The sequence below is a fragment of the Neltuma alba genome, unplaced genomic scaffold, assembly GCF_004799145.2.
Source record: "Neltuma alba isolate B1F8T4 unplaced genomic scaffold, ASM479914v2 tig00001496_pilon, whole genome shotgun sequence".
In the NCBI taxonomy this organism is placed as follows: Eukaryota; Viridiplantae; Streptophyta; class Magnoliopsida; order Fabales; family Fabaceae; genus Neltuma; species Neltuma alba.
This window is the reverse complement of record NW_021632482.1, coordinates 465,016-537,104: the sequence shown is the minus strand read 5'-3', so window position 1 is coordinate 537,104 and position 72,089 is coordinate 465,016. Positions and strand designations below refer to the sequence as shown.

General features: G+C 32.2%; 2 protein-coding genes across 2 annotated transcripts; both read right to left on the bottom strand.

The window, feature by feature from the left end:
- Window positions 1–45,363: 45,363 nt before the first annotated feature.
- On the bottom strand, window positions 45,364–46,666 carry LOC114757516 (uncharacterized). Its single transcript, XM_028946595.1, has 3 exons — window positions 46,256–46,666; window positions 45,576–45,756; window positions 45,364–45,471 (listed from the first exon to the last, which is right to left on the bottom strand). Exons 1-3 carry the CDS (start codon window positions 46,426–46,428, stop codon window positions 45,466–45,468), a joined length of 360 nt encoding a protein of 119 aa, XP_028802428.1. The 5' UTR covers window positions 46,429–46,666; the 3' UTR covers window positions 45,364–45,465.
- A 15,157-nt stretch (window positions 46,667–61,823) lies between these two features.
- On the bottom strand, window positions 61,824–64,458 carry LOC114757690 (pentatricopeptide repeat-containing protein At5g16860-like). The gene has a single exon (XM_028946772.1). The coding sequence runs from the start codon at window positions 64,404–64,406 to the stop codon at window positions 61,824–61,826; it is 2,583 nt and encodes an 860-aa protein (XP_028802605.1). The 5' UTR covers window positions 64,407–64,458.
- Between the last annotated feature and the right edge of the window lie 7,631 nt (window positions 64,459–72,089).

Here is a 72,089-nt window from a genome sequence, read left to right as displayed (position 1 = left end):
AAATTAATCAGAAAGCAGAGAGAATTAGCAAGTAAAAATTCAGAAATTTCTCTTCAGGTACGGTAGAGGGGGGACAACTCAGGATTCGCATGGATTTAACCTTCATAACCTTAATCAGTTTATTAGACCAAAGGGAGGTGATAAGAGAGTGGAATTAATAAACTTAATTACCTACTTGAAATAAAGGGAACCCTCAACTTCAAAAGCCCTTAAACTATTAGAGAACTCATAACAGTGTAAGGTTGGTTAATTAAGCTTATTAAAACCAATGAAAATAATTCAAATTAATTTTGAAAATTATATTTGAAATTATCTAATTAAACAATCAGATAATTAACCAACTTAATTAAACAATTAAGAGGCAGAAGAACCCAAATTTTGCAATTCAAACCACATTGATAATTAAACTCATAATGAAAACTCAATTATAAATTCAATTAACAATGCAAAGGTTCTAAACATAAATTCCAACAAGTGTCTTGGCACAAATAAGATCCAAATATCAATTCAATCCAAGAATAAAATTGACAATCTAGAACTAAATTGTCTCAACAAAAATACAACTTAAAATCATTTAAAACTAAATAATTTCAAGTCCTTGAATTAAAAAGATGAATGGAACATCACTCCCTTGTGGTCTTCAAGTGCTAGCCCAAGGCTCAAGTCTCCTTCATGCTCCTCCCAAGTTGCCTCCCTATAAGCTTAAGCTTCCATCAAATTGCCTTCTCCTCCAAAATTGTTTGATGCTACGGCCATAATTTGATGAAAGTTGATGATGATGTGGAGATGGGAATTGGATCGCCTCCAGGAAAAATGAATGTGAAAGGAAGATGGTTATTTAATTGGTGGGTTTGCTTGACGTGAATGAGGGGGAGGAGAGTTGGCGTTGAAAAATTGATGTCCGTGCATGAGTCAATGGAGAATGGAAAAGAGATATCCTTTGGCGTGAATATGGGATAAATGATTAAGGGGTATTAGGCGTTGAATTGTGTGTTCCAATGGAGAAGGAAAGAGTGATCTTTAGGCGTGCCTCCCTCCTCCAAAAATAAGGAAAATAGTATAATGAGAGAAAAGGAAATTTTTGTGGATCCAAAGCTCAAGCTCATTAGTAATTAATTGACCCACTTGATATTAGCCATTGGATTGTGCTTAGATTCCAAGAAACAATCTTGCACTGTTAGATCTCCTATATGCTCTTTCTTGACCTACAAGAATTTAAGTGCATCTATTAATGTAAATTATACCCAAATATAATCAAAAATTAAATATCAGATATGCACAAAAATTAGGCAAGAAATTGCAAAACTTTCTAAAAATAATCTTTCTAAAAATATGAGACTTGTTTTCAAAGAAATAGGAAAAATTAATTCCAAGTCAAAATAGGAAATCACAAAATATCTATATTTTTAATCCTAAATCTCAATTTTCATGCAAAATCCAAAAATCAATCAATTAATCTAATTATGCATAAAAATCCAATTAAGCTCAAAATTATCATTTAAATCCTAATTTAATGTGGGATAAAATGTATAAAAATTAGGCTTTATCAATTACCCTATGTGATAATATATAACAAATCAGCACATATAACAAAAGTTGGGAGGCTATACAAGCTATAACAGCATGCTATGCCTTTGAAGCCTTCCTTGATAGGTCACCACCTGAACTATCACCTGAAGATAGTAAAAACCACGGGGTGAGACGAACGCCTCAATAACTAACTTTTCAACTCATCATATATACTAACACATGCTCGTGAGGTGTCAGGTGTCAAGTGGGACAGTTATTAATTCTGGAAAAACATAGATATATAATTTCAATAATCTAAACTCTCACTGTGGGGCTAACACACAAGCCACATAAGTCTATCCCTCACTATGGGGGATTAATCAGACATATAAGTCTATCCCTTGTTCTAGAGGACGAATAAGAAGTCACAAAGACCTATCCCTCACTATGAGGGACGAAGGAAGAAGCCAACCAATGTGCACCAATGACGGCCTTACCACATGGTAGGATAAGGCTCAATCCAAAATCCAAAAAACAACCAATCATTCATAATATAACAAAAATATCTTAATCTTTTCTCAGTGTAATCTATAAGATATAAATCATATATCTTTTCAAACTTCTCCATCACAATTCCAAAAATCCCACAAGATAATTTTTACAGCTTGAAAGTTATAATATATCTACTTGAGTTCCAAATAACAAATACTATTCTAAAATAGTAAAATATTCACAAACAATATATTAGCACATGTAACAAGTGGAAAGTAGTTACCTCTCGCTAAAGCAATAAAAAGGATTACCACAAGGTCAATCTTTTACTCAATCAGTAATTAATCTACACAATTAATAACAACATATTAACATAAGCTAATTAATTAATTAATTAAGCTTATATATTAGTTAGACTTCTACTTTAATTTAATCTTTATTCTAAATTTTTACAACTCTCATAACCCAAAATTAAGCATTTTAGAGATAACTTAAAATTTCCCAAAAGCCAAGTTATTTATTTACAACCCCCAAATTATTTACCTTAATAAAAAGAATTTTTCAAAATTTTCAAATATAAAACTATCATGTTTTAAATTCCAAAAATCTCATTTTCAGTTTAAACCTCAAAATCAAACTATCAAAAATTCAATAATATTTCAAATATTTATAAATAAATAATCAACTCAAAACTTTAATGATATAACTATCATATATATATATATATTTTCATAAATAATAAAATTTTTAGCTAAAATAATTATTTTAAAAACCTTCAGTTATCCAATAAATAAAACTAAAATGATTAAAATCTCAATAATATGTCAAAGTACCCAAATAAATTATTTAACTTAATTTTAATTGGTCAAAATATAATATAAATCATATATAACAGATTTTTCAACTAGAAAAAATTCATTTAAGCACTAAAAACCAACAAATAGATAAATCTGATCAATTAAAATTAACAACTCATTTACCTATAAATTCCTATAGTCATCTATTACCAAAACTCAAAACTTATCCCTCATATAAGTCTTAAAAATTTCTCTAATTACTATAGTAATACTATCATTAAAAAGCCTAAAATATCTAGGAAATATTCATAAAGAAAGTTTGATGAAGAGAACTATATTTGTGTACCTAGATGATCTCTAAAGTTTGTATTACTCTTCAAAATGCCAAAACTTCTCCGCTCCTCTCTCGTTCTCTCTTTCTCTCCGCATACAGCTTAGCTTCTACGTCCCCTCTCTCTTTTATTCTTCATTTCTCCAACCACTCTCTCCTATTTTTTCTTCTGACACTAAATCCTCTTCCCCCAAAGTCTTTATTCCTAATCCAAACGGATCAATTTTTCCATGTCTCAATTTTTTCCACCCACCAACTTTCCACGTCTCCACTTTCAACTTTCAACTTTTCTTCTTCTTTATTCTATCTCTTTACACTGTATTTGTTGACTCTTCCCCCTTTTTTTTTAATAAAAGTCCATAACTAAACTTGAGGATATTACAAGATGGGTTTATATTAAAGAGATTTGGGGTTCAGTTTAAGTTTAACTACCCTGAATCACATAATATTATTAAGTAATAGATAGGGTTAAACAGGTGAATCATTAGTTAGGCTTCTTTGAAAAGTGTGGAAAATTTTATGAAAGTTCTAATCGTATTTGTAATACTCCAAATTTTTTGATTTAGAAGAAGTAGAAAAGAAAAAATTTATTAAAATTATTTAGAGCCTAAATAAATTGGAAAAAAAATATGGAATATTAACTTTAAAGCCTTGGAAATATTTTGGCAAAGTATTCCCAAAAAGTAGCTTAAATAATTTTAAAGCTATTTTTAGAGTAAAAATCGGTTAATTTCTTAGAAAATTCAAAGAAAAATACTTAGAGATTTATAATTAATTTGGAAATTTGAGGGAAATTATTTTGAGTGATAAAAAATTTATTTGAAGCGTAAAATCCTTAAAATGGGTTAAGGATTAATTTCTAGAGTTAAAGGCTATTTTCTTAGAAAATTCAAGAAAAATAGGTAGGAGTTGACTTTTGACCTAAAATTTTTAGAGAAACTATTTTATGGGTCAAAGAAGCTAATGGATAAGGAAAGATCCATACAAAACATTATGGATTAATTTCTGGATTTCTTTTATAATTGCAGAAATACATGAAGGGATTCATTCGAAAAAAGAAAGTCGTTGAAGGATAATGTAGTTTTTTTTCTTCCCTCCACATACTTCAGCCGATGCCCCCCACTTCGTTTAATCACTCTGAAACTTCTTCCTCTCCTTATTTCGAATCAGAAGCAGAAGTTGAGAGAGGGAGAGCTTGAGAGAAAGACCGAAAAGGGAAAGGTGATCGGAAGGAAGAAACGTGTATGCAATCGGTGATTCTAGTCAAGGTAAGTCTCGTTATCACTCTCCTACCCTTCTTTTCTCCATTCTCTGCGTGATTGAAGAGTTGATGGAAGATGAAATTTTGGGTTACGAAGAAATGAGCCGAAACCAAATGAAATAATGATAGGAACAAGTCTATTAACGCTTGTGTAAGCAAGCTTCGATGTTGCATGTTGATAGTGGCGGTTGCATGTGGAATTTTTTTTTTTTTTTGGGCTCTGTTTTTGGTTCGCCGAGACAGGGGAAAGAAGGTTTTTCAGATTTTTACCTCAGAATCTATCAAAATCAAGACCCATGAGAGTGAAAATCTCATTGCATGTGAGTATGTTGGATTGCATGTTGCTTATTCTTCTTTGTGCTGGGTACTAATGCTGGCCGAGAGTAACCGAATTTCGGAACTGTAATTTTTGGCTTTAGGGAGTTGGAGTTTGTTGTGTTGGTGTCGGGTTGGATGGTTTTAGGAGGAGGATATACGTATATAAATAGATGAGCTGGGATGGTGCCTATTTTTCCTTTCTGTGATTGTTGAAGCGGGTTCAAAAATGAATTTTAAACCTGGAAAATTTTCAGATTTGTTATAATGTGAGATGTGAAGCTTTATAGAGAAGATGAGATAAGTAAATCTCATATTAAGCGTATATAAACACGTTTACAAGAGGTTTAGATGTGATGGTGCATATGCATGTGCCGTGGGGTTGATACATGGAATTGAGGACAATTTGTCTGGAAAAAAAAATGGGAATGAGAATTGGGTGCTAAGTGCTTTCGGGATTATAGGACTAGAAAGAGCAACTAGAAAGAGCAAAACACTATGGGAAGTTACTATTGGGGTTTTAAATGTTTAATGATCATTTCAAAATGGTTAAATCATGTTTAAAGTGATGACTTGAAGGTTGTATGCGTGTAATCTGGACGTTAGGGGCAAGATTTAAAACTGATTTAAAGATGGCTGTGAAATGTTAGCTTATTATCTTAATTGAAATTAGGAATGAATGATGAAATAAAGGTTGTTGTGCTAAGTGGTTCAAACGCATTTTGAAGATATGATTGAGTGCTGAATAAATTGGCATAGAAGCTAGTGAGGGTTCAACTTTAGCCAAATATGGTTATAAAACTTTACTATTAGAAGAGTTTATTAAGGGATACCATTGTGTGTTCAAGTTAGAAAACCAATTAAATGTTAAATTAGAAGTTAGGTAAGCTAACAGATGGTTAGAAGTTAAAATGCAAGAGAAAGTTTCAAAACAAGGCTATAGTTAGTAATTGCATTATCAAACATTTGAGTGTAGGCTTGCATAAATATTGGTATGTAGAAGGCTATAAAGGATGGATTGGAGTTAAGTTATTAAGAAGATAAACTATTTGGTTAAAATATAGGTAGTAAAGATTTATACATGAGTGTATGTGTTTTGGATTTGTGTTTCGGCCAAGATTTGGAAAAGATTGGACAAGCTTAATTTGAATATAGGAATTAAGGACTAAAGGAATATGTGTATATGGGTGTGCCTCGGTTAGGCCATTAGGAAATTGGTTTACTTGATTGAAAACCGAGTAAATAAACTTATAAGCATGTGCTTATGTGTGTGATTTAATAATGAGTGAATCGGGGTTGCGAGTGAAGAGTGAACATCATAATTAGCCATGTACATATACATATATTATTATCCATGACGACTAACCACTTGATGAAATGGAGCCGACATGGAAGAGATGCGACAGCCTTCATAAAGGTAACAACTAAAATAATGTTTGTGATCAAGATGATCAATTACTAAGTGAAGTAATTACAGGGTTGAGCTAAGGAAGGAAACCTTAGTAAAGAGTTTGAACAAGAAAATTGTCCAGGACGACCAATTACCAAGTAAAGGTAAAAATTAAAGAGGATTTAAAATTTAAAGAAAATTATTTAATTTATTAATTATAATTGGACTAAGCATTGATCTACCCTTACAAATATGTTAGGTTTTGATATCTGTTCAAGCCTACAAAGGAAGCAAAAGAAGAAAAAACTTTTAAGGTTTGATTTGGAGGGAAGCAGATCAAGTAGTAGTTCTTTCCTACCTTTCACTTGTGTATGATTGTTGTATGTCTGTTTGTACCATATTGCTGTTTCAAAGCATGAGAACATGTAATTCTTAATTCCTTACATAGATTATTTAGTCGTGGCCACCTGTGGTTGATAGACATGGGGCAGTATCTACCAATTATTTGCTCATTATTTATTCTGCTCATCTATTTGTCTTTGCGCATAAATGTTTTATATGCATTAGCTTGCAAGGTTATATTCCATTAGCCTGTTTTGCATGTTTTATGTAATCTGCACACTTGTTTGATGGAAATTACTCCTACGGGTATTTTTTTGGAATCTCACCCTCCCTTACATGTGATATAGCCAAGACCAGTAGTAGTAAAGGCAAAGAAGTAGTAAAAGAAGAAGGTGGGTTGTGAGAAGAGTAGGAATGCTTGCTTCTTTTTGTTTAAATATGTTGAATATTTAATTATAGTTATATTATAATTATTTTGGCAAGTAGCAAATACTTGTTAAGAGATATATATATATATATAAATACTTCTGTATCCTCCATATGGAGGGATACTGTAACACTTACCATTCTATATTCTAATAGGATTAATATAATGATTGTTAACTATTGAAGTCAGTTTTATGTCCTAGGAAAATTGGAATTTTTTTTTCAAAACATAAACCATTTGAAAACAAAATTCCAATAAAAGAGTTAAACCTATAAACAATAATGGAATTCATAACTAAAATACTTTAGACTTACAAAAATGCTTATAAGTGATTCACAATCAAATCCTGCCTTTAACTTAGTAATAATACAAGACCTAGAATAATTTTATACTAATAGGTCTCAACCCACAAATAATCACAAATAATCACAAATAATAACTGATATACGTGCTCAGCACTACTGATATGCTTAACTACGCCCGGTAGTGAGCACACCTCCTTATATATATAACAAGTTATTGCTACTTGTTAGAATAACTAAAATATAGATATAATTAGATATTTTGCATATTTACACAAAGAGAAGCAGGCATTCCTGCTCTTCTCACAACCCACCTTCCTATTATGCAATATTCTTCCCCTTGCTACTACTTTCCTTAGGTATGTCACATAGAAGGGAGGGTGAAATTTTGGACAATCCCAGTAGTAGTGATTTCTATCAAACAAATGTGCAGATTATATAATGCATGCAGAATAAGCCAAGTGGAATATAACCTTGCAAGCTAATGCAATTAAGCATTTATACATAATGATAGATAGACAAGCTAAATAAATAATATGCAAATAATTGACAGATACTGCCGCCATGTTAATCAGCTACACGTGATCACAGTTAAATAATCCATACGAGGAATTAAGAATTACATGTTCTCATGTTTTATACAACAATATGACATAAACAGACATGCAACAATCATAACACAAGTGTAAGATAGGAAAGAATTATTATCTGGTCTGCTTCCTTTCAAATCAAACTTTACAAATTTTTTCTTCTTTTGCTTCCTTTGTGGGCTTGAATAGATATCAAAACCTATAATATTGGTAAGGGTAGATTAACACTTAATCCAATTATAGTTTACAATTTAAATAACTTTCTTTGAATTGCCATTTTCTTAAAATTCTAGGGGGGGTGGTAGTGCCACCTAGGACTTTTCCCCTCATGGGGGATTTACAACCCTCTCATATTTTTCTCTTTCTCTATCTTCTCATGCATGATTCTCTTGGATCTAATTTATTACTTGTTTTTATACATTTAATCTGTCTAAAATTTATGGTAACAACTCTGATAGAGCTCTGTTTTCATCTCCGTGATGACCAGAACGTCCACCTCTTAGTATTGTCATTTTTAGCTCTGATCATGAACTAATTCACAATCAATAATAGCAACAATTTTAATCATTTAATTAATAACTCTAGCAATGACCATAAGTAACGAAATGGGTTTATACATATGTTCCCTATCATATTTTCACATAATATCAATCTATCATAACATATATGTATATCAACTCAAAGGAATAGCATAGTTTTAAACCATGATTAACTTCATAATATAGATATTGAAAAACAGTTCATATAACACACATTATAGTACTTGCTTACATTATCCAACCATTAAATACAACATAACAAGCTTAATATTATGAGTTCCCTTACACATAGCTTTAAGACAAAATAAACTTCCTACGTATTTCTTGTCACAAAACGTTGTATTTTTTGAGTGAAAGAATAGAGTTCGAAGGGTCCATTGAGGGCTATCTACCTCTTCTTTTGAGCCCATATACTAGTGTCTGAAAACTATTCCAGAATAGTATTGATCCATATTTCATCGAACAGTTGGTTAAATAGACACAATTTGCCGTATTGATACAAGCTAGGAATAAGAGCAAGAAAAGCCATATAACGATCATGTAGACTAGAATAATCATTTTATATCCTCATATAGACATGACCTAGGTCCACCATTAACTCATGGTGAGGCCTTTCTTGCAAGACAATATAGTTCTCAAATTCCTCCTCTTTAGGATACATTTCTTCCTCAAGCTCTTCCTCTTTAGGATCTTCTTCTTTAGGGTCTTCCTCTTGGTCCTTAGGATCAAGCCCTCTCCCATCTTTATTTGGACTTCCAAGACCTTCAGAGTTTGTATTGGGGTCTTTGTCCTCCTCGGTAGATACTAAGTCTATTACTTCCAGAGATTGTGGGGGGCGAAAGGATTTGTCCTTAATGCTGACCTTCTAAGAGGTTGTCTTGCATAACTAGATCTCTAGCAGGTTGGTTCATCAATAGTTCTAACCTTTCACTAATATCTTCATTGCTAGAGACTAGGTTTAAAGGCTTGCATTTGTGGAGACCCTAGAGGTGTACTCCTCTAAGTGAACTGATAATGAGGTAAGTAATTCTTCCAAGACCTATCCCTTCCTCTACTAAAACCTTGTCTTGAAGAACCCGCATCTTTACCTTATCTATCTCGCCCAACCATCTATCCTATATTCAATCCATTTATCTTATTATTTCCTTGTTGCAATTATAATACTAAGATGCATATCATATGAGTAAAGCACTCTGGCCTATTACCAGAACCGTGCTCTGATTCTCAAATTGGATCAATACGGGGAATTGAGTCAATTTAACCAACTGTTCGATGAGATATGGATCAATACTATTCTAGAACAATTTTTGAACACTGGTATATGGGCTCAAAAGAAGAGGCAGATAGCCCTCAATGGACCCTTCCAACTCCATTCTTTTGGTTAAAAAAGTGACGTTTTGTGAGAAGAAATATGTAGGAAGTTTATTTTGTCTTAAAGTCATGTGTAGGAACTTGTAACATTAAGGTTGTTATGTTGTATTTGGTGGTTGGACAATGTGAGCAAATACTACAATGTGTGTTGTATGAACTGTTTTTAAATATCCATATTATAAAGTTAATCATGGTTTAAAACTATGCTATTCCTTTGAGTTGATATAGATATATGTTATGGTAGATTTATATTGTGTTATTTAGGGAACATATGTATAAACCCATTTGGTTACTTATGGTCGTTGTTGGAGTTATTAATTAAAGGATTAAAATTGTTGCAATTATTGATTGTGAATTATTTCATGATCAAAGATAAAATGGTGATACTAAGAGGTAGACGTTTTGGTGTCACGGAGATGAAAACATAGCTCAACCAGACTTGTTGCAACAAATTTTAGACAAATTAAATGAACAACAACACGTAATTAATCATATCCAAGAGAATCAAGGCGCGATAGGATAGAGAAAGAGAAGAACGTAAGAGGGTTGTAAATCTCCTAGAAGGGGAACAACCCTAGGTAGCACTACCACTACCACCCCTACTAGATCTGGAAAGATTTATAATTGTGGGTTACAAAGTTTAGTTACCATCACCCCCAACATTTACGGGGAAATTTGATGTTCAAATGGCAGAACATTGGGTAATAAGGCTAGAAAAGATGTTTCAAGTAATGAAGTGTTCTAATAGGGTAATGGCACAAATAGCCATGTATATGTTAGAAGGTGACGCAGATAGGTAGTGGAAGAATATTGAGCTAATACTGCAAGCTCGAAACATTCTAATCACTTGGGAGACATTCCAGGAGAAATTTGATAAGAAATACTTCCCCCAGTCTGCGAGAGATAAGAAAGAGGCAAGATTCCTAATGTTGAAGTAAGCTGATGATGGATCATTTGATGATTACTTGGCTAAATTTATCCAACTTTCTTGATACTCCACAAAGCTCTAAGAGAATAACAATAAAAAGTAGAGCATTAGAAAGTTGATCCAAGGGCTAAATCCTATTGTGAGAGAAATATTAGCGGCAAGACAGTTGACCAAATTTAACACTACCGTTGAAGTATTTAGGATCACTAAAAGCAACCACAAAAAGTGATAAAGGCTTGTCCCAGGTTTGAAGCATTCTCATTTGGAGGACCATCCAAGAAAAGAAAGAGCACTATTCCTTAGAACCACTAGAATGTTAGAAGAAGTAATCCCTTGAGAAGGTTGAGGTTTCCACTAGTAGCAAAGAGATGAGAATGTGCTGGTTGTGGCAAACACCATGCTGATAGGCCCTGTTTACTTGGCTAGAATGTTTGCTATAAATATAGGAGGCTGGGGCACTATGCAGACGAGTGTAAACAAGAATTGACAGGCCAAAATTACAATAACAAGGCAAGGTTTTTGCTATGACTCATGAGGAGGCCTGTAAATCGCCTACTATGATCCAAGATATGATTTTGATTTCAACTTTGGTGCTAGTCATTCCTTTATCTCATATGAATGTGCTAAGTGGTTGGCAATGTTTAACTAGTGAGTTACCATATGAACTACTTGTCTCTACACCAATGGGTGCAAGAGCTATTACTACTACTGTATGTTTAAACTATTTGCTATAATATGAACAGCATAGTTCTACTATAGACCTTATTTGTATATCATTCAAGGATACAGATGTAGTTATACGTCTTAATTGATTATTAGCCAATAATGCGCTGATTGATTATGGAAATAAGAAAATTATATTCCCTGAACCTAAAAAAACCCCAAAATAGTAGCAGGCTTGAATTTCATATCAATGGCAAAAGCAGAGAGATGTTTACAAAAAGGTTGTCAAGGTTATATGGTTTTCTTTTCAAAGCAAGTAGAAACGAAATCTAAAATAGAAAATGCTGTTACATGTAGTCTAACCCCCTTGCATGATAAATTTTAGTATCAAGTCCTTATATTTTAGTGTAATAGGTGTATATTCTTCTCTAACTTATGTTAGCCGTAATCACATGTAGCTAAAAGAAATGGGGCCTTATGCTCCTTCATTTGCACGGCCTTACGTGCCATTAGAAGTGCAGCCTTATAAGCCATTATTTGTGCTGCCTTACGTGTCATTATATGTCCATCCTTATGTGCAGTTGATTGCACTAAAATATAAGGACTTGATATTAAAATTTATCATGCAAGGGAGTTAGAATACATGCAACACCATTTTCTTTCTTCTCTCCCTTGCTTTAGCCATACCTAACACCTTATAATAATGGAAGCATAAGCCCGGTTTTAGACAACTCAAAATAGTACAGAGCAGCAACCTCACATGCAATCCGAAAATTTTCATATATATGCATCATCTTATTCTTCTCTTCTACCTCTAAGATTCAACTCCAATCCACGGCGCATTTAAACCCTTGTTTTGCCCTTGAAAAATAGAGGAGAAAAGCAAACATTGAGCCACAAAAATCAACATGCAATAGCATTATATACACAATCAAACATCCATCAACCATCTCTTACCCTTAATCCATTTAGATACTTACTTTCTCTCACTAGACCCAAACTTCTTTCAACATCAATACTCCAAACAGTCACCAATCAGAGACAATAAAGATGGGAAGAGGGTCAAGATAATCACCTTAGTCAGAATCTTGTGTTGTATGCGAGAGAACTCCCTCCGATGAACTTCCTTTGACCACCCACATTATCTCGGTCTCTCACTTTTCTCTTGGCTCTCTCTCTCTCTCCCCTCCCAGTTGCAATGCAGATGAAAATGTGGAGGGAGAGAATCATCTAATGGGTTAAATGAAGGAGGTAGCACGTGTGGCAAGTGGTAAAGGAACTCTGGACCATTTTACCCATCTAACATACCTATGTTTCCAATTTCATCTTTCTCCTATTTTTCCAAAATTATAAAATAAATCTAGAAGTTATTCGACAATATATTACATGGATTTTTCTTATCCAATAGCTTCTTTGACCCCTAAAATAATTTCCATAAAATTTTTGGGTAAAAAATCTCCTTGTAAATTTTCCAAGAAAAGAGCTCTTAATTCTAGAAATTAATCCTTAGCTCATTTTAAGGATTTTATACCTCAATTAGCTTCTTCACTTCATAAAATAATTATCCAAAAGTTTTTAGCTTAAATATAAACCTCTAAGTATTTTTCCTTAAATTTTCTAGGAAAATAAGCCATTTCTACTCCAAAAACTAACTTTAAAATTATTTAAGCTATTTTTGGGGCAATAAATTTTCCAAAATATTTTTAAACCTTGAAAATTAATATTCCATAATATTTGGTCCAATTTTATTTGGCTATTAAATAATTTTAATGAATTTTCTCTTTTCTACTCATCTTGAGTCAGAAAATTCGGGGTATTACATTTCAGGTCTGGGCAACATGGCCACTTGAGCGATTTTGGCACAAGCATTTCAAATGCTTGAAGTGATCATGGACTAGCTTCAGTTCACCAATAAGGCTCATTTTCACAATATAAGCAACAAAAAGGATGAATCTCCAAGGTTTGGGAATGTAGACCAGAGAGGAGGAAGAGGACCCTACAGCTAAATTAGGGATGCTCAGAACCCCAGATTATTAGGGAAACAACCAATCTGGTGACCTTAAGATAAGTGGACTCCTCGAGCATGATGTGGCTATTCTTAGGGCATGGCTGTTTGAGCACTTTCCATACCTGTAATAGCCTTTTCCATATTTATATGGTGGTTTATTTTTATCAAGTAATGGGTCGCCACCAGAACAACGATGGGCTTGCTCTATCCGAACATTTTTCATGAGTCAAGCTCTTTATTTTGGCCTTACCCTAAAAGTACGTACCTAGTAACAGAGTATTCAAAGAGTGGTTCTGAATCACAGAAGGTAATCGACATTATGGAAGATGCCAGGTGATTGACTTTGTTATTGATCCTATACAATTATCTTCTTTCTTTTGAGAAATGAGAGTCCTCTGTTTTTATGCTATTGAGCTTAATCCCAGTAGGATTATTGACTTTAATTACTAATGTTGGTGTTGTTGAGTTCTAGAGAGTTAATTTCAGGAGTCATAACGGTGTTAACCATGAGGCCTAGCACAGTTAGCACTTAGCTGGGTTTGTTAAGTATCTAATTAGGAGTTTGATCATTAGCAATATGAAGAAGGTCTCATGACTAGTATTATGGATGTTTATGGTGCAAAATTAACGTGTTTTAATCCTCTTCTTAATTATATAGTCCAGTTTTTTCTGTAGTTAGCTATAAATTTAAACCCTAGTAAAGTCCAATGTTTACGATAGAATTTTGGTTGAAATATATGGTGATTTCCCACTTTCATGGTACTCCCTTGTTGGAATTTTGGTTTTGCTTAATGGATATTCATATTAGGAATGAAAATAGGCTAGGATAGGCTTTAAATAAATAGGCATGGGCCTGTAACAAATATATATTCAAAGCTTGAGCCTGCATATAGACTTTTTCTTTAAGGCGTTTACCAACAGGATTAAGTCTAGCAGAAAATGCTAGTCTTACACAACATGACAAACCAATGTTCGAATATCCTTTGAGAGAGGTGGCCGTATTTAGTGTCCGATAGCACCTCATATAGGATTACTTTTAATAGGAGGATACCTATGCGTACCAAAAAAAATGTAGGCCTTTAAATAGGCGCAAAAGTTTATGCCTTCAAGTTCATATATAACTTTTTAAACCTATTTAAAAGCCTATAATCCATTCTCACTTGTAATATAAGAGATTAGTAAGGGAAAAAAAAGAATACATAGTGACAACATTTATCCGAACGAGTATGTAACATCCTAACTTTTGGGTCTAAAAGTGCCAAAAATAGCCTGAATTGGATAGGCTACTAAACCCCTTTTGAGCAGATGTCCCAAAGATTAAAAAGGAAGTTAAAGCAGTTTTAGAGACTAAACTACAAAATAAAAGTTTTCAGGGGCTTAAGTATAATCAAGGCTAGAGGCTTCAGTAAATTCTCGAAGGCCCAGAGAGAGAAAAGAGGCTAGATACAGGTCAAAGGTTAAGTTAGAAATCTCAAAGAGAGGATTATATGAAGCTAAGTCCAAGTAGGGACTAAACCGTAAATTCAGAAAGTTATCAACAGGGGTAAAAATGGAAGAGTATACAGAGAATTCCAAGAAAATCCCAAAAAATGGGAAATAATATTCTAAGGCTCTTCTCTGAAGAGAAAAGATGAAAATACCCCTGAGACAGTTTAAATGGAATTTATAAGGTTATAGTTAGTAAAAAGTACATGGTTTGAGGTAATTATTTAAAATAGCAAGAGACCTCAAAAATGTACACAAAAATGAGATTAAATGGTTGAAAGGTTGTACTAATTTATAAAATTAGTCCTGTAACCAAAAAGCCAATGGAATGACTTTAATAAATTAAAAAACTGGTTATGCCGATAAAACGGTATTTTAGTAAATGAATTTTATGTAAGGCTTAAAGGAAGTGTTATGGCCTAAGAAAATTTATAAATATTCTCTAGAATGAAAGAGAATTTATGAAGTAGATAGAAGAATTTTGTGAACTCCAGAAGGCCATAAAGGAAGTCGGAGAAACGTGGGCCAAGTAAAAAAAGAGGAAACTTAGGGAACAAGTTTTGATCCAATGGCCAGGATCTAATCTCCCTTCTCCTCTACTATATTTGTGACACTTGGCATCTCCTAGAAGAATGAGCTAAGGATGATGCAAGAAGATGATGCAATGATGATGTAAAAGTCAGCTTAAAGTTTCAAAATTGCCCTTACCCTTTCTATTAGCCATTAAGGGCATTTTGGTCCATTCAAGCCAAATTTTTGGCTATAAATACCCCACCTTAAAAGAGCATTTTGGCAGCCATTTGTATAGGGAAAACTCTACCAAAATTTAGAGAGGAAAACGTACGGTTAAAGGCCAAGAAGAAGGAACAAGATTTAAGCTTCAAGATCAAGGTATGTGATGGTTGTAGCATCTGACTTGATACCTATTTTGAATAAGTTACTCTTTATATCTAATTCTGAAATTTGGCATTATTAAATTACACTCTGCAAGATTTAAATCCATGGGTAGAACACTTCATTTGGATATGTGTATGATTTATGGTGATTTTTCAAAGTTAGGGTTTGAAATCTGGAAACAGTGTTTAACCTTTGGAAGAGTGTCAAATTCCGTACAATTCTAGTACTGTTCATAATAGAATTGGTTGCTGAAACTATTTTTTATTTAAATAGAACTTAAGAAGATTTCAATGAGACTTAGAACCACTTAGTTTTGATTTTTCTAGAATTAATTATGAATTTTCAAAATTGAGTAAAAATTCTGGAATTTCTACGTGAACAATACCCGCGAAGCAAAATTTTCAAATTTGATCTTCTTGAATCTATGACCATCTAAAGTGGTCCTAACTGACAAGAAATAGATCTTAAAGATAGGAAATGATGAGATTTATGTTAGAAAATGTAGAAAGAAAATCCTAAAACCAAGAGAAAGGGTGGACATATAGGTAAGAGATAAAACATAGGTCCTGAAGCAGTGAGCTTGTAGCTCCAGTTTGACCTATCAAATAAAAGAGTTAAGTCATGAGATTTGGTATACTCATAGTACATCTCCCAAGCTTTAAAATGAGAGGTGGATCACCTCAATTGGATGTGTACACAAGGAGATACGAATTTCCAAAATTGAGACACAGAATCTAGAAGTTCTAGATTTTACAAAATGAACAGTAATATTTATTCATTAAACTGTATGAATTGGGGAAGGATAACTTCAGTTTGATATTTTTTTCCTTAAAGAGCATCCAAACAGATTTCTGTAAAATTTTAGAACACCTCAATACGATTTTTATAGAATTAGTTATGAATTTTAAGTTGGGCCTGTAATCTGGAACTTAACAATAAATAGTAGCCCGAGTAATTATGTTGAAATTTTAAATCCACAGGCTTGTGTTATGATCTGTTTGAACCATAACGCTTACGAATGTGTACTTTGAGGGGTTAAAGGTAGGATGTTTCAGAGTAAGAATAAGAAAAACTAATCATATTTTAACTAAAGAGATATATTTTCTAAAATCAACTAAATACAACAAGTGACATAAAAGACTAGACTTTATCTCTTATGAATTTCTCACGTAAAGTTGTGATAAACTCTTTTTGCTAAGATAATAATATTTTAAGTAGGTATTATTAAAGTAAACTTACAACAATTGTTATGATTTAGCGAATTGCCATTTTGAGTGATCCCCGGGGGGAAGAGGTAGAGGTGAACGACGTATAACTGGAATGTTTGATCTTATGTATGAATATTGTGATGTGAAATTTAAGGTCAAGCCAAAATTCATAATTTTATAAATAATGTATAAAATTGATTTAGATTATATTGTATATAATAACACAAATTTTAAAAAAATTAAGTAAGTCAAGCCAGTAGGTTTGTAGGGTAGGCCTTATGAACATAGGCCTAGCCTAATTTACTCAAACAAGCCCAGAAACACTACAAAAAAACAGCTAATTACCAACAGAATTAGTGACGGAATAATTTCTGTCGCTAATTTCTGACGGATTACCCACGAAAATTTTGTCGTTAAACTTAGTCACGGAATTAGCGACGGAATTTAATCCGTCGCTAATTAGCCACGGAATTTTTTCTGTCAGAAAATTCCGTGACTAATTCCGTGGCTAAACTTTTATAATTAAAATTAGCCACGGAATTAGCCACGAATTTTTTCCGTTAGAAAATTCCATGGCTAATTCCGTGGCTAAAGTTTTATAATTACGATTTGCGACAGAGTACTTTTTCGTGACTAATTTAGCCATGAAATTAGCGACGGAAAATGATTCTGTCACTAATTTCCATCGCTAATTCCATGGCTAAAATATAATATATAATATAATATAATATAATAATAAATATATAATTAAATTATATATCTTATAAATATTAAATAAAAGAATTAAATTTAAAAAAATATATTTATGAAAAAATTATTTACTATTTAAATTTCAAAATTAGTGTCATTGGAAATTAATATTATATTTAAAATATTTTTTTATAAAAATAAAGCATTATAAAATAAATAGTAAAACAAATATCTAAAAATTATTTTGTTACAAAAATAGTTATGATTAAAATAATCATATAGTTTATTTTTAGTTTCTAATAATATATATGTGTATAAATAATTACATGTGTAAGAGAATATTATATATATATATGTATTTAATTTTGCATAATAAGTCAATAAGTTCATTGCAGCTCAACTGATAAAGTCGCGCGCGTGCACAAGCGAGGTCTTTAGTTCGAGTCGTGGAGAAGTCACTTTGAAGAGGAATTATATGGTGGCAACATGTGGCATTTTAATTCTTTTAAAAAAAAATATATTAGCGACGGAATTGAAATTTTGTCGGTAATTAGCGACAGAATTCCCAATTTCGTCGCTAATTACCGACGGAATTTGATTCCTTCGCTAATTCTGTCAGTAATGCAATTAGTGACGAAAAAATTAGCAACAAAACTAATTCCGTCACTGATTCCATCGGTAATTGGATTCCGTCGCTAATTCCGTCACAAAATAAAAATTCCATCGGTAAATTCCGTCACTAATCAGATGTTTTTTAGTAGTGAAATAGGCCTAAATATGGCCCTGTCCTATTTACTAAATATGCTAAGTTAGGCTAGGCTTTAAATAGGTTAAAGCCTACTTCCGCCCCTAAAAAGGGTTGGGGTGGGATTTCTTACTTAGGGGCCAAATTGTCTATTATTTCAGTGACTTGATAGTCATTTATCCGGAGATTTATTTTTCTTTTAATTCTAGCAATTATTTTAAAAAGGTTATCAGTTGATAAAAATTGATAATTAATGTGAGAAATTTAATTGATTGAGTTCCTCATGAACGTCATTTATCTAAAGACTTATTTCTTTTAATTCAGGTAATTATTTGATTTTGGTGATAAATTTGTCCGGGGTTGTTCTAAGAGTTGAACACACATGTACAACTGAGCACCATATGCCCACGAATATGGTTCCATAAATCTCTCCCCAAAATCCCCATTTCAGAAAACTACTTCCACCATGTAATTCAAATTGAGTAGATACTAATTCGGTTTTTAATATAAGACCCAATTGACTAACTTAGAGAGATTAAGAAAGTTATAATATATGTTATATGATCTTTCTAGAATATTTATATATATGGATCATTAGATTATATATCAATTTATAAGTAAGAAAAATTAGTTTAGATAAAAGTGATAAATATAAATATTTTAAAGTAATTTAGTATCTTTCTTAATCTTTTCAAATTAGTCAATTAGGTCTTATCTTAAGGAATCACGAGTTATAACTCTAATTTTCCGCTCATTCATATTTGGACCCAAAGTCAATAGGCTTATTGGACTAATCATATATAATCCAATAGTAAGAGCAAAATCAAAGATTTTCATCTCCTGACTTTTTCATTGTACAGCGCACCCAAATTGTTGTTATAAGTGAATATAATTTCAATCTTGTACTAAACCTGATAATTTCTTGAGAGCAAAAAAAAAAAAGAAGAAGAAGAATGTCTCTTTGTTTACATGGAATATAGCAACAAAAATAGTGTACTCGTGGGGTATTATTGAAAACTTACAGATTTTTGTATTTAAATTTAATAATAAATGATAAAGATGCAGTCAATTGTTTATATTTAATTATTCAGAAACGAACTATAGTATTTTAAAAAATAAATAATTACAATGAATCGATTATATATGTAAAATACAAATTGGTCCTAGGTTATTAAGAGAGAATGTGGAGAGTTTGACTAGAGACTATTTTTTATATTTATTTATTTATATTTTATTTTTAATCATTCTCAATAATAGCGTTTTACGATTCTTTCCACAAATATTATTCCCTTCAAGCCTTTCCCTCTAATTTTCCTTAAATTAAATAAACGTCGTCTTAGACTGTTAGTCGCTCAAATTTGAAATCCATCATATCTCACAATTGCTTTAACTTTAATAAATTAAATGATATACAATGCTAGTTGATTCCAGATTAGGAAAAAAATCAACTTACTTTAAAGCTACCATGTATAAAAAAAGGCAACTAGTGTTTACAATAAATATAATGTATTATAACATATGATAAAATTGAAACCAACAAAAAGTTAAATGTTGCCTCCCACAAAAAAATCAAGACACATATAAAAGCTATATCATAGTGCGAAATTCTTCCACTTCATGATCTAATATGCAGTTTTCACACATGTTTGGATCATTCTCTTCGTCTTCTTCAATCATGAAGCACCAACTTCCAACCTTGAATCCCCATGTATTTGTGGATGGAACATTATTACGTAGACGTATCCCAAAGCCTCCTCAAATTCTGGTAAAAAAACCTATTCTTATTGTGTTGTTGCTCATTAGAACAATCATGGCAAAGGCATACATTGATCTCTCATGTCCTTTTCGAGCAGCCATACGTATCATATCCAATCCCTTCTCATAAAACTCCAAGTTAGTGAAGTATACTTCCGTGCCTTCTCTATAGAGAGATTTTTAAGTTGTTGCTTGATCAGCAACAACTTAAGAATGAATTAAGCTTCTTGTGGGATTTCTTGGAATCAGAAGAAAGGGACTGTATCCAAAGAAGCATGCTTGTACACATTGTCATCATTTGTCATATTTAACATTTCTTTGGAGTTATTTTAAGATAACAAAGGTCAGTGAGTGATTAAGATGCAACTTTTAATGTCCAACAATATCTCTGTTGGCAAGCCACGAGTCATGCTCTTATTAGAAGTTTCCTCATAGGTGTTTCAATTCTTTTAAATGGTCGTGGATCAGCCACGGTGATTGAAATTGCAATCTAGCTGGAGCATCGAAAATTAGAAGTCAAAAACATTAAAAGAAAACGGGGGAAAATATAAAAACTAAATAATATACAAATGATTATAATAAGACATGTAATATTTGAATCTAAATAACTTGATAGCTCGAGAGGGTGAGGAACAAGACCACAAAGAAACTTGATCTCTTATCAGTAACTATTTTATTACCCAATTAAGAGAACCTATACATATATTTACAGGTGTGCAATATAAACAAAATATCAAACGCTTTGGAACGATGTAGTTCTCAGCATATAACAAAAGTTTGAATCAGCAGATAGTATGGTTTACTAGGATAACAGATACGGATGAAACAAACACCAAGGTCGTATGATTACCTAGTTCTTTTACAGGGACAGATTAATATATCCATGGGTATATTAGGATTCTGACTAATATATGCTTTTTCAGAACTTGCATATATGAATTGTTCGGTAATCCAAAAAAAAAAAAAAAGATCATTATGATACACCAAGAATCTCAAAATAAATAGCGCCAAAACTATATGCCTTACCTGTGCCTTAAAAGCCTCCTTAATTAAAGGATACAACGCTGGTTCTGTTCCCTGAGAAACTTGGAGAGCACATAAGAAGAGGTGGGGCCTGCATATATGTATTTGCTAGAGAAAGGGTACGGTGCTCGTCACTTTGATGAGCACTCTAAGCTCATCTGATTTTGACCGTCTATATCTCATTTAGATGGTCTAAATTTGATTTCTTTTTTATTTTTATTTATTTAAAATAATTATTTTAATATGTATATAATCTAAAATAGGAATAATTTCTTAACTATTTATTTAAAAATAATTAATTAAAGATTTTATATTTGAACCATCTAAATGAGAGATAAACAGTCCAAATCTGATGAGTTTAAGGTGCTCGTCAAAGTACGAGAACACTGAAGAAAGGGATGAGACAATAGATAAAAAAAAAAAGATATATTAGGAAGGGATAAATCTAAATAGGATGACAAAAAAATATTCAATCTAAATAGATATGCATCTTTCTCCTATGAACTAATAATTACGTTAATAAATAACGAACTAAATATAATTTATTTTTAAAAATAAATAATTATAAAAATGAAAAATAGAAAATGGGAAATGTGGTAGATTGAAAGTACCGGATGGCTTCTTGAGAGAAAAAGAAAAGAACGTTATTGTTGACTCCGAAGATGAGGGGAAAAATTGATTATTTTAGTGACTTGATAGTCAAGTTTTGACACATGTATTTTTTAAAAAGTGATCAATTGAAGAAAATTGATAATTAATTAGAGAAATTTAATTGATTGAGTTCATGTATATTAGAAGTCATTCATTTGCAGAATTCCTTTTAAAATTCTGCAGGTAATTTTTTTATTGTGTTTGTAAATTTGTTCACAACTGCATGTGTTTGTTTTTTAAGAAAAAAATATTGATAACGGTATAAATGAGATAATACTCTAAAAATATTATATCTTGTAAGATGTGACAAATTGTCCTAATATATTTCTACTTTTGGAAAATTATACTCATTCAATATTTAAATGTAAAATTTAACTTATTTTTTTTATTTCAAGTTCATTATGTGATAAAATTTATTTTATATTGCGAAATTAAACTATGAAAATTTAATATTATTTAAAGTAAACTCTTCTACAAGAAGTTAAAGTGACACCAAATATTCTGACCCAGCACAAGATATGGTTACCTTTAGAAAACAAAAGAAATTAGAACGGGGTCAATATGATTAATTTTCATAAAGTGTGCACTTACAAATTAACAAAAAAACATTTTTGTTTCATAGCCAAAATCTTAAAAATATCAAAACTAAAATGTGTGATTTAGTATTTTTCTCCCTCTTTCAGAAAGGAAAAATAAACTTATATTATGTTAATTACTTTTTTTTTTGGTAAATCTATATGATTGAATGTGCTGGGGCAGTCAGAATAACAATAATGAGGGATTTTATGAAAATTTCATCGTTTTTTCTTTAAATAATATATTTATACTTTTTTATGCATATAGCAATTAAATATAGATAAAGTTTTAAATGAAGCCTTTTTTAACTCGTTCTTTTAGGTTTTTTTGTTCATCATGAGAAGTTTGTCTCATTTCATTTTTATCTTCTCAACATTCGGAATATAGTGAGCAATAAATTATAATATAAGGATGTTTTAAATAAACAAACAAATATTATTATATTTTTAAGAAATAGTAGTTTTATCTCAAAACTATTAATTCTTATCCTATAATATTAAAATCTTATGAAAACAAATCTTATAAATATCACGATTTTTTTTAACCAAGGATCAATATCACAATTTAATGCTCTTCGTCTTCCATTAAAAATAATTTATCCTTTTCAATTTCAAAAGCAACATTCCTTCCCTAAATTTTCTTGGACTAAATGAGTTTCCTTAATTTATCAATTATGCTATAGTAATATATAAAGGATTTTTTAATCTGAAGTAAAAAACCGTGTGGGTGTGTGTATATTGCCCCCAGTTCTTAATATAAGAGTTAGTTGACTAATTTGAGTATATTAAAAAAATTAGTTAAGTTAGTTATTTATCATAAATAGATGTTGTCTTTCTTAAACTACCGTTTTTCATAATAAATAAATATTGTCTTTTCTAAAGTACTCTTATTAATCATGTGTATTAGCTAAAACTATTATTTAATGAAACATTTAACATTTGTAACTATTGAAAGGACTTCCATAAAAATAAAAAAACAGTTGTTAGTATTTACGGAAAGAATGGATAAATCATACACGCACACACCTGTATGTATGTATGTATGGTATGATATACTAGGGAGGATCAATCTTTTTTTTTTTTTTTGATAAACAGGAACCAAAAAAAGATTAAAAAAACTAAGGAACAGCTTGAAGCGTCTTTGTCTTCACAGCACTAGGACTTAGAATTTGCAAGCCTCTCGCTTCATTCAGCGCTTTCTTAGCAAGCTCATCTGCCACTTGATTTGTGTCTCTACTAATAACTTGGCATTCGACTTGCCAGTCCCATGCAATCATTGTCTGCATTTCTTGTATCACTCCCCTGTCATCGTGTAGCATGTTGTCATCTCCCGCAATGATCTTCATAGCCGCTGAAGAGTCACTTCTTAGAATGATGTCCCTCTCTCCAGGATCCCTAGCCCATTTCAATCCGATCAAACAACCCCAGAGTTCTGCGATCAAGTGATCACCGTGGTCCAGGTTGCACATGCAGCCTTCCACAAGATTGTGGTCCTAGTATTTTAGGATTCCTCCACACGCTAAGCGTCCCCAGTAAGCTGAGTAAGCACCATCAACCTCCAGCACTAGTCTGCCTCTTGTGTCTACTTCATTTTGTTGAGTCACCAAGCGCTGGGGGGAGCTTACATTAATGCCCTTAAGTTTCGTTATTATAGTGCGCATGCAGTTCAAAATCGCAAGAGTTCTTGCTGTCATCGTGTTCCAATCGGTGACTATGTTGGAGTGGGTAAAATCATTCCTAGCTTTCCATATGAGCCAAGTAATGATGGCGAAATAGCTTTTCCATTCAGTCTCCATCTTCCCAATGTTTCCTCTCATATTCAAGCGAATCCATTCTTGAAGCTTGCAAGAGAAAAACCATGCCAAAGTTCCTGCTTGATGATCAAAATCCAGAGTGCTTTAATATCCACACAATCCCAAAGGGCGTGGAGCTCGTCTTCTACTTCCTGATGGCAATGATCACAAAGGCCATTTTGGTGCAAGCCTACTTGATATTTGCATTTATTCATAACTAGCCACTCGTGGTAAAGTAGCCAGGCGAAGGTTTTGCATCTTTGTGGTATTTTCATTTTCCAGATACTCTTCCAGTTCTTGTGATCCGGATTATCCGGGGGGTTGAGGGACTCATAAGCTGATTTAACTGTAAAGTATCCCATCTTATTCCACTTCCAACGAGCCTTCATGTTTCCAAATCAATCGGATACCTTCTATAAGCCAGATTCAACATGATCCCAATTATTCTTGATTTCCCGCCATATATTGGAGCCTGCTTTTTGCTTGTTAATAGTAGGAATGAGGTCATCCCCACATCCATATTTGCTCCTAACCACCTTGACCCAAAGCGAGTCACGTTTTGTAACTAAGCCCTATCCAAGTTTCATCATAAATGCTCGATTTTGTTACTTGATGTGCTTTATGCCCAATCCCCCATGCTGTTTCCCTTTGCAGACTCCATCCCAAGAGATAAGGTGAATCTTCCTTTTATCCTCAGATGAACCCCAAGGGAAATCTCATGCCTTTCTTTCAATCTGACTGCAAGTGTTGTCTGCAATATAAGCAGTCTACATAGCGTAGGACGGTAGAGCATTAATCACTGCATGAACAAGGGTGCCTCGGCCAGCCAAAGATAAGTTGTTGATTTTCCAACTGCTTAGGCATCTTTTAACTTTATCCATGATATATTGGTAGGTCATATTTGAGACTCTTCCATGCTGTAAGGGAACTCCCAGATATTTCCCAAGGTCAGCAGTGCAAGAAAAACCAAGTGCTTCACTAAGTTGCGCTATTCTGTTATGGTTTATATTTTTAGAGAAGAACACTTTGGTTTTCCCTTGGTTGACTTTCTGGCCAGAAGCTTCACAGAAGATATTCAGGCAACTCTTGATGACCTCCACCTATTCGAGGGTAGCTTTTGCAAAAATCAACAAATCATCAGCAAAAAATAAATGAGAGATAGGAGGGCTAGACTTACCAAGTTTAATAGCTTTCCAACGACTATTATTCATTTCATTCTGGATGATATGAGCCAATTTCTCCATGCAAAGAACAAAGAGGTATGGGGAGAGTGGCTCTCCTTGGCGAAGTCCACGAGAGGGATTAAAGCAGTTGGCTTTATCTCCTTCCCACAAGATTTGCATTAAAGGAGAGGAAATGCAAGACAGGATAGTATTTTTTATCATATCAGGCATCTTGATTTCATTTAGGCAACTTGACACAAATCTCCAAGAGATACGTTCATGCGCTTTTTCTAAATCGATTTTAATTGCCATATAGCCTCTTTTACCGTTCATGTTTCTCATCAAGTGGATAACCTCTTGAGCAACAATGATATTGTCCGAACTTGTCTGACCAAGCACAAAGCTACATTGATTAGGGGCAATGATGTTAGGTAAGAACCTCTTCATTCTATTCACCACGACCTTGGTAATGATTTTATAGATCACATTACACAAACTAATAGGCCTAAAATCTCTTATAGTCTCTGGGTGATCTTTTTTGGGGATCAGCACAATGAAGGTGTGGTTAATATTAGAGATGATCTTAGGATTCACAAATGCTTGCTTGGCTAAATTGATAACCGAGGAACCCACTGCTTCCCATTGGTTCTGAAAAAATAGAGCATTCAAACCATCAGGTCCAGGAGACTTCAAAGCACCCATGTTAAAGAGAGCAGTTTTGATCTCAGCACTAGTAATTTCTAAGGCCATGTCTTTTAGTATCTCATCATCAATGGGCGGGTAAGAAACATTGTTTCCAGGAATAATTCCGTCACTACCCTCATCGTGGAAGAGGGACATGAAGAAACCCGTAGCCACTTTTTTGATCTCTTCTACATTATCAGTCCATTCCCCATTCTCCTTCATGATAGCTTCAATTTTGTTTCTATGTCTACACCCATTAGCTCTTGCATGAAATTATTTGGAATTTCTATCACCAAGAGTGTACCAATCACACTTTGTTTTCTGGGCCCATAGTAATTCTTCTTGAATAAGCACCTCTTCTAACTCAAGCCAAAGTTTTCTTTGTAGCTGTTCTAGAGAGGAAGACATCCAAGAGGCTTTAACAGATCTAGATATACCTTCTACTCTCCCCATTAATTGTCTTTTCTTCGGGAGGATCAATCTAAATAGGATAGCAAAAAGTAGGCCATGGCAAAAAAACAAAAAAACAGATGGCAAAAAGTTTAAATCTAACTGGATATCCATCGTTGTCCTATTAACTAACTAAACAGTAGTAATTAATTACGTTGGTAAATAGCAAACTAAATATAATTTATTATAGAAAAAGAATAAAGAACTAATTGATATTGTTATGGCAATAAAGATTGATTGCTCGATGGTCACCTAAAACAAATCCCGAAATCTTACTGGGCATGACTTGGGTTAGAGGCATATGATTCCAAAATCTTGATTTAATTTTTTGGTTCCTTCTTCTGCCAAGTGCCATTCCTTTATAATGAAACAGAATGTTACATTATACTACTCTAATCCTATTTATACTGCACTTCTAATATGTTTCACACAGACCAATAAAAACCTTAAACTGTATTAACTCTTCATTAAAATATTACGACTTTCCAATTTTACCCCTATTTAATATATATACCTTTCAAAAAGAATAATTATATACACTATAATAAATAAAGGACAGTATAGTATATTTATGGTAAAAATTTAATGAAGTAACTTATAAATAAGATAAAAAAACCTTCTCTCTCTATCCTATAAATAGGACCAGAGGAGTATTAATCTTAAACAAACACACTAAAAACTGCATAATAAATCAGTTCCCTATTTGATATGAATTTTTCTAGGGGTCATATTTTTTTAATCGTTGATTCAAAATTTAAATTTTGACTCAGTATAATTCAATCTTAATTATTAGTTTATTGAGTTAAAGAATTATAAGAATCGAGATGTACTAAATTAAAATTTATGAGAATTAAATTATTTTTTTTTTAACTTTAAAGAATGAATATGAAAAAGTTCAGAAATGAAATTATGCTTTCCCATTGTTTTTAAGCCACACATTTTTTATGTACAAGTCAGTCTCTTTATTATAGTTATGAAATTAGGAAAACATCTGTGTTGTCTCAAGGAAATAAATACTTTAAAACATAATAATTTCTTGAGTCAATAATAAAATACAACCTCTTTAGTCACGATAAAAAAAAAAAGCAAATTAGTAATAAAAATTTTTATTGCTATTTAATTAGCGACGATTTTTTTTAATCACAAAAAAGATTGTCATTGATTTTTGTTGGCCAAAGATTGCACTACTAGAAAAAAGACTTTTAACCTCACCAAATAATAGCGGTTAATCAGAAAAATGACGTGAAAAAAAAAGGTGGTGACATTTTTATAAATAAGTTGTTTAAGTTTTGATTTTCCACAGTGGTTATTAAGAAAACCTCCATGGAAAACATTTTTAACGGTGGTTATTTAAATAACCGCCATTAAAAATACATCCACGACGGTTTTCTTAATAACTGCCGTGGAAGGTTTTAAAATAACCCTACAGCAGATTCGTTTTCTCTCATTTTCACAATTTCGTTTCAGTGCGTTGTGGTCCTCCTCTGTCCCACCACCAAAAAACTTCCATTACCAACCATTCCTCCCACTCTCCCACTGTTTAAACTCCTCCATTTAGCTTGTGGTGTCTTGCCGCCATCTGCTGCCACCCGCCACTATTTAAACGCCCCTCTTTTCGCATTGGAATAATCTCTATTCTGTGAGTATCATCTTCTTTTATTCTTTTCAATTTTTCTTGGTTTCTTGAATTTTTTGACCATAAAAATCTGTTGTATTTCAAATGGATTTGTTAGTTTCATATTGTGGTTGGCTTGTATTGTTGATTTTGCGTTTTTTATGTGCTTGAACCGTTAATTGATAGGCATTTGGTGTGAGAAAACCTCAATTTCTTCCTATATACTGTATTAGAAACATGTTTAAATGTTTGAAGTTGATTAATTTTGAAGTTTTTGATTTTTTTATAATTTTTTGATATTTATTTCGAATTTTTGGTAGTTTTTTTGTAATAAATTTGAGAATTTAGTAATAAATAATATGTTTGATATTTTTTGAATTTTTTTTCATTATGAACTTTGATTGATGGTAAAGTGTTGTCTAAAATTTCATTGCCAATGGATATCATTTGTATTCCCGTTTTGGATTCAAAAGTTTTAGTTTTAAGAATCTTTATTCATTGAATTGGTTTGAAATTGAATTTTTATTTTTGTTTTATTTGTTATATTTCTTCAAATTAATCATGTTGAAATATGTTATGAAGAATAGTTTTTTTGTTGATTAAAATAATTTTTGTTTAACTATTTAACAAAACTTATATATGTTTGTTTGATTTTTTATTTTATTAACATTTCGTTCATTCACTATATATGCTAATTTTTAAGAAATTACTTAATCTAATTTTTAAAAATAATTATGTAGTTTATTTTTTATTATAATATATTTAATAAGATAAATAGGGGTTGAGAAAATTTTAATTTTGATTAAAAATTTTGAGTGTTTTTGTTTCTAATTTGGTATTTATACATAGTTGTTAAGGGGAAATTTTATCGATTTTTTTATTTTTAAAAAAGAGACATTCTTTTTAATTTGTAGTTAAGTGTTATTCAATTTTAATTTATTAACTAACATTTAATGATTTTATTATTTCAATATTTGAATTAAGGAATTAGAGTTGAGCTTGACAACTATGTTCATTGACTCTATAGAACAATGGATCGTAGTTGGATGAAAGCTAAGAGAATTAGCAAAAAATATGAGGATGGGGTTGAAAGGTTTCTTGAGTTTGCTTAGAGAAATGCCCCTAGTAAAAAAGATGGATTGTACTATTGTCGTTGTGTCAAATACTTAAACAATAGTCGACAGAGTATTTCTAAGATAAAAGAGCATCTTATCTGTGATGGGATAAATTTGAGGTATACAAATTGGATATGGCATGAAGAAATTAGAAAGACTACACTGTCTGTAAATGAGAAGGTTGTGAATGAAGACTTCGGTGATAGAATTTTGAATATGTTTTGTGATATAAGGTCTGAATCCTCTACACAGTTCTCTCTCACTTTTGAAACTTTGTATAGTGATGCAGAGACACCTTTATACCCAGGGTGCAAAGATGATTACACAAGGTTAACAACCATGTTGAAATTGATGAACTTGAGGGCAAGAAATGGTTGGACCGATGCTAGTTTCATGGAATTACTTGAATTGCCGAGTGACATTCTTTCAAAAGGGAATTCACTTCCGAAACGAATGTACGAGGCAAAGCAAATTTTGTGTCTAAGGGGTTTGGAATATGAGAAGATACATGCGTGTTCTAATGACTACATATTATTCAGAAATGAATATGAAAGGTTAAATAAGTGCCCTAAATGTGGGACTTCAAGATATAAAGTTAAGAAAGATGATGGTGATTATGATGAGATGACTAAAGGTTCTCCTTTGAAGGTTCTGTGGTATCTTCCAATAATACCACAATTTAAGTGTCTATTTGCTAATGCCATAGATGCAAAGAACTTGAGATGGCATTTCGATAAGAAAATATGTGATGGAAAGCTTCATCACCTAGTAGATTCTCCTCAATGGAAAACAATAGATCAAAAATTTTCTCAATTCGGTGGCATGCCAAGAAACCTTTGGCTAGGGCTTTGTACGGATGGAATTAACTTATATGGTAATTTTAGTAGCAAACACAGTGCTTGGCCAGTGCTCCTCATAATTTACAACTTGTTTCCTCGGTTATGTATGAAAAGAAAGCATATCATGCTATCTTTGATGATCTCAGGGTCAAAACAGCTGGGAAATGATATCAATGTGTATTTGGCACTTTTGATTGAGGATCTGAAGAAATTATGGGAGGAAGGTGTTGATGTTTTTGATGCATATAAACAAGAGACCTTCAATTTACGTGCCATAATCTTTACCATGATAAATGACTTTCCGGCATATGGAAATTTGTTATGATACAATGTTAAGGGGCATAAAGCATGTCCAATATGCAAAGAAGGCACCCACTATATGCAACTTAAACATGGCAGGAAGATGGTATATCTTGGTTACAGAAGGTTTCTTAGTCGGTATCACCCTTATTGTAGATTGAAAAAGGCATTTAACAACTCACAAGAATATGAAATGACTCCAAGACCATTAACTGGAGAAGAAGTTTATCAGCTGGTGGAGGGAATTAATGTGGTCTTTGGTAAAAAGAAGAAGAAGACTACCGGTGAGAGGAATATATGGAAAAAAAGATCATCTTCCATATTGCCAAAGTCTTGATGTAAGGCATAGTCTAGATGTGATACATGTGGAGAAGAATGTGTGTGAGAGCCTTGTTGGTACACTTTTGCATATAAGTGAAAAGACTAAGGATGGAATCAATGTAAGAGGAGACTTAGTCGAAATTGGAATAAGAAAAGTCCTCCACCCACAATAAAGAGATGGTAAGAGGGCTTATTTACATCCAGCTGCACACACATTATCAAAAGAAGAGAAAAGAAGTTTCTATGGTTTTGTCAATAGTATTAAGATGCCACAAGATTGTTCTTCTAATTTGAGCAAACTTGTTTCAATGCAAGATTTGAAGATAACAGGAATGAAGTCTCATGATTGTCATGTTATATATGATTAGTTTTGATGATGTCAAATAATAGAGCAAAAAGTTTGCATAGATTATTTGTCTCGTACTTTGACTAACTACCGTACTTAATATCTTGCGTAGTTTCTTCATGAAAAGAAAGAAGTTATTATGTTAAACTTTGAGTTATGGAAAATGATCAAGAGGAAGAACAAGAAGAGAGATTAAGAAAAGAAGAACTTGCAAGATCAAATGGAAATATCAAGATTCAAAATCATAGATTTGATATTGGAAGTTGCTATGCTCAATTAGAAGTTTGTATGGCTCAATCGGAAGCTAAAATGCATAAACCAGAAGTTATATCATCATATATTGGGTCACCCTTTATATAAATATTGAAAATAAGCTTTAGAGGTGATTTTCAAGGGCATTTATCAATCAATAACTTGATCAGCCACTTATCGATCAATTTATCGATAAAACACATACTTTGTTATGCTCTGTTCTTCATTCAGTTCTGATATAGGTTCGATATTTCTCTAATATCTCTTAAACCACAAATCCGTTTGAGGTGGAATTTGATTCATATGAAATTAGACTCAGTTCATGGACATCAAGATCAACTTCAAAGAGTTTCATATGAGGGAGATATGTTGCTCGAAACATTGCAGTTGGGTTTAACACCTTTAAGCCAACCTTTAGTCACTATGATGAAGATAACTCTATAACTACAATGAATTTTGGGGTGGTTCTTGTTGCATTAGAAAGTAGACTCAAAGAGCTTTATGGGGATAGGTTATTTGCAAAATTTGGAGTTGAATTGAAAGATTTATGATCACTTAAAGTTGACGTTCGTTTTGCTTGAATCAAAATTCAAATTTATTGAGGCAAAGACCAGAAGGTCTACATTGATTGATTAAGCTATCAAGCAACATCCTACTCAACCATATTATTGAGTAAAAGCACTAGAAGAAATGAGAAAATGAAAAGCCATTATCAGATGTTACTTGAGCCTGATCAAGCAGCTACGTACTCGATCACTTTATCGAGTTCCTGGTACTATCTCTTCAATTCTTTTCTTTTATCTTCATATGCATTATTAATACGCTCAAGTTATAATCTATCTTTGAAAATCTGAGAGCACAAGTAATCGATAACATTATCGATTAAAGGTTAACTGATAAAGTTATCGAGTTACTCAGGAATATTTTATTTTCTACATCTGAAACTTTATCGATAACATTATTGATAACACTGGTTGAGCATAAGTTGTTGCAGCAAATTATCGATTATTTAATTGATAATTTATTGTTCAATAAACTGTCAGGAAAGAGCCATAAAACCTCTATGACTATAACGCAGCTTTTATCAATCACCTGATCGATAAAGCTATTATCGATGAAAGCTCAGATAAATGGTAAAGTCTCTCTATTTGCTTAATACTCTAAACAATTCTTCTTTTATCGATCACTTAATCGATCAAACGTTTATCGATAACTTGTTTGAACATTGTATAGTAATTTACTTCTGATTAATCGATAATGTGTTATATCAAAATTTTCTTTCAAGGTCTTTAATCGATCAATTGATCGATCAATTGTTTTTCGTTCAAATGATCGATCATCATCACCTTCACTGCACTTACTTGTTTCAAGCCATTTTCGGATCACTTGATCGATCACTTCTTTATTGATAAAATAATCGATCATCCAGTCTTCTAAAACTTCTGTTTTCACATAACATCATGGATCAATGTTTTTTCCTAGTCTTTTCTGAAATAAGATTTCAATGATTATTTATCGAACACTTAATCCATTAATCATTAATCGATCATTTACTCGATCATCTTATATTCGGTAACTTCACTGTGAAAATCTCTTTGAAACTTTTTATCGATCATTTCTTCTATCAATCGTTTATTGATAAAGTATTCGATCAATACATTTTGAAAATATATTTCTCATATACTTAGGTTTATCGATAATATGATCGATCAAACATTTTTTGATCATTTATTTCATCATTGAATCAGTTCATTTCATAATAGCTATTCACGATGTTCTTGAAAATCTTTTATCTTTTTATCTTTAAGCTTTTCTCAGCCTTTCTTTTACACATAACTCTCTATTGAAAGGATACAAAGGCAAACGTAACTTGAAAAAGATTATCCTTACATAATCCATTTACAGCTCACTACATTCATGTTTCATCAGTTATCGATCACATGTTTGATCATCTGTTGATCAATAAATTACTCGATAAATGGATACATCTATTAAGTCTATTTCTCTTGTAATTAATTGATAATATGATCGATCAAAGGATTATCAATCAAGGCATCGATCAAGTAAGTTCATCTTACTTTCTGAATATCTGATGATTGATTTTATGTTTTCCAACTTATTGTTTCTAAGATGATCAGATACTTATCACTTGATTTGAGGAAGATTATTTTAGGTAAACAGCCACAATGAATTTATAATGTGAAGAATTGACTTTTGTCAGAAGCTTCCAACGGCTAGTTTCAACAGTCATATTCTTCAAGCTAAGCAAGAAGAAGATGCTCAACGGTCAAATGCCCAACATCATCTATAAATAGAAGAGCATTCAAAACAAGAAAAAGAAGAGTTTCAGCTTACAGCATCAAATGCTAAAATGTCAAATCAACATATTCTCATTTAAAGCTCCGAGAGAAAACTCCCTTTCTCTGTACTATAAAAACTATAACATATGTATTCATAAGATAGAGAGGAGAGTTTCCCAAACGTGCTTAAGATTCATCTATCACTTCTTTAAGAGAAGAAATATTCAATCTTCATTATCATTATCAGATTGTATCCTTACGGTGTGTAAGAGGGAGCATTTATCTCAGTGTGAGGTTGCTGTTGAATAGACTGGTTAGTCTAAGGATTGTAAGTGGCATCACAAGTGCCTGGATCAAACTTATGGTTGTAGTGGTTCTCAAGTACCCATGTTAAACTTGAGGAAGATAGTGGATTGAAAATCTCATGGGGAGCCTGGGGACTGGACGTAGGTTAGTAAGGACCGAATCAGGATAAATCACAGTTTGCATCTTCTCTTAACTTACCTCTTTATATTTCCAACTAAACCATTTTACTACTATGATTATACTTATGTCAATTCATTATTTTTATACTCAAAATTTATTATGAATTTTATTATATTACGAAAAGGTTTTTGATTTTACTTAACAGCTAATTCACCTCCCTCTTGGGTGATCAGCCATTCTTACATGTCACGTGTTGATGCAATAATTACTTTCACTTGCTATTCAAGGCATTATGAAAACCAATCTGAGAAATACTATTACAAAACTTTGTATGTTTTTTAGTACCATTTTACTACTGTGAGAAAATGAAGGTTATGTGATCCTCTCCCAATTAGAAATGCATTTTTCTCCATCATTTTTTGATATTGTGGTCCACTTGATAGCTCATCTTGTGTGAGAGATAAGACTTTATGGCCCTATGTGTTTAAGATGGATGTACCCTTTTGAGAGATACATGAAAATCCTAAAAGGATACTCTAAGAATCCTTATCAGCCTGAGGCATCAATTGTTGAGAGATATGAAACTGAGGAGGCAGTTGAATTTTGTAACGCATATCTTGATAGGGTAAAGGCAGTTGGTCTTCCTCAATCTCGACATGATCAGGAGAGAAGAAAGGGAACACAGGGTGTCATAGTGAGGTCTATGTCAAGAGAAGTTGTAATGCAGGCACATCTATACATTTTAAACAACACGGATGAAGTTTTGCCTTACTTGAATGCTCACAAGAATATGCTGAAGAACTTGAATCCAAGAAAGAATGATATGCAACTAGCTAATGAACATAATAAGTCATTTGTAGAGTGGTTCAAGCAAGAAGTGTTAAAAGATGGCAATCCTTCTGAGACAATACAGAGGCTAGCTGCAGGGCCTTCTTTTGAGGTTTTGTGTTGGGGCAGATATGACATAAATGGTTATTCATTTTACAAAAAAACCCAAGACGATAAAAGTACCATGCAGAACAGTGGGATGATAGTAGTAGCGGAAGCTATGTATTTTGCTAGTTCTAAAGATAGAAACCCAGCGTTGGCAGCAATGTCCTATTATGGAATAATAGAAGAGATATGGGAGGTTAGTTATACTAAGTTTAAAGTTCCCATCTTCAAATGTAAGTGGGTTAATAATAATACTGTGCAAATAGATGAAGAATTTGGATTTGTTTCGATCGATCTTGAGAGGTTTGGATATGGAGATGAGCCATTTATTTTGGCAAGTCAAGCAAAACAAGTGTTTTTAGTTCCTGATCTAACAAAAAAGAAATTGTCTATCGTGCTCAAGGTAAGAGGCAAGGAGTTGGTGAAGATGATGGTGACTTAGAGTTTAATCTTGATGAAACCCCGCCTTTCACAGTTACTCGACCTAAAACAGTCGAATTAAATTTGGTAGATGATGACTATGCTGTTAGAGATGATCATTGTGAAGGAATTTGGGAGGATAATCGTTGTAAGGCTTAAATGAATTATTTGATTTTTTTTGTTAAATATACTTAATAATGTTTTATATTAACTTGATATTTCTTATTTTTACATTTATTAATTTGTTATTCTTTGAACAGGAAATGGATAGATCAGGTCAACAGGGTTCTGGAGATGACAGCTCTTTTACTAGCCACAAAAAGGGTAGAGGACCAACCCGTATGAGGCATTTGACTTTACGTGATGAGACCACACAGCCTATAAGGATTACAGTGGAGTTTGATGATGATTTGAAGCCTATAGGAAAGACTGGGGATCAATTTACTAGTTATGTGGGTTATGTCGCATGTAGTAAAATTGGGATTGATATTCCTAGCTGGAAGAAGGTGGACAAAGATTTGAAACAAAACATTTGGGAGGATATCTTGGTACATTATGAATTGTTTTCTCTACTTGTTTCAACTATAATAACTTATTTACTTTATAACGCTATGCTATTGTATTGCAGCTGACATTTGATATTCCCGCCACTAAGCAAATGAGAGACCGTCTATTAAAGCAACTTAATGAATGGTGGAGGGATTTTAAAGCCACACTTACAAAACATTATATTCATGGAAAAAGAAAAGGTGAGCATCCTAAGGAATGATACTCGTTTATTAGTGACGAGGCATAGGAGAGTTTTGTGAAACAATATGAAGACCCTGCTTTTGAGGTTTGGTTTCTTCAAACTTAGTTTTTAATTAGGTCACAATTTATTTAACTAAACTAACTTTGTCAAATTTGTTTCATTGTTATAGGTATTAAGTTAGAAGAACAAACAAATATCTGAGCAGAATGTGTACCCACATACCATGTCTCGTGCAGGGTTTAGTGGGTTGGAAAGAAGTATGATGGAGGAGCGGATGAAGAATGCACAGATGGCTGTTACTTCAGATCCTACTGGCTATATTCCACCCATTGAGCATCCTTCTCACCAAGAAAATAGAAGGCGGCGAGGATTAAAAAGGGTCAATACATTACTCCATAGTCTACTGCTATTGCTGAGAGGATTGCAAGTAATATTTAAGAGTTATGCTTCATTAATTGCTTTTTTTCAATTATCTTAAATTGAGTTTGTTGCTTTAATATTACAGGATACACTTGAGGAGCAATTATCCCAAGATACATTTGTCCCTCAAGGACAGATGGATATCTTAGCCACTGTCATTGGAAAGGCTGACCATCCCGGCAAAGTCAGAAGGACACCTAAAGGGATTGGTATTAAACAATTTTTTAGCTCTGGTTCATGAAGAAGCACTGGATCATCCTCCGCGAACATGGTATCTAAAGAGGAGCTCGACCAATGATTACAGGAAGAAACAGAGAGAGTTCGAGCTGAACTCAGTCAACAACACATGACAGAGATGCAAAAGATACATGACAAATTCGATGCCAAGTTTCAATAGGCTATGATGATGATGGGCACGAGCGGATTCCAGATGCCTTGAGTATCTAAACCTTCCCAAGTAATAATCACACATCTTTTTAAATCTTCTAAAGGTTTATTTGATCTATTTAAACTTATTTAATGTGCCTTAACTAATTTCATATTAAGTTTCAGGGTTCACCTGTGATAAAAAGCGGTAAGGGCAGTAATAATCAAACACAGCAACTAACAGTGTCTAACCTTGAACCTAGCCTTGACCCTGTCGAAGACAATAGAATGCGTGTGTTCTCTATGTAGATTATGAAAATTTACCTATTCATGTCGCTTGAGCATTTATGGGCACAACGATTCATGGCAAGAAAATTCCGAGCGATCAAACAAGGGTGACAGTGGAGAGGATTCTTTGTGGTTAGGGCGGTACACCAATGCCTAATCCTACTGATGAGGTTTGACTATTGGCCCAAGCTAAAGGACATTTCATTTTGTGGCTAAAGAGACTTATTGCAAAGCTAGTGGTGAAGAAGGCAGCAACAAAGAAGGATACAAAGAGCGTATCATCAAATCCTGTCCTCCTGCCTCTTCCTGGTGATGTTGTGCTTATGTATTCCAGTCTGGAGCTTCTTTATTTTGTAGTGCCAAACATGGATAAACCCATTACTTTTAAGATGCCGTTGGGGATTGTGGGTTCAGATATATATATGACTTCACCATTGACAAGAATACCTCGTTCAGTTCCTCAACTTTGAGGAGCTTGATATAATCTTCATGCAACTCGCTATTTTGTAAGTTACAATATTATTTTCTTATTTCATGTTATACTATATGCATATCTTAATGTTTCTTATTTAAACAATAGGCACTTTACTCAAATCTGTCGGAATGGAGGACTTGAAGGAACATATGGTTTTATGTGTCCTCAAAGGATGCAGAAAGAGCTTAATACTATGGAAGCGAGGTTGATCTACATGATGACCACAATAACTTAGACCAGAAAGCCAATATATTTTGTACCTTACGTGGAAGGATAAGTGTATTATTGTATTTGAGATACACAAGTTGTATGTATAGGATTATAATTAACATGGTTTGTATTTTGCAGTTATCATTGGACTCTAATTGTTTGTGCCCCTTTTGATAACAAAGTTTACTGGTTTGATTCCCTCTGTGGAAGTCCATCAGAAGAAACCAGAGATGTCATCAACACGTTAGTTTATGTTTATATATTTATTACGTGTAAAATTTATAAAAACATGCTCTAACATCATTTTCTTTTATATTGTTGATAGGGCTTTTCATGGTTCTAATGTTGTGGCGATTAAATAAAATAGACAACCACTAATATGGATTCTCCCAAAGGTATATTGTTTTGAGCTAAATATATACTTTTAATCCTTTTTAGATGAATTAAAGTTAATGTTTATAATTAATAATGTCTAATATTCAATGTTGTGGCGATTAAACAAAATAGACAACCACTAACATGGATTCTCCCAAAGGTATATTGTTTTGAGCTAAATATATACTTTTAATCATTTTTAGATGAATTAAAGTTAATGTTTATAATTAATAATGTCTAATATTCAATTTTATATTTCATTTTGGTAGTCTCTTTGTCAACAAGGATATGTTGAATGTGGATATTATGTCATCCGCTATATGAATGACATCATTGAGACAGGAGTGACTGAGAAATTAGACAAGGTAAAGATAAGTTACGTTGCAAGACATTCTTCAATTCATTTCACATTTTTGATTAAATTCACTATGTTATTTTTGATTAACAGGTATTTCAAAATACTGCGCCATATCCTATAGATGACATCAATTTGATGAGGGACACTTTGTTAACAACATTGTTGCAGAATGTTGAAACTTTCAAATAGTTAGGTCATTCCTCAAAAAATTCTTTGTTAGATATTTTCTCTTGGTTCCCTCCTATACATTTTCATTATTTCTATTGTATAGATAGAAGTAGTTACTTTTCTTTCAAGATGTTGGTTCTCTTGGTTCCTATACGTGTTCTTTGATCTTAGGTTCCAGTTAGTTCTCTTGGTTCGCTATTTTTGCTTTGTGCCTATGTCAAAAGAAATTTCAATGCTTGCTGTATATATTAACTAGCAAGTTGATTAATTGTTCATATGGTCATGTTCTACGTATTCTGCACTGCCTATATTTATTTGGAACTGTAAACTGTAGGGTGGTAAAAAAAATCACGCAAACTTTTTTTAAAAAAATAAATTTTAACGACGGTTATTTAAATAACCGTCGTTAAAACTCTTTTCCATGGTGGTTATGTAAAAAACCGTCGTGGAAAATTACACTATAACGGCAGTTATTAATTAAACCGCCGTTGAAAGTTAACTTTCCACAGTGGTTTTTTACATAACTGTCGTAGAAAATCAATTTTCCACGGTGGTTCTCAATCGCTATGATTTGTAAACCTTTCAATGTCGACTGTATCAACTTCGCCTCCAAAACCGCCATGAAAAACCACTAATAACCACCATTAAAAGCTTTTTTTTTTGGCAGTATTGTCACTAATAATTAGCGATAGAGATTGAAATTCTAAAATTACATAGCTAATTTATATCATTTTTATAATTTTATAATACTACCTCTTATCTTAAATATAAGATCTAATTTCTAGTATAGATTGTACTATAAATTAGATTTTATATATGGTAACGGAGATATTACCAAGTTTCTATTATCGGCCGAGTCACATCACTCCCTTATTACGTGTTTATTGCATTTGCCCCAAAATGTTTGTGGTTTCCATGCTGCGTAAGGAATATATGTTGAGCGCTTGAAAAAATTAGGAGTCCAATTGAATGATATGTTAGGATCCGTTTGAGTTTACCAGAAATTTTTAGTTACATTCGAGAATGAATGTAGAAAGGCATAGGGTTTCCAAATCTTGATTTTTTGATTCCTTCTTTTGCCAAGCGTCGTAATTCCTTGAAAGAGAAAGTAACATTATATATTAATCTTAAATAAACATATTTTGTAAAAAATAATTGAATAAACATACTAAATATTATAAATAGGGAGACAAAATGAATCAAAATTTTATATTTAAGGCAAAAGTAAATTTCTCTAGCTCTTACGTTTAACATCAGAGGAGTATCATCAACATAAGAGTATAATCAAATTGAAGACTATCATAACATGATCATCTAAAAAACACGGCCCATGTCGGTTGTGATTTTTTTGTTTTTCCCCCGCCATATCGGTTGTGATAAGCGGGTCTTCCGTTTAAAACTGGAGGAGTATATCTTGTAGTGTCACATTATTTATATTCCATGTGATCTTTATTATGAGAACCTCGAGTCCTCAGGTATGTTTTCATGATGTAGCATATTTTTTCTAAAGTATTATATTTTTCACCTAGTATCCTTAACTAGTAATAAAACTAACTAATTAACCAAACTTTTCTAACTAATAACTTTTATTGAGAGCAATTTAGTATTTATACATTCAAATTTTGATTTTGGTTCTTTTAAATAACTACCATTTTAAAAAGTATTCTCAATAAATATCATTCTCTCGAAATTCTTGGTTCTAATTTTTGTTTGTTTGTTTTTTTTTTTTAAGTTCAAAGCAGTTGACTTAGAGCCTATTTGTAAGAGCATTTTGGTGGGTAATGGTGCGGTGCAAATAACAAACTATGCTATTGATGAAATTTGATTGTTTGTATTAGCGACAAGAAAATTGTGCTTTTACATCAAAAGCTACAATAAGTCATGGCAAAAATTTGCTACTCATGACCTTTCAATCGTGGGGAGAGAAAAAATTAGAGTTGATGAGAAGTCTTCAAAGCCAGAGAGAGAAGTTAAAAAAAAAGGTGGGTTCCACCTGAAGGAATTTATTACTCCTCTCTCCCATGTTGCCCGTCATCACTTCGTCCACATCATCTATATGTGTTGGTTCGAACTAGAGACCTTCTGCATGCATGTTGAAGCATTTGCTAGTTAAGCTCAGAAGCACCTATAAAATTTTTATGCAAAAATAAATATATATAATATTTCTAATAAAAAATACAAATATATATAGTAAATATTATATACATAATTTAATATATGCTATATAATTTAATATATTATTATTTATTTAAATTTAATTTTTTTATATTTTACTAAAAAATTTCTAGTAATTTATATTTTTATTCAAATATTTAACTAAATAATAAATATATTATATATTTTTATTTTTATCTTCTTCTATAATATTTGTATTCTTAATTTTATATAATATATTATTTAAAAATTATGATATATTATATTTTTATTTTAATAATAGGTTTATAAAAGTAATTATTATATATATTTATATTATATTTTTTGTGATGGATTAGTGATGGAATTGTGATGGAAATCAGTGACAAAAAAATTCCCCACTAATTTCTGTCACAAAATGGGAGTTAGTGACGGAAATTAGTAACAGAATTTGTTTGTCACGAATTTCCATTACTAATCATTTAAAACAAAATTAGTGTCAGACTTGTTACAAAATTTAGTGACGGAATAAAATTTTATCACTAATTCGTCGCTAACTTAGTGACGGAATAATATTTAGTCACTAATCTGTGGCTAATTTAGTGATGAAATAGAATTTCGTCACTACTCTATCACTAATTTAGCGACGAAAATTTTCCATCATTAAATTCTGTCACTAATTTTAGTGACAGAATTTGTGAGGGATTAGCGATGGATTAGTGACAGAATAAAATACTATTGCTAAATTTCGTCACTAATCTCCTTTTTTTGTAGTGTAAATTTTTAGTATGTTTTGAAGTATATATATTAAACAGGTATAAAGTTAAAAAAATTATTATATTTTAAAGAAGAATTAATACAATTTAATGTTTTTATTGATATGTGTAAAGTGCTTTGTAAATAGGACGAGATAGTATCCCTTACAATAAATTAGAAAAAGGATAAAAGAAAATGTATGGGGAAATGTAACTTGAGAGTATAGCATATGAAGGGAAATCAATTATATATATTATTTAATAAAATTCATATTCTTTTTTGTCATTTTAAAACTAAGTTACTTTTCCAATAATAATCTAAACAACTCCACTTTTACAAACTGATTTATTTACAAAATTCAATCTAAATATAAATTATATTACCCAATCTGATTTTTACCTAATTTAAATTTTTTAAAAGTCAAATTGAATATAATAAGTTTTTTTTTTTTACTGCCAATCCAAATAGACCCTTAATTAGTTTGGTTGCTCATTGGAATCAGTCAAATTTTACGAGTGATTTAACTTTAATAAATTAAAGTTACTTGTCATACGTGGCTGATCCCAAATTAGGGAAAATAATCAACTTGCTAATTAAAAATTATACATAAAAGGAAAATAGCTAGTGTTCACAATTACTTTAGTAATTCTTGGATTTTTGGGCTTGGCTCTGCTCTTGATAGGCCAGACTATTTGATTAGATATTAAAAAAATATTCCAATCAAATATCCAAACAAGATTATAATATTTTGACTTAGTCAAAAATCTTAAATCAAATCCAATTGATTAGGATATAAGTTAAATTAATTTATATTGTATAGATTAAATATATATTAGAAATATATATTTAAAATTAATTAAAATTGATTCTGGATTTAAATTCAAATTCATAAACTTATCAATTAAGAGATATGTGGATATTCAAATTCAAATTCAAACTAACAAACTTAGTAGATATTTTGTCTTCCCAAAATACTCCTAGCAAAATATATAAATAGAGGCCTCCATTTTAACTCACTCCCAATGGTTGATTTTTCCTATTCTCTCTCCTCTCCTTAGCCCTACTGTGCTACTCAAGTTTAGACTCTAGTAGTCTAAATTTTGTGTGAGCTGGTCGAGCTCCTAAGAAATAACCCAGATCCAAAAATAAAATAAATCCAACCCAGTATGCGTTTCTTGTTTATATTTAATATTTCTGACAGTAATGAAAAGGTTTAGATATATTTTCTAAAACAAAATAACCATACCGTCAAAAATTCAACCTACATAGTTGGTGTATGTTTTCCAGTACTTAGATTTAATATATGAATCCTATAACCATCATATTATAAATATAAAATTTTTAGAACAAAATGCAACACATAACATAACAAATGTGAAAATCAGAACGAACAAAAATGTTAAATTTTGTCTCCTATACGAAAGCAACACACATAAAATAAAATTTATATCATATTGCAAAATTCTTCAATCTCGTGGTGCCATTTGCAATTTTCACACATGTCTGGATCATTGTCATTGTCGTCTTTAGTCATGAAGCACCAACTTCCAATTCTGAGTCCCCATGTATTTGTGCATGGAACATTTTTATACAAATGATCTCTTACTGTCATCACACACTACAAAAAATCAGCTTTCACTGACAGTCAAGAAGTTGCTGCCGGCGACTTTTTGTCGCCGCAAGGACGCGGCCCTAGTGGCTATCGCTAAAGGTATCTGCGGTGACTTTTTGTTGTCGTCGCAAAAGGTAAACTTTCAGCAGCAACAAATTGTCGCTGCTGAAGTTTCTGTGGTTAGCTTGACAACCCATGTCGTAGTAGAAGGCATCTATTTGGCGGCAACAAATAGAGTCGCCGCTGATGCTCTATTCTGCGGCGACCTTGCTATATTAAGTGGCGACAATATTGTCGCTATAGAATATAGTATTAGCGGTGACTTTCTTTGTTGTGGCTGATGCTCTATTTTGCGGCGACATTATGCTACATTCAGTGGTGACAATATTGTTGCCACAGAATATATAGTATCTGTGGTGACTTTCTTTATCGCCGTTGATGCTCTATTTTGCGGCGACCTAATGTCACCACTGATGCTATATTCAGTGGCGACAATATTGTCGCCGCAGAATATAGTATCTGCGACAACTTCTATAGTTGCCACTGATTCTCTCTTCTGTGGCGATATTTTGGGTCGCTACTGATGCTATCTTCTACATTCAGCAGCAACTAATATTATTATTATTTTACACTATTGTGTGGATAAATGAAATTATTGAAAGTCGCAAAATATGAAAATCAATACCTGCATTAGTTATACCATTGGAAACTAATAAATTAGTTAACATAGTCTTTACACAATTATATAAAACCATCAACATAGTTTAATACTTGTAAAGGAAGTAAAAAAACATAAAAACAATTGTCCTATAAAAAGATAAGTTCATTGACAAGAAAAGAAAACTAAGTTTATAGGCTAGTCGAAAGAGGAGTAGATATAGAATCTGATTGCATCCATTGTAGCAAGGCAGTCAATTGAGCTTGTATTCTCTGCTCCATCATTTGTTCCATTTTTTGCTTGAATTTTGAACGCTCTGCTTCCATCTTTTTCTCAAGTTGCACACTCTCTACTTCCATCCTTTGCTCAAGTTGCATATGCTCTGCTTCCATCTTTGCACGCTCTAATGCAAGATTTGCTTCCATCTTTTCTCGTTCCTCATCAAATCTCCTATTAAACTCTTCTTGAAATTGGTGGTTCATGTTCTCCACAAATGACTTATCAGTAGATTGAGTATGAGCTCTCTTCCTTAAAGGCTCTGCTCCATAGCCTTTTCCTCTCACATACCCTGACCTCTCACTGAGAACAGCAAACAATATCTCATCAGAATTTATTTGAGCATCACTCTCTAACTCTGATGATTGTTGTTGAATAAGATCTTGCATGCGACCCTATGAAATTAAAGTATGAAATTAATAAAATGAAAATGAAATGAAATCAGCAAAAAATATATAAAACATACGTAAATTTGTCTAGAATGTGGATCCGCCCACACTAATTGTCCATCTGCAGCCTTTCTAGTATGTGTTACCTCCCACACCTGATCGGGGGCAGCAGGCTGTCCACTTGTGGGTTCCCTCTACAAGATATAATATACAAAGCAACAAATAATAATATATTTTAAAATAAAAGGAAATAAAAAACATAAAATAAAGTGAAGATGGATTGAACTTACTATCTAGAATTCAACCTCTCCAAATGATCAAGGGCCACAAGTATACTTAGTCACTTGTTTTTCTTGGTTTTGAATGTTTCTTGTACTTTTTTGCTACAACAAATTTGGTGAGTAAACAGGATGTAATGGTTAAAGTGAAAATATGATTTACTTAAAGGGATGGTAATATACCTTGAACTTGTCAGACTAAAAATATGTCATTAACAACTCCCAATCCTGAGAGCTAACAATTTGAGGTGTGTTAGCCAGCCTCTCATCATTAGTATCATATTTCTTATAATGAGTATGTAAATTCGTCTTCCAATTTCTAAAGGCATTTTGCATGGTAGTGATTATCATTTTTTCAAACTTCTCTTCATTTCCTATGTCAGCAGGTTCAAATTTTTCTTAAAACAAACACAAATATAAATACTTAATATGAAAACATAAATAAAATGAGATAAATATAAATATTTGAAATAAAAAGTACCTTCACTTTCAAAATCATATCATCACCATACTTGGAGTAAAGATCCTTCCACTCAACACCATCCTGAAAAGATATTGTGGTCCTGACAATCAAACCACAATAGTTAGCAAAGCTTCTCGCATCATCTCCCACTGCTCTTGTCATAGAATCTGAAACGTTTACTTTAATCTTTGCTCCATATTTGGTCCTCAAGTCTACTTGAAGGGATTTGTAAACTCTTCTACCCTTGTTAACCATGCAAGAAGAGCCTATCATTTATGTCAAAAGATTAAAATAATTAAATATTAAATGTGATGGATAAATTGTTAGTATTAATTAAAGGTAATTTACCTGCATTGCTATGTTGAGTAGGAGAGTTGGCAGGCATTTCCTTAAGTTGCAATTGAAGTGATCGAGATGAAATGCCATGTCTTGTTTGATGTGTAGAGCAAGTACCTTCACTACTTGTGTGACTCTTTGATCCATAGGAAAGACCTTCTCTACCTCGTCCTCTATTGAGCCTGGACATATCCTACAACAATATATACAAATTATATTATTTCATAGCAAACAGGTTTTTAAAAAAAATTTAATTGTAAAGAATTAATTTGCATACTTGTAAAAGCTACCATTTGTAAAGATAATATTCATTCAATTGAGTTTTCTAAGTCACTATCATTTACATCACTATCTTCTGATTCATATCCTACTCCATCTTCTGTTCCAGTTTCTTCTTCAGTATCACTATCATTGTCGTCAATGAAAATATCAGGTTGTATAGGACTTGCATTGTAAATATTTAAGTCAACTACTAATTGTTGATAAGCCTCTTCATCAACCATAGAAACATTGACGCCACTAACATCATCATTCTCAATTGGCATATTAAACAAGTCACGTGTATTAGTTTTAACAATAACAAGCCAACCTTCATGGAAAGAGGGATTGACTCAAAAGTCTTTATGCATTTTATGGGAGGTCTTTAGGTGAAGTTGTTGAGTATATTTTATCTCAAAGTAAGGTTAACATACTTTATAAATGGCCAAACTTCTTCATAGTTTTGGAGCACATACATCCTCACTTGACAATACTCTTCATGGGGAAGAGGGATTGACTCAAAATGTCCCCTAATTTCGCCATTTTTCTTGAATATTGAAAGCTCATAGTTGATTTCAACATTGGTGTCATCATTCCTATATGACATGTTAAATTTTGTAGGAATGTCATTCAAATATCGTGAGCAAAATGTAAGGCTTTCATCTACCAAATATACTTCTGCAATTGATCCTTTAGGTCGAGCCTTGTTACGAACATATGACTTGAGTGTTCGCAAATACCTTTAGTAAAAAAAAATTGATTAGCTTTGAATGATCTTGAATGACAAATTGTAAATCAAATTTATAATATACTTAGTTTGTTACCTTTCAATTGGGTACATCCAACGATATTGAATTGGCCCACCAAGTTTTGTCTCTCCTACCAAGTGTATTGGCAAGTTTTTCCTAATGATGCCTTATCTGTATAACGAATGAATATGGGGGATAATGAATGCCGTATCAAGATCAGCATTAGTTTTATTTGTTTTATTGATTTAATAGTGTTAAATTTATTATAATAATTATAAATAAGTATAGCAACAAGAGTTGGGTCTAACTGTAAGGGCTAATCTTTCATAATATGACAAAACAATGTTTGAATTTTCCTTCGAGAGGTGTCTACATTTGATGATTGACAATGCTTAGCAAAAGAAATTATAAGTTTGATCATCCTTCCATTAGTATTCCATTTGACATCATATATGTATATATAATATGCAGGTACATGTGTTTTAGTAAATTTTAATTAATCACACTTTAACAAAAAAAAATTAATGGTATTACTATTTAATTAATTAACTATATACATGACTTTATTAACTATCTCTCTCACACATAGTTTAACTAATTATATTATCTTCTTCAATTATATTATTTCTTACCCCTCTCATATAGATGTTCATTGTCAAAGTGATTATTATGTTATGCAAATATACCCAAACTAATTTAATTATAATCATCTTTCCCTCATAAACTTAACTATAATACCCTTCTCACACACACACACATCCTATCCCCTTTCAGTTATATTACCTCTACCTTGCACCCTCACCACTTTCTCCTCTTTCCTCACCTCACAAACATGCATCCCACTCATGCATGCTTCCGCGTCACTCCTCCATATACAGTATCTTTTTAATTCTATCTCTTACACATATAATTGAAATATATCTATTTTATACATACTACACACTCCATCCCTCTCCCTTTCTCTCTCAAATACCACATTAATTTGCCCTAAGTCTCTCTATATCACAATAATACAGGAAAAAATATTAGTTATCAAAGTTAGTTACATCAGTAAAAAAGTTATAATATAAATGTATTATAATTTTTTTAAGAACATAAATATAAACCCCAAAAAACTTTCAGCGATGACAATGTGTTGTCGCCGCTGAAAGTATCAACTTTCAGCGCCGACACAATAAAGTCGCCGCAAAAGGAGACAACTTTCAGTGGCGACATATTTAGTCACCGCTGAAAGTTGACCCTTCATTTGTCACCGCCAAAGGTTGAACCTTTCAACGGCGACACAATAAAGTCATCACAGAAGGTAACAACTTTCAATGGCGATATTTTTATTGCCGCCAAAAGGTCAACTTTCAGCGGCGACAAAAAAAGTCACTGCAAAAAGTCATCACTGAAAATTCTTTTTTTTTTTTGTAGTGACAAGACTAGCATGCATATTATTCCACCTCAAATAGCGAACAAATTCTGCAACATTGTTCTTATAACTAAGGACGAAACATTCTTTATTCCTTTAAAACCTCAAATATCCCAAAGCTACCTCAAGTTCTTGTGTCCTTAAAATTCTTGTTGTGTCAGTGCTCATTAGAACAATCATGGCAAAGGCATACATTAATCTAGTGTGTCCATTTTGGGCAACCATACATGCCATATCCGACCCTTTCTCGTAAAGCTCCAAGTCAATGATTCTTGTAAAGCTGAGTCCCGCTTGATCTGCAATGACTTAAGAATGAATTTTCCTGTCGAATTTCTTGGAATCCAAAGAAGCATGCATGCTTGTATACATGGTCGTCATTTGTTATATTGAGCAGCTCTTTGGAAGTCAGTTTAAGGTGACAAAGGTCAGTGAGTGATTGAGATTCAGCTTTTGAATAATGTGCTGCAATGCCTCCGTTGGCAAGCCACAAGCTATGCTGTCAGAATTTTCCTCACAAGTAGTGGTTTCAATCATTTTAAGCGGTGGTGAATCAACCATAGTTATTGGAATTGCAATCTAGCTGAACCAGAAAAAATTATAATATAGATGTCAAAAATATACAAAAAATAACAAAGAAAAATATAAAAACTAATAATGCACATATATATGATCATAATAACATTTAATATTTAAATCAAAATATAGTAACTTGATAGCTTCTTAAGGAAGAAGTTTTAGAGAGTGAGAAAGTAAACAGGAACACAGGACCGAACTAAAACATCAAATTTACAAAAGGAATGCATATAATATAAGTTTGAATCAGCAGATCTTGATGAGTCTTGCTACATATGGAATAAACAATTTTTCATATTCATTCTAGTTTAAATCAGACAGCTCAATTAATTGGCCAGTATGATTTGTTCTTTTCATACAGAAAGTTCCAAAATATATCGATGATGATATAAGAACTTGTTTATATTGTTCATGATTCAGCTCTTTTAATATTCATCTTCCTAGGCGCTATGTTGTCGTGTATTACGTTTTGTATATATGAATTGTTTGGTTATGGTTAAGAAACAAAAAAGAAATTGAATAAACATTATATACGAAAGATCTTAAAATAGCTTTACCAAAACTGTATGCTTTACCCGTGCGTTAGAAGTCTCGTTAATTGTGCCTTAGAAGCCTCTTTAATTGAAAGATTGGTTTTGTTCTGTGAGAAAATTTGGATCACTCAACAAGGGATGTGGGTGTGTGTGTGTATTGCCAAAGGAAAGGATAAATCATATATCTATATATTTATCTATATCTATACATATATCTCAATATAATAGATATGATATGATATATAGGGAAGGGATAAATCTGAAAAACAGAAAAGATATAAATAATTATAAAAATGAAAAAATAGGAAAATAGAAATTACGGTATACTAGAAGTAGCGGATGATTTCTTGACGGGGTGCGGGAATTGATTATCATTTCAGTGAATGGATAGTCATTTATCTAGAGATTTATTTTTCTTTTAAATGTGGTAATTATTTTTAAAAATTACACTTATATGAAAGGATGGGGAAATTAATTGTAATTTGCTCCAAGATTCAAAAAGTAGGAGGGTTGCCGAAGCAAATTAAATTCATCAAAAATAAAAGAGAAGAAGCTTAGAGTTCCACTTTCTTACTTTAAAAAGATAGGTTCAGAGTGAAATGCAGCATACTTGTAAATAGTTCCCATGGTGTAATATTTGGGAATTACTTTTATTATTTATAGTATTTGGATAAAACAGCCTCACCTTCACTAAGCAGCTTCCCTCACACTTTACTGTTCATGTGAACATTAGTGGCTTCATTGGGCATTTGATGCTCAAGAGTGTTGGACTCCGTGCTTCCTCTCCATATGTTCGGCCTAATGTTTCGTTGACTCAATCACACGTGAGTTGGCAAGCAGGGACCACCATGTGCTGTGGCTGCAAGCTATCCAACTGCTTCCTCAAATGTAGTTACGTGCGGAAACGTTTTGCATTTATTTTCTGGCTAAAGCCTTTAATCCTTTAACTTATGCAAAATTTTATTTTGGTCTCTTAACTTTAAAAAGTAAATCTTTAATCTCTAATCCTAAAACTGTTAATAAAAAAAATAATAATATTAAGCTCCTGAATGCTGATAAAACATTATTAAATACTAACATATTAAGTTTAATATTCAAAACAACCATGATTGTTGTAAAAAATTATTATTTAAGACTAGTAATTTTAGGGTTAAAAGACTAAAAATATACTTTTTAAAGTTAAGAGATCAAAATAAAACCTTATGTAAAATTAAAAGACTAAAAGTATACTTTAGCCTATTTTCTTCATCCTCCTCACTTTCCACTGCTATATAGCACTTGCACTCGTCACTTCCACAGACATTTCACTCCGCGGTTCCGATGTTAGAATCTCTTGTTGCTCTATACTATAACTTGACATGACCTTGCAATGTGATGGGCTCGACGAGATTGCTCTATCTGCGGACACTTGGAAGGTGGTCGTGAAAGTGGATAGATAGTTCATCAGGGCCGCCTTGTCGCTGATGGTCAAGTATTCAAGGCACAACAATCCAAAAAAAAAAAATCCAAATGATCAAGTAAGAGTGATGGTGGATAAACTCCGTAATGGCCAAGATGATCCACCAGTTCCCAATCTTATCGATAAGGTTAGATTATTGGCCCAATCTAAAAGAAGTTTCACTTTGTGTCCAAAAAAACTTATTGAAAAACTAGTAGCAACAACAAAGAAGATAATAATGAAAAAGGCGACAAAAAACGAAGTTCCTGTCCTCAATCTCCTTGATGCCGACGTTGCAATTAAATTTAGAAGTTTAGCATTGCTTCATTTCATATATGGTGCAAGAAATGGAGCAACTACTTAGTTTCAAAATGCCACTAGGGATTGTGAGTTTAGAGCTAACATATGACTTCACCATCGACAAGGAGGACCTAGTTGAGTTCCTCAACTTTAAATAGCTGGATACAGTGTTCATGTAGCTAGCCATGTTATAAGTTATGATATCATTTTCTCATGTTATGTTATACTTATACATGTCCTAACTCTTTTCTTATTTGAACTATAAAAACTTTAGCAGCATCTGCACGGAGAAAGTAAATGAGGGCACATATGGCTTCATGTGTCCCCAAAAAAGTGCAGGAAACATGAAATAGTCTGGAAGCTAGGTCAGTCTACATGATGACTACAATGACCCAGACAAAGAAAAAATATATATTTTGCACCTTACATTAAAAGGTAAATATACTATTGTATTGGGGACATATACAGATTATATATATAAAATTATAATTAACACGATTTGTATTTTGTAGTTATCATTAGACTCTTCTTGTTCTTCCCTCCTATGATAATGACCTCTATGGAGCGCCACAAAACAAACCAAGGATATTATTGAGATGTGAGTTTATGTTTATAAATTTATTGCATATGAAGTTTACAAAAACATGTTATAATATCATTTTTTTAATTATTGATAGGACTTTTCAAAGTTTCAATATAGTGACCAATCCCACAAGTGTATTGTTTTAAGCTAAGTTTTATGTTTATAAATTTTTTAAATAATCAGTTACATATTCAATTTTATTTTTCATTTTGTTAGTATCGCTATCAATTGGGAGTATTGAATGCAAATATTATGTGATCCGCTATATGAATGATAACATTAAGATGATAGTTACTAAGAAATTAGATGAGGTAAATAGAGGTTACACTGTAATTCTTCAATTCTTTCACATTTTTGATCCAGTTGATTAATGACATTGTTCCTTTTAATTTACAGGCATTTCGAGATACTGTGGAATATAAACTCGATAAAATTAACTTAATAAGGGATGCTTTGTTAAGAACATTACTTGAGAATATGGGTTGATAAATATTTTGAAGTTCAAAATTTTGGTATTGATAATTGAATATAAGTTTTTTAGTTCATTGTTTATTAGATTTAGTTGAACTATGGATGGGTTAAGTTGTTGATTATTAAGTTAGTTGACTAAGGATTGGAAGCTTTAGTTATCATAGTGTTAGATTTGAGTTTTAGCATTAAATTCATTAAATTTTAGTGTAAAGGAAATTGTGTTTTAGCTTTGAATTGATTTTGCATTCTTCTGGTCTGTTTTGTTGGTTGGAATTGATCTGTTTGGTTTGGTATTATAGGGAGGTTGTATACAAATAAAAAAAAATTATATTAAAAAAACTTGAACTTTTCACGGTAGTTATATGTATAATTGCCGTGAAAAGGAGCCCCATAAACGCTATTTATTGAATATTTTTTATGATGGTTATTGCTTAGAAACCGCTGTGAAAAGTTAATTTTTCACAACTGTCAATAACCGCCATGAAAGTCTATTCTTTTTATGTTGACAATATACTGTATCTCCAAAACCGCTGTGAAAAGTCTTGTTTAACTGCGGTAAAAGATGTTTTCTAGTGTGATCAACACTATTTCGTCATATATGTTTTTGTGTATGAATCTTATGGGTATTTCGTTTTTCTGGTTGTAGAACTCGAGAATGCTGTACTTGACCCAGTACTTCAAGGTGGGCTTAGGAGGTGAGGGGTTCACTAGTCCAACCACCACATCTCCATAGCACGTTGGCTCAGGAGCGTAATTTCCTGTTCCCTCCACTATGATGTTTAGCTAGGCTCCCTGAAACATGCATTAGTATCTGAAGATGGTTTGTTTAGTCTGTAAGGTCCTGAGTAATAGTCCTCATTGTATAGAGTTCATGGCATCTTCATCAAAAATCATGAGCAATACCAGACATCTATTCATTAAGCCCAGAAGTATATATGCAATACCGTTTCACATCCTAATTAGTAGTCTTTGTTGAATATGATTTCATGGTTTCTTCATTAGAAAACATGCACAGGCATGATAGGACATGATTCGCACGTGTTGTTGTTACGAAGTGCTCTCTGTGACTAATTTGAAGTGAGTCTTATGTTGAAATAGTAAGGTACCAACTAATGAAGGTTAACATTATATGTGTTAATCATGTATCAGTGTTCGAAGTCCAACAAATGACCCAATATGCGTCTGCCACACATGCCTGACACAAAGCTGGACAAATTTCAACATGAGGAATAAATTGAGTTTGACTGATGAAGACTAGAAGGGTTGTTCGTTCTATGCTTATCACTATAATGCAATCTATACTATTCAACATTTGATATAAATCTGATATAAATTCTATTAAAAAAATTGATATAAATGGTTTAGATTTATAATTTTTAATATGCAATTTTTAATGATAAATTTATTTTTTAAAGAAGTGCTAGTCATAAAATTATTTTTTTTAATTCAATATCTATCAAAACTAAAAATTAATTAAAGTATATGAAAATTTTAAATTTAATTTGGGCCATTCAAAATTGACTTCCTTGGTCCAACTAAACATGAGCACTCCCTGCTCATCATCAAGATGTTGAGCATGGAACGTGATCCCACGGGGATCAAATGCACCTTCTTAGCTGCCTTCTCGAATGTATGTGATCATAACCATTGCTTTCATCCAATGGTTGGAGAAATTTCACTAATCCAAAGGATGTAGTGGAATGTCAATCCTGGCTTCTTCTTCAAAAACTAAAACGAGAATTACAATAAGGTTCTAACTAAAAAAACAAAATTATCAGTAAGTCCTAATAATAAGTGAGCATTTATTATTTATTATTCTGAAATTTATCATCATAGGCTGCTTTGTTATCACTTAGATTTTTTAATAATTATATTCCTTACTTGAGATTTCATTGTAATTCTCGCTAAACTAAATCCTAACTACTGATCCCTTCTAACCAAATAATCTTTTTCTCCCTCGCAGAGTATTGTCTTTGATAGCCCAACCTCTTCTTTCAAGTTTATGGGCACACAAATATGTATAGAAAGAGATATGTATAGTATTCCTTAATGGCTATACATAAAGCTCAGATATCATAAAACGCCAATCAAAGAAATCATCCGTGCAGTCTATTAAGATTCATAACCTGCAAATCACTTGCATTTCATATTGAGCAACCAATACTATTAATTAAGATTTAATAGTATCTAAAATAAACTCTTCCATATTATACCGAATATTGTAACGCGAGTTAGATTAGTGAAAAGTAGATATGTATGATTTTCTTTTTGTGTCGGAAGATATGATTATTTAAAATTGGTTGGCATTTTTTTCTTAAAAAAATCAGAAGGAGTATTATTAATTTTATAAAGTTTGTACTCAGTACAAATCAACATGGTATTGAAAACTAGACTGGACCGGCAGGTTCAGACCGAAAACCAGTGAACCGGCCAGGAAACCAGCCTGGTTGAGGCTATGAACCGGATTCATAGTGACCCAGTGTAACCCGGACTGAACCGAGGTGACCTGGTAATTGTAACATACTGTTTAAGAAAAAAAAAAGAAATCAATTAATGAAAATAACATAATATTATTATATTATAAATATATATATATATATACCCAGCTTTCCACCGACTTCGGTGGAAAAGCTGGGCATAGTCAAGAACAAAGAAAACATGGGCGTATGAATTAATTGGAGGAAGAAATAAGGGGGTGCATTAAATTGAAGAAGGAAAAATGGGGGATGGGGTAGTTAGATGGTGAAGGGAAAATAGGATAAAAGAGGGGGAGAGGAGACGGAGGAGGAAGAGAGTGAAGGAAGAGAGAAGAGAGTGAGAAGCTGAGAGGAAAAGAGAGAGAGCTAAATTCCAGAGTACCTGACGGTTTTGGAGATCATTTAGGTACACAAAACTACTTCTTGTTATCATATTTTCTTTATGAATATTTCCTATATATTTATAGCTTTATATTATTAGTATCATTATCATGTTTAGAGAAAATTTTACCGTTTGAGTATAGAGTAAATATGGAGTTTTGACAATATATGACCGTAGAAATTTAAAGATCCATTATTAAGGAATTTTAATCGGTTTATTTTTGTTGAATGATTATTTTGAGAATTTTAAACTAAGATTTTAGTTGAAAAGTTTGTTATTTAGACTTGTAATATGTTTTTACCGATTAAATTTGAGTTAAATAATTTATATGAGTTATTTAATATATTATTGAGATTTTAATCGGTTTAAATATTGAATAAGTTAAAGATATATTTTTGAAATAATTTTTGAAGGCTTGAAAAATTATAAATTGAGAATTTTGTAAAATTAAATAAAGCTACAATTGGTTTATAATTAAAAATATATATATATATATAGTGTTAAATTTAAATAGCCTTATATGTAAATTATTTTTCAAAATAATATCTATTATAAATGCCTAGATTTGGGAGAGTTAATATATTTATGTAATTTTGGTTTAGAGGGTAGTCTTAGAATTTTAGAGTAGCTTTGGAGTAGCTTTGAGTTTATGTTAATGAATATTTATGTGCAATTTTGTAGACTTAAGAATTTTGGAGTAATCTTTGTGTGAACATTTGTAAGCTAAAGAGTACCAGGTAACTCTGAAAATTCTTTCTTGTACATGTGAATTGTGTATGATTATATTGTGGATTTACTAATTATTATATTCCTGAAATATAATATTATGATTTTTGTAAAATAAATGTTTTGGTATGTTACATGATTTTATTAAGATTTGTTGCTAGTAATTATGATCAATGTTTAAATATATTAATAGCTATGATTATCATGAATTGCTATTAAATGGTATATAAGTTTTATTGCTATCTTATTTTTAATATATGTGAGGAAGTATTTATGATGTAACATTATTGGCATCTGACATGCATTGTTGGGCTAAGGATAGAAGGAGATTGCATGGATATGAAATTACCACGTGGTATGCCATCACTCGGTGCACAGTGGATGGCACTTGTCAGGGCCCCTTCTTCCATGTTTTCCTTTGGCCGGGAATTCATTGGAGCTGTGGGACATGTGACACCTCCCTATTCACAAAGGAGGGGAGCCATAGTCCGAGCTTAAGCTCTATATCTTTGGCCGGATATATCTCTAGTATCGGTGAGCTTGGAATAATTCAGTAAAATGGATTAGTTCCTATCGGACTATGTGTTAGCCTATGGCTCCAGTCAGCGGTATAAGGGTGGACGGTGATATAAGGGAGGCAACATATTGCATTATTTTTGGATATATTAGATAAAGGATATTGGTATATTATTGAAAAAAATGAAATTGAATTGAATGTATCAAATCCGTGATTTTTAATATATGCATATATAGACAGGTAAACAGATTTTTGATTTATCATATATGGTTTGCTTGTATAGGTTAGAATTTCAGTAGTTACTGAGACGTTTGAGCTCATCCCCTATATTAACAATTTTCAGGCGAATGATCTAGTAAGAATCAAGGGAAGGCACCATTGGAGTGAGCCATGAAGGCTTCTGTGCTCCTCAAGCACATGCTGTGTTATATTTTTATTTGCCATGACTATAAGACTTTAATAGTTTATGTTGTTAAGTTATGTTAGAAATGTTTTGAAATTTTGACTTATTTGCAGTATTAAAAATATGTATGGACTTTTAAATTAAATATTTTATCGAGTATATTGATATAATTATGTGAGGTGTTACAGTAATGACCCGGGTAACCCGCCCGGTTTGGTGGGTTAACCCGGGTCCCCTTTTTTTTTAAAAAAAATATTTTGATCAGTTTTTTAAAAAGTTGTTGATAATTAGGACTTAGTGATTGAATACTTATGAGAAGGAATATTTTGTTATCATATATCTATTTTGATATTTTGTTAGGATGAATATTTATTGATTTTAGTAGTATGATATTATAATAAATTGTAAGAATATGATTATTTTACTAGTGATTCAAGATATTAAATTGATATCTAGTTTTTGGTAAAAATTTAAATTATTTTTTATATTTTTATTTCTTATTGGTTTGACCCTAGTTTGACTCCGATCTAACCCACTGACCCTTGACCTATTGCCTTAACTGGTTCAATTATCGGTCCGGTTTTCAGTACCTTGCAAATCAATGAAACATTTTTGTTTCATAAACTAAAATTTTAAAATATTCAAATTAAAAGTTGCTATTGAATATTTTACTCTTCCAAAATAAAAAAGGTTAATACAATATTTGATCCTTATTATTTGTTTTTATTTTGGTTTTGGTTTTAGTTTCAAACAATAGATTTTGGTCCCTCAAGGAATAAAATGATCCACTGTTTTTTTTTATTAAAATATAGGAATTAACATTTTAAATGGAAAGAAACTTCAGGGATTGAAACCTATAGTTTTAATTATATAAGAGAGATTTGGGTAACAAGTGAAGTTTGTATAAATGTCCAAAAATAAAAGAAAGGTTTCTGTATCCCATTTAAATAAAATAGGAGGATAGTTAATGTATTTTACTCTAATTTTTATGTATATAAAAAAATTAAATATAGATAAAATTTTAAATGAAATATTTTTTTCACTCATATTTTTATTATTCATCATGAAACGTTTGCCTCTTTTTTTTTCCAGAATTTTATTTCATTTTTATCTTGTCAACATTTTAAATATAAATCCAACAATATAATAGACTATAATGTGACAGATCAAATTTAAATAAATAAACGTATATTATTATATCTTTAGGAAATATGTTGTTTTTTCTCAAAAAAGTTATTTCTTATCCTATAATATTAAAATCTTATAAAAAATCTTATCAATCAATATCACAAGGTAATGCTTTTGATCTTCCACTAAAACAAGTTTTTTTTTTCCAATTCCAAAAGCAACATTCCTCAATTTTCTGGGACCAAAATTACTTTCTTAACCTATTAATTAATTTATAATATTTACATTTTAATTTTGGTTTTTATAAATGATTACTATGTTTAATATTCTCTTAAATAAATATCATTCCTTCCAAGTTATTGGCTTATTACTCAGTTAGTTCGGTCGCTCAAATTTGAAGCCAATTAAATGTGATGAGTGTTTGACTTTAATAAATTAAATTTACTTGTGATCCACGACTGATTCGAGATTAGGAAAAATTATCAGCTTACCAAAACATTATATATCTTGAGATAAAAGGGAATAAATGTTCACAAACACACATATTGAATCTATGTCATATTAGAGAATGCTTCCACTTCGTAATCCCATCTGCAACTCTCACACATGTTTGGATCATTTTCATCATCATCTTCAACCATAAAGCACCAACTTCCAATTCTGAGTCTCCATGTATTTGTGCATGGAATATTCTTACATAGATGCTCTCTGAATGCTATCACGAGACCCGAACGCATATTGATCCACCTTAAATAGCAAACAAATTTTGCAACTTCATTCCCACACCTAAGGACACACTTCTGATTCCTTAGAAGTCTCAAGTATCCCAAAGCCTCCTCAAGTTCTTGTGTCCTTAAAAAACCTAATCTCATTGTGTCCTTGCTCCTCAGAACAATCATGGCGAAAGCATACATTGATTTTGCATGTCCTTTTTGAGCAGCCACACGTACTATATCCAACCCTTTCTCACAATGCTCGAAGTCAGTGAAATATGCTTCCATGCCTTGTCTACAGAGAGATTCCAAGTCACGGTTAATTTATAATGGTTTAAGAATAAAGCTTCTTGTGGGTTTTCTTGAAATCGGAAGAAAGGGATGTACTTATTAGAAGTTTCCTCAGAAGCAGTAGTTTTAATCCTTTGGACTGGTCGTAAATCGGCCATGATAGTTGAAATTGCAATCTAGCTGCACTATAAAAGAAAATATATTATATATGTGTGTCAAAAATGTAAAAACGAAGAAACAGGAAGATAGAGAAACCCCATCTCTTAGTAGCACTTATTTAATTACCCAATTAAGAGAACCTGTATATACATCATACAGAAATTTCATGCTTATTTATTTCTTAGTGTTGCCTCCGATCTTAATTATAAGACATTGTTTATAGATATTTCTTAGTATTATCTTCGGTTCTAATTATAAGATTTTATAGACTACAAACAAAGCCTTATAATTAGAACAGAAGGTAGTAATACGTAAGTACATACACGCACATCGCACCTAATGATTAAACGAAGGGAGTGTCAAAAGGACCACGCCATAAAATTGGTAAACATAAACGTCAATATGTAAACAAGTTTGACGGATAAAACAGTAAGGAAACCTGGCTGTCTACTAGGTGATATCATCATGGGTGATCCAACCCTCTCGAATTTTTCATGTTACGTTTTGCATATATAAATTATTTAGTTATGAAAAAAGGATAAATATTATATACAAAAAATCTCAAAATAGAATCCATAACTATATGCCTTGCCTGTGCCTTAGAAACCACCTTAATTTTCTTTTCTGTGAGATACTTTTAGCACTCAAGAAGAGGTGGGGGTGTGTTCGTGTGTAGACACATTTATATTTGATAAACCATATTATATATGCAATAAATAAAATATGATATATTAGGAAAGGATAAATATAGATAGAATGCAAAAAAAAAAAAATCAACCTAAATATATATTGAAGCCATCAGTAATGCTCTGAGTTTTGGTATGCAACTATCTTTACTAAAATAATTAAAAATGGCATCTGTTTGTTTGAAGACAAAATAATAATTATTTCATCTGAAGTTTATAAAATATTTGGATATATTGATTAGAGTATAAATGGGATAATACCCTAACAATATTATATTTTGTAGATGTGATAAGTTATCCTTATATTTGTACTTTTGAAAAATTGCACTCATTCAATAGTTAAATTTAAGAATTTAACTTGTTATTTAAATAAAGTTACATTCGGTGATAAAACACAAATATATCTGATATTGAGCGATTAACACTATTAAAATTAAAAATCAGTAGTATCTAAAATAAACTTTTTTATAGGAAGTTAAAGACAAAGTTATGCCAAACATTCTAACTAATCTAAAAAGGATATGCTTATCTAAAACCGGTTGGTGTATTTTTTTTTTGTTTTCTTTTAAAAAAAATCAGATATGATTAATTTTCATAAAGTGTGCAGTACAAATCAATGAAACATTATTGTTTCATAGACTAAAATCTTTAAAAAATTAAAATTAAAAGTTTTAATTAAGCATTTTACTCCCCTTATAAGAAGTAAAAAACTTGTGTGAATTACATTTTTTTTTTTTTTGCAAATCAAGATGATTAAATATGGTCGGACAGTGACAACTCAGAGTAGCAATGATTGAGTTAGTAAGAGATTTAAATTTGATTAAAAAGATATTTAGATGAAAACCAAACCATATTTTTAAAAATAATTTTACAATATATAAAATAAATACGTAAAAAAATTATCTCGATTTACGTGAAAATATATGTTTTTAAAGCGTTTTCTAGGGCTTCCAAACATTCCCTAAGATAATGAGGTGTTTTAATAAAATTTTCATTGTTTTTTCTTTAAATGATATATTTAAATTATTCTTAATTATTTTGTGTATAGAGAAATTAAATATTGATAAAAATATTAAATGACGCATTTTTTTCACTCATCTTTTTTATTATTTATCATGAGAAATTTATCTTATTTCGCTTTTATCTTCCCAGCATTCAAAGTCTAATGAACAATAAATTATAATATGATAGATCAAATTCAAACAAACAAATATTATTATATTTTTAAGAAATTGTAATTTTATCTCAAAATTATTAATTCTTATCCTATAATAATAAAACCTTAAAAAATCTTATCAATATCACGATGTAATGGTCTTGATCTTGCATTAAAAAAATTATTTTTTCCAACTTCAAAAGTAACATTACTTTCCTAAATTTTCTGGGACCAAATTAGCTTCCTTGAATCATTAATTAATTTATAGGGTATTAATTAATTTATAGTGATATGAGTTTATTGTTAAAATATATTTCTTATTAATAAATTGTTTCATTTAATAAAAACGAAATATCAAAATAAAAAAAAAACCCAATAAATTTAACTACTTCAATGGGATTCAGGCATATGCCAAGCTGCTACGTAATGAGTCATTTATTTTAAATTGAGTTCACGATTGATGGTTTAGCTGTGTGCTAAGGCTCAAAACTGAAAATTCCTATTTGGGCGATGAGCAAGTTTCTAGATTTAATCATCCGATGGCAAAAACATTACGATTTAACTTTCAGGTACATGAAAATTATTTGGGCGATGAGCAAGTTTCCTCACTTTCATTGGGTCATGATTCTAGCAACCAAACAAGGCATGTGTCTTCTAAATTGCACTACATTTTGTGACTTGGCAAATACAATTCCGATGACCTTTCAAATAAAAATTAGGGGATGACAAAAGTCTTGTACGGCAAGAGGTCACAAACTGAAAGCAGTCTATAAAATAAATAAATAAATACTCGTTAAAGGCCCAAAAAAAAAGGGCTGAAAATACCAATTGTCAACTTCTGTAAAAGGTTTCTAGCATCGCTTTGTTTGCTAATTACCCAACTACCGATTTGGTTCAAAATGTTAACTTCAGTGAGCCTCACTTATGTCAAAAAGAGCTGGAAAACACAGGTTAAAAATAAGTTTTACGGGGAGTAAAATGCAGTAGGTGGAAGTTAAAGACAGAGAAAAGAAATTATCCAAGAATAACTAACTTTGCCAGATGTTAAATGTTAGAACAGTCACTCTGTGTGTGTGTGTGTGAGAAAGAGAGAGAGGATCTTGTGGGCAATAAAAGAGGCTCGTAAGCTAGGTGATATTCGACAAGTTGGTGAGAGAGAACCTGATTTACGGAAAGCCAATATGGAATTCGCATCATTTCTTCTTTTGCTTCCTTGCTCATCCTCCGTACCCACCTAGCCATTTATTCCTCTCCCCTCTTTTGTTGCAGTATTTTACGAAAGAATATTTTGCTTTACTTTTTGTCACCAGTAGCCCTTACATGAGCAGTTTCCCTTCTTGAAATGATGAAAACGGCTTGAGTCTCTTAGAATGATTTCATGTTCAATAATTCTAGATATGTAAGTTATAGCACTATGGCAATCACCACAGATGCGCAAGTTCTTGGTTATTCGAATAGTTGCCCCAGGAGGTGATATTAAGATGCCATAAGCAAGTGCCAATTTTTCGCTATGTTCAAAAAGAAGGTCACCTTTTTCTTCGTCATCCACATCATGAAGAGCAAAGCTTGTTTGAGGTACATATCCAAGTACTTTGATTCGTTGAATTAAGTCATAGAGAGTTTCATATATCTGCTGAGATTGGTAATGAGACCTGTCCCCAACAAAGAAGGTTGCTGTGCCCTTCTTTCCTTGGACCCAACTGCAACCAGGTCTTTTCTTGATCCCTGTATGTTTCATTAAACTTCTAATCCTAGCCACATCTTTCCAACGTCTAGCATTAGCATATATGTTAGAAAGTAATGTATATGACCCATCATTCTCCGTCTCCAATTTCAACAACTGATTTGCGGCAAATTCTCCAAGTTCCACATTTGAATGTATCCGACATGCACCAAGCAAGGCCACCCACACTACATGGGTTAGTTCTATGGGCATACTCTCAATAAGTTTCATAGCCTCGCCCAACCGACCAGCACGACCCAAGAGATCAACCATGCAAGCATAATGCTCCTCTCCAGGAACAACCCCAAAATCATTGGTCATTCTATAAAAATAATTGATTCCATGATCCACCACTCCCGAATGACTACAAGCATAAAGCGCCACAAGAAATGTTACGCCGTCAACCACTTGACCTGTTTTTCTCATCTCATCGAAAACTAAGACAGCATCTTCACCTCGTCCATGCATACCATATCCTGTCATTAAAGATGTCCATGATACAGAATTCTTCTCCTCCATGCTGTCAAAAACAATGCGAGCAGCATCTACATCTCCAGATTTAGAATACATGTCTACGAGACAGTTGGCCACAAAAAGAACAACAGAGTCATAATGATTCCTCAACACATAAGCATGGATTTGCCTGCCAAACCCTAATGCTGCCAAACGAGCACAAGCCATTAGAGCACAAGATAAAGTAAAGTCATTAGGCTTTATAGAGTTATCCACTTTAAACATTTCAGAAAAAAGTTGTAGTGCCTGGTTGGCATCACCATGTTGGGCATACCCTCCGATCATCACTGTCCAAGTAACCACATCTCTATGTTCTGGAGATATAGAATCAAACATTATACGAGCAGTTTTGTCCATTTTGCATTTAGAATACATGTCAATCAGGCTATTAATTACCATCAGATCATCCCCTGGAACATGTCCTTCTACATTGAGGACACACTTGATTGCAAAACAATGGGTTTCTTTCCCTTGAAGCAAAGCTCCAATAGATGCACAACCTGAAAGTAAAGACACGAGAGTGACCACATTTGGCTGTGACCCACAACTGCACATCTGCCGAAATACATTCAGGGCATCATGACCAAGTCCTCTTTGAGCATATCCTGCTATAACAGCAGTCCAAGTCACAACATCTAAATTAATATTTTCTGCTCGCATCCTCTCAAACAAAGATAGAGCATCTTCAAATTTAACTATCTGAGAATACCCTGTAACCATGGCATTCCAAGAAACGACATCCTTGACCTTCATCCTCTCAAAAACCTTGCTTGCTTCGCCCATCTTACCACACTTGGCATACATGTCAACCATAGCATTACCCACAAAGACATCATCAACCAATCCACTTCTAACAGCAAACCCGTGAATTTGTTTACCTTTCGATGATGCACCCATTGAAGTACATACAGGAAGTACATTAACGAGGCTCACAGCATCGGGGAATATCCAATGATCATTAGACATTTTGTCAAACAATTTAAGTGCACTATTGAAGTCTTGACCCTGGGCGTAAGCAGAAACAATAGAATTCCAAGAAACCAAGTCCTGAATACCTCTGTAACACAATTCATCGAACATCTTACGTGCATAATGTTGCTCACCACAACGCCCATACATTGCAACCACTGCATTACAAACAAAAACATTCGACTCGAACCCTGCTCGATACACACTGGCATGAAGCGAAGCACCACGATGGAATGACATGAGCTCACCACAAGCTTTGAAAACAAATGGATAGGTATAATGGTCAGGCATCCAACCCAGTCCCCTCATCCGACGGTAAAGTCCCAAAACATGATCAGGAAATCCACCATGAATTGCAGCCCTTATCAATTGATTCCACCAGAAAACATGGAATGAGCAGGGTTCGAGCCGCTCGAGAAGCAAAACAGCATGGCAAGTGGAATTGCAAGCTATGTAGGTGCCAATAAGGTTGCTGAGAAAGTGGAGGAGACCCTGAACTAAGACTTGTTGATGCAAGAGCTTGGCTTGGATCAAGGTCTTGCATTCTTTCAAAATATCAACTGTTATGGGAGGTGGAAGCGAGGGCGTTGTAGTAGCTGTAGTAGAAGAGAATAAGAGATGGCGGGCTTTGTGAAAATCTTGTACCTTGCTGGGTCTTGATCGAAGCCAGGCTAAGAGCATGCTAATGCTAATCTTACCCAGTACCAGAATCTTCCTGCTCAACCTCTAGACATCTCTCCCCTAGCTTCCCGGAAGAGGACGGCGGACTAGTACGCACTAGTACTGGTACACCAGCGACAGACTAAAGAACGAAAGAGAACGATGGAAGGTAGAACGAGGACGAGGGACGACGGGAAAAGTGAAAACTATTCAAAATTTTCTCTAAATTTCCTTTTCGGCCAACCTCATTGTACTTCTCTCTTTATTTTATTGACTCTCTGATTTATATAATTTGATCAAGGCAACTGACACCACCCTGAAATATTTCTGTGATGTCTCAAACATTTTATAATTTAAGTACGTTTAGTATTATAAAGTATTTTTTTTATATATATCCAGCACTTTAAATTAGTTTTTTGAGGTGTGTCCAGTATTAAAAAATATTTTTTGGTGCATCTAACACTAAGATAAAAATTTTTTTAGGATAGATGCAAATAAAAAATATTTCGGGCTGCTAGATGTATCAAAAAATACTTCAACGTGTTAAATGCATCTAAAAAAATATTTCGGGATAAAGGTGTTCAAATAGGCCCGTCTTGGTCCCAGCCATATTGGGACATAATGGACCCGTCCCAAAATTTTTTCGGGAAGGGACAAAATATGGGACAGGGATGGGATGGAACATAGGACGGGGATTCACATCCCGGTCCTGTCTCGTAAGTAATATTTTTTTTTATCATATTATAATTATTAAATGTTAAAAATATAAAATGTTTGAGGCATATGTAACACAAAATGTTTATATCTGTAGCTTTCAAGACACATTTAGTTGAATGATTATTGTTTATTTACAGTTTTTATAGTTGCTTATGATTTTTGGAATTGTGAAAATAAATTTTGAAGTTATTATCTTACTGATTATTATTTATTTGGACTTTTCTTTAAGGAAGCTAAGCCCAAAAAAAAAACCTTCAAAAGGGCTAAGCCCAAAAAACTAAAAATAGAATGAGAAAAACAACCAAAATCCATTATCATAGATTCAACCACAAAACAAAAAAAATTTTTTCATAAAAAAAAAAAGGATATCCCGGTTCTATTCCGTTCCTATCGGGAATGGGACAACACTGAGACTAAACAGGACATAGGACAAATTTGTTGTCCCACCCTATTCCTCGGGACAGGATCGGGACAGGCCTGTCCCGATCCTGATCCTGGTCCTAGTCCTGTTCCATCCTATCCTGCGAACAACCCTTTTTTGGGATACTACATGCACCTTAATCCTTTATAATTTTGTGGCCAAAATATTTACAACCCTCTCAATTTTTACTCCCCTACACATAATCCCCTCATCTTTAAAAATCTAAAAATCATATGTTTAACTATCATATTTTGACATTTAACGCTTTACCATGACATGACCGTTAAAAAGGACAAAACTTATGTCAAGTGCCTTAGGTCCATTAAGTCCAGTTAACCAATTAGGTACTGCCACATGGATTATTTTTTCCAAATCAGCCCTTAACCCCTTAAACCGTCTCTTGCCACTAAAACTTTAGGGAAAAAAAAAAAGTAAAAAAGGAAAAACGAAGAGAGAGCCAAATCGGAGGGGTGTGAGAGTTCCCCATAAAGACAATGACGACTTTGAAGAAACCCCATTCAGATCCTTGGGAAATTGAAACTTGCCTGAGTTTCTTAATGAATTCAACTAGGCCTAACAAAACTCCATTATCATCAATCAACCTGTTAAAGGTGATAATTTAATTTCCTGCTGTTCTTTTGTATATTTCGAATCCAATTTTTCTCCTCCAATAACCATTTTGCTGCGTAATCATAATTTGTTTTTGGTTCCATAGCTTCATTGCCCAACAAGGATGCTTTAGAGGATAAAGGAAGAGGGTTATTGAGAGAAGAATCTGTAAAACAACTTTCTTTTGGTTTTTCGATAATCTTCTCCTTCGACACAGGAGGATGTCTTCGTGCGCCATGAGCATCTTGATGTCTCCATTCCATTTTGTATTCCTCCATACACTAGATATTGATCTTACTTTGACAGAGCTAGGCCATCAGAACTTTCAAAATTGCCGTTGACATTGTTGGGAACTCCGACTTTGCTTTCTTTAGCCCTTGCTCTCATCGCAACTCCTCTCCTTTTTTTTTCTTAAATTTTAGTCGACCAATGGCAGTTTACGGGGTTAAGGGCTGATGTGGAAAAATAATTGAGGTGGCAGTTATTCATTGGTTGACTGGACCTAATGGACCCAAGTAACTTGACCTAAGTTTTCTCTGTTAAATATGACCGAATACATGCCACATCAAATTGCTTAAATTATTTGGCAGATGATCTGTAATTTTTATCATTTTATTTATTTATTTATTCTGGTTTAATTTTCATAATTACTCTAAAGGTTATTTTGGTGATTCTACTTGTAATAATTTAATTTGCTTAATGGTCTTGCGCCCTCGGTTGCCTTGCTCCGTTTAGCGGCTCGCAAGTCGTAGCTCCTGAGTCCTCTTTACCCTATCTACTTTGTCAGTAATACTTGCTTCATCTTCTAACCATGATCTTCATTCAAAAAAGTTTTCGTACTTAAATCCTGGTAATGGTATTCTACCAATTTTTCTATTTCTAATTTCAGGATCTTGTATTTGTTGGGAGAATGGTTTTCTGAAGAATACAAAAAAAAAAAAAAAGAGATGAAGAAGAAAGTGGTATATGATGTTTTTGAGGTGAGCAGTACTTTCCTTTAGACTTAATTCGCCTCCAAGCTATTGCTATTTTATAGGATACAAGTTGGGATGTTTGGCTAATTTCCTTCATGATACAACAAAGACCCTTAAATATGAATTATACTTTCAAGATTCAAGCAAAAACAATAATAGTTTTTACAAAGTGATAATTTGACTTTGTCTCTGTATGTACTCAAAGACAAAGGCAATGAATTTGACTTTTGTGTTTGTGTTGTGTTGTCCCAAATAAAGTGATGATGAGGGATTTATATAGACCATAGAATAATACATTGAAGAGATACTTTTTGGAATAATACCTTATTAAATGAAAAGTCGCAATCATATGTTAGTTTATGAACTAACATAATTTAAATAAATACAATGTATTTAATATTTAGGATCTGTTAGTATTTTAATTTCCTACATAACCCTTCATATAAATAAGATACAACTCCTCATATAGATGTATTAATTTATATAAGATCACAACCCTTCAAATAAATTTATTAATTTACATTAATAAATTTACATAAGAACATGACTTTTCAAAAAACACATCTCTTTATTTTAAAAATATTCCAACCGCATTTACTCGAATTCTTCTTTTACCTGTCAACAAGGTGGGTGTGGAAAGAGAACGACAGTCACAACATGGCGAGCAGGAAGACAATAGGAAAAAGCTACATGGGCTTTAATATCAGGCTTAAACGGACAATTCGGCAAATATGAATATTTTCCCCTTAGTCCCATACAAAATAATGTTAGTCGGAAAATCCAACGTCATATTCTTTGCGGCACTTTTCCCAAGAATCATCTGCAGGGGGGATTCATTGCACAAAAGCATTGGTAAGCACTCACTTAGATTTGGTGGAGCTTTATAATTTTTTTCTTCATCAATGCTTTGCTTTTTCCTTTGTGCCGGTTGCTTTCATGGGCTGTTTTTCCTTTCAATGAAGCTGTGAAGAAGTGATAACGATGATATGTCTTTCTATATCATTTTATATGCTTGTCTCTTAACTTAGAGGTGATGGACAGTCTCCTATTGTTTTTTTTTACTGTAAAATTCTGTTGTGGAAAATGAGGTGAATGTATCCCATCACCAAGATCGGTCTCCATATAGCGTTGTTATCAGAAGGATAATTTTAGTTTCATATTATGTTACTCCAAAATATGGTACTTCAAATTTTGATATCATTAAAATTTTTTAAGTTCATATTCTGCATTTGAACTGATATGATCTAGTTTGAGATTTGCAGGATTACAGCTATGGTTCCACCTACACTGCTGACAAATCCTTTCATCAATAGTGTTAGGCTTCCTTTTTTCTTTTTACCAAAGATAAAAGTAGTGGAAGTTGAAAACTATATGAAAATTCGTGCCCTTTGTTTAGTCCATTGTTAAACTAAAGGTTATCCATGTTTAATGTGAGCATGGGAGGTAAAAGATCCTGTGAAGCTAATGAAGTTAAATCAACCTAGTTTTCTCCCATCAAAATCAGCATGGTGCAATCCCATCACCAATCTCTCGGACGTTCAAATTGGCAATCATAAACCAGTTAACTACCTTGCTTTCCAAATATTAAAGAACATTCGTAAATCAAAAATTGACTAGTTATTGTCTCTTTTCAACTAACTAATGCGTTAATCATTCTAAGCTTTTTCAACAAAATCGAGCAGAAGATATCAATTGGCATTATTTTAACTAATGTCACTTGCACCAATATCAAAGACGGAAGGGAAATTTACGATATTCTTAATGCCATATGTTTTATTCAGTGTTTCAGCCCCCTCCAGATCCATGCACTTAAAGCAGCCAGTAACAATAGCATTTCAAGTAACAATATTTGGTTGACACATTTCTTCAAACACTGTCCATGCAAAGGCCGAATTCCCACATTCTGCATACATCGGAGTTGACCTTGTAATTGCATCTGATTTCAAATCGCTGCAATTAGCGACCCCTTTGAGAATAAAGACGAAAGAGAAACTATCGGGAGAGGAAGGTGGAATGTCGACGCATTTGGATGAAAAGTTTAAGCTATCTGTGAGGAGATTCATACCCAACCAGTCCTCGAACACAAAAGATGGTGAAGGAAGAGACGGTGAGCATAGTGGAGAGCATGGGAGAAGGAAACGACTCAACGGGGAAGGAACTTTCTGGTTGATCGTTGTCACTTGTGAAGGCCAGTGTTCGATAGAATCACAAAAATGCCCTTATGAAAATTAAGTCGCAGGATAAACAAATAAAATAATAAAAATTACATATCATTTACCAAATAATTTTAAGTAATATGATGTGACAGGTATTCTGTTAGATTTAACAGTCATGTTAATAATAGGGTGTTAAATGTCAAAATATAATAGTTGAGGGGTGTGATTTTTAAACTTTTAAAGTTGATAAGGATTATGTGCAAGATAGTTAAAGTTAAGGGCGATCATGAATATTTTGGCGTAATTTTATACACTAATCTCTCGTAAAATTATGCTTAAACATTATTGAATATTTTAATTAAATTATACTCTCTCTCTCTCATCCTGTAAGTAGCTTGAAACGAATTTAATGAGTTAATTACTTTTTTTTTTATTGTGATGAATTAGTTAAAGTAAATTAGACTCCTCCGGTCCTTAATATAGAACCTAATTATTAAGTTGATTTTGGTCTTAAATATAAGATTTATTTCTCTTATTTACTGGTTTTTTCTAAATTACCTGTATTGATACTCTCTCAAGCATAATCAAGTAAAAGAGGAAAAGAGGATATTAAGGAAAATAATTATGATGTTTTAGAAAAAACATATCATATTTCTTATAATTAACTAACTTACCTAACTTTTTTAATCTAATTAAATTAATTAAATAAGTCTTATATTAAAGACCGGAGAAATATTATGCATGAGGAGTTAGTTACAATTTTTGAAAGATGGTTGATTCATTTTGTAAGTCACTCACCTACGCATGTGTTGACATTTTATTTCATTTTTTTTTTTATCTTACTACGTGTCTCTTTATCATCATTTTTTTTTACCTGTAATTTTTTTATTGTATTTATAAGATAGAAAGAGAAGGAATTTGTTGGTCCTATGTATAAGATAGAGAAAGAATTTTGAAATATGGTTGATTCATTTTGTAAGTTATACACTTGCGCATGTGTTGACATTTTATTTTACTTTTTTTATTTTACTACATGTATCTTTATCAGCATTTTTTTTTTGACTTGTACTTCTTTGATCGTATTTATAGAATAAAGAGAGAAGGAATTTGTTGGTCCTATTTATATGTTAGAGAAAGAATTTTTGACATGAATGTACGATTTTACCTTTTATTTGTTATTGTGTTGACTTTGTTTTCATGAGGTACTCCTCTAGTTCTATTTATAAGTCACTTCCAACATGTTTCACATAAACAAAAAAAAACCTTTAAATTTCATTAGTTCTTATTTAAAATTCAACAACTTTTCAATTTTATTCTTATTTAATATACATTATACTTCATGTAAACAAAAAATTTACATCTACACAAAAAAGTTTTCTTAGTGCCCCATAAATGAGACCAAAAAATATCTTTATAAGATTAGAGGAATATAACGTATATTAAATAAAGATAAAATTAAAAAGTTATTGAATTTTAAATGAGAGTTAATAAAATTTAAAGTTTTATTATTTATATAAAACATATTATTAAAAGTTACTTATAAATAGAATTAGAGAAGTATTTTATACTACCTCTTTTCCTTACTCATTCTTTCTCACTCGCTTTCTTCATAAACTCTGGTATATCTAAAAAGGAAAAATATTTTCTTGCACATTGATTTCACCACGTTCTTCATAAACATAGGTATGTTTGAAAAAGAAAATATTTTTTTTTTTACATTTATTGTCTTTAATCAATTTTAACCAACCATTTTATTTAGATAATTTCGTTATTTGTAACTTATATATGATATCAAAGAAAGTATTATTTCAGTCATGATTAGGTTGTTTTTAATTTAATCACGGTTGGATCACTCACCTTTTAATCATTACTTCAATCTTAATCAGTGTTTGATTTTTAATACCTTTATCATCTTTTTATAGACAAAGCTGGACTATCAGGGGGGGGAAACGAAGTTACCAACTTGATATTAATCCTTCTAAGTTAAAAATATGCTTCAATCCAAAAAAAATAATTAAAATATGCTTGAAGCTATCCTCCGGGGAGAGGATCCTCCTAAAGAGTCCTTCTTTTAATTCCTGTGAGTATGTATTTCATATCCCACTAACTGAAGTAGGTTATATAAATTGCACAACACCACGGTAATATATCAACAACTAAATATTTAGATAACTTATTGACCAACTAAATATTTACATAATTTATTCACCAAAAGATTTCTCTTAATAATTTGATTGCGTGTTCTTTTTTAAATAACTTCATATTGTTTGATCTACCTCTTTACTAGCGCATCTAATGACTTTTTCCATATGTCTGAATCATGTAAAATGATTTTTTATTATTTTCTTTTTAATAAACGCCACTCTAACTCTTTATTATATATATTAATTAGAAATTGTATTTTTTGTTGGATGACCCCACACATCCTCTTAACATCATCATCTCAATTTATTATTTTATTATCTTTTTAAAGCCCAACACTTATTATCATGTGATCATGTTGGTCTTATAACAGCACAGCAAAAACCTTTTTTTTTTTTTTTAACTTAGTTATTTTTCAATCGCAAATAACTCTGATAGCCTTTATTCATTTAAACTACTCAGCAAAAATTATATGATTATTGGAAGCACTATGAGATTTACAAGAAAATATTCAGAGTTTGAGGGTCTGATCACCCTGTTGTGTAAGCTCTCAAATTACTTAACAAATTAACCCTATGTAGTATAGAGGTCAACCTAGGTCGTCTCTCTCTATGAGGAGTTTTGTTAAAATTTTGAAAACCTTTTAATTAAGAAAAAGGTGATGTAGAGAAGGAAAGAGTAAGAA

Coding starts and splice junctions, on each gene's coding strand:
- LOC114757516 (XM_028946595.1), bottom strand. CDS start 46,428: ATGTCATATAGGAATGATGACACCAATGTTGAAATCAACTATGAGCTT. Junction 45,757..46,255: donor GAAGTTTGGCCATTTATAAA/GTATGTTAACCT, acceptor ATATTGTTGTAG/GATATGTCCAGGCTCAATAG.
- LOC114757690 (XM_028946772.1), bottom strand. CDS start 64,406: ATGCTCTTAGCCTGGCTTCGATCAAGACCCAGCAAGGTACAAGATTTT.